Genomic DNA, 72,089 nt, shown 5'->3' with positions numbered 1-72,089 from the left:
AGGATCCTTGGACTGAGTAATTTTATCTTTTTGAGGCATTTCATCCAATTCTTATTAGGCTATTAAAATTCTGATGAGATCATTGGTCAGCTATAACCTTTGGCTGTTAGATTTTAAACAGGCAAAATTTTCACTGTTTGGTCTTGGCTTTAGTTTTTTCCCCTCTATAAAGAGTTTACCCTGTTGTGTTCCTTACAGATACATAATGACTCAGATACATGCACAGCATAAGACAGCCAGAGAAAATGGATGAGGCTAATAACAGTAAATAAACTCAACAAAAAAAATATTTGGTTCCATCCCTTTTCAAATAAGTGCTCAGTGCTATTGTCTTTTTTGGGGGCTTTTTTTTTTTTTTTTAGACAGTGTCTTACCCTGCTGCCCAGGCTGGAGTAAGTGGCACAATCACAGCTCATTGCAGCATTGACCCCCTGGATTCAAGTGATCCTCACAACTCAGCCTTCTGAGTAGCTGGGACTACAGGCATATGCCACTATGTCCATCCAGCTAATTTCTAAAAAGTTTTTGTAGAGATGGGGTCTTGCTATGTTGCTCAGGCTGGTGTTGAACTCCTGGGCTCAAGCAGTTCTCCTACCTCAGCTTCCCAGAGTGCTGGGATTATAGGCACAAGCCATCACACCCAGCCAACATTCTGATTTTAAACAGGCAGCATAGCAGATAACAAAAGCAGGAAACATTTAGCTGTCAGAGCTCGTTCACCCTGTAAAACATATACCAAAGGGTATAATAAAATCCTAACTTATATGCTAGAGTAAGTAGCCACTCATGTTAGTGGAACATCTACTTTGAGCTCTGTAGATATGTTTCCAGTAGAGTCACTGAATGGAAAACTCTGTGAGATGTGTGAATCTCAGATGGGGTTAGGTGATAATATGTCGAGAAAATGACAAGTGAAACAGATGGCATGCCTCTTTGGAAATGAATTTGCATTCACCTGAAAGGTGTGAACAGCAGGAAGAACACTGAGCTGGAATCCAAGTAGTAGTCCTTACTTTTCCATAGGCAAGTCTCTGAATTCCTAGGACCTTGGTTTCCCACCAAAAAATAAGTGGTTTGGGCTAACACTGCATGGCTCTAACTCCCCATTCACCTCAGTGTTGCAACCTCCAATATGGTTGCCTCTAGTAAGATAAGGCTAGTCTATATTGAGATACGTGTAGGAGAATAATGAATGCTGGACTCAAAGACTTAGTATGAACAAAAAGAACATAAAATATCAGGAGACCAACACCAGCCTGACCAATATGGTGAAAATCCATCTCTACTAAAAATACAAAAATTAGCTGGGCGTGGTGGTGCACTCCTGTGGTCCCAACTGCACAGGAGGCTGAGGGAGGAAAATCACTTGAACCTGGGAGGCAGAAGTTGCAGTGAGCCAAGATTGCACTGTGGCCTGGGTGACAAAGCAAGATTCTGTCTCAAAAAAAAAAAATCTTATTAATAATTTAATAATATTGATTACATGTCAAAATATTTTGGGTTTGGAGGGTAAATAAAATGTATTATTGTTAAAATTACTTTGCCTCTTTTTTTCATGTGGCTACTAGAAAATTTTAGTTTACAGTGTTTTCTTTTGGATAGTATTGATCTGTATGAGTCCATGAAAAATCTTTAATTTCTGCCCCATTATTCAATTGGCCTATTGAGTGAGCATATATGCATATATTGTTTATTTTCTTAATTATTTCCATTCTACTCGGTATTCCAAAATAATTTGTTTGCATGTAAAAGTACATATGTTATAGCAATATAATTTATTAAAATGTGAAGTGAATAGGGAAGAGTTAGATTAAAAAGTAAAATTATTACTTAAAATACAATATCTTCAGTAACATCTTCATAGTAAGTATCACAGTAACCTTCCAGTGAAAGATAAAAACACAATGTCAAAAGGGTTAAAAGCCTGGGTTGAAATCCCAACTCTGCCACTTATCTTCTTGGACAAGTTACCTAAACCCTCTGTATCTCAGTTTTCTCATCTATAAAATGGAGATGTAGACACACACACACACACGCCCCCCTCTTCATGTTATTGGGAGGATTGAGATGGCCCATTTACATATATTTCAAATCCTTAAATAAAAATGGCTATTTTTTTCATTGTTTAGGTTTAAAGCAGGTTTGATGGGAGGGATACAAAATGATATTCTTCTTGCGTATTTTGCTGGCAGTTTTGTTCATCCAAGGATGATTTTTGTTATATCTTGCAGAATGAATGGGCTATATGGATTATACTTCAGGCAGTCCTTCATAGGCTATTTCTCTCAAAGAGGCTTTAGATAAATCATGGCATGACAGCAAGTCTGAAATTATATCCTATGACAAGTACCTGGAGTGTAGCTCTATCCTGTTGCTGAGTAAGAGCAAAACCCCTGCTTAAGAGTCATCTGAGCTGACTGGAAACACACATTGTAGGAGAACTGATAGAGATGAGCACATGTGTGTGAATGGAAAAACACCTCATCTCTGCCTAAGGCTGGCCCAGGGAATGCAGTCATTTTCATGGAGACCTTTGAAAAATATCAGCTTAGGCTGAGTAGATTAGACTTATTCCTTATAACTGTCTGGCCCCTTTTTAGCTGCATTTATCAATTTAGTATTTAGTTTTCTATTTAAGTACAGTATGTCAAATGCCTCAAGCCTGACAAACTTACATTCTTAACAAGCAAACAATTTTCCATACTTTAAAAACCTCTTGAAAATCTATTAATATTTAACTGTAGTGACTCTAAACATCCCAATACAGTTATGAATGTGATTAGTATATCTTGTACGTTACAAAATCAAATTTAAAATGAGTTTAGATCATTAAAATGAGTTAACGTTTAAAGATAGAATCAGTGTACGCATTTCTCTTTCAGATTTATATTCATATAAATTTTCTTAAACACCTAAGCAATATATCTGTTATTCTTAAACTTAGCACTTATATTTTGATAGCATGGATTTTATTTACATGATCCTCTTCTATTTCATTTTAAACCTTTTCAGTATGGAGAGGACTCATTAAGGAATAGTTTCACCATCTCAAATGATTCAAAGCTGAACACTACAATGACCATATCAGATGGACTGTTACTTATTGATTAGAAACTTAGATCAGAACTCAGGATCTGGGAGCAGGATATGTCTGGGTAGGGGCAGGGGTTGGCCCTGAGCTACAGAGGGACATGTTTCTCACAGCTGTTACGCATTATGGTCTCCAGGTACCCTTTAGATGAGGCTAACTTTACAACCTCAGTCTCCTTGGTGGATGTTAGAACCTCATAAAATTATTTCATTTGATTTAGGTAAATACAAGTCTGCAACTCTTCCTCTGGTTGCAGCTAACTTTCTTCAATTAACTTCCTTTACTCCTGCCTTGAATTCTGTATTCCTTTTATACTTTATCTGTTCTGGCAGTTTCTGAACTCTTAATATTTTGAAGACATCCAATTAGATGCTGAATGCTTCACACACCTGTATTCAAAGTTAAAATAACAACAAAGATCACCTTGGAATGTTTAGCTAGCAATTTAATTTTGGGGTACCAGCCCCAGAATAAACTGGATTCAAGATATATTTAAATGAGTTCATTACTTGAAAGAGATATCACATAAACCATGTAAATGCCAGGAAATAGCTACCCCCAAAATGGCATCTTTGGATTATGAAAACTGAATTTGAATCCACTCTTTCTCCCAGTTCCTAGGAATGACTGGTGATTCTGTTTTTTCCAAAAATGATAGCAGCCACTAAATTAGAGCTTAAAAAGGTGAGGAAATATAGGATATATGCCTATTTTCATCCTTTGGAAAAATTATTTTCAGATTCATCAAGAGTTCATTTCTACCAATCTCGATTTTGGGGAGAAAGGAAGGTGAAAAAGAAAGAAAAGGAAGGAGGGAGGAGAAGAAGAAAGGAAGGAAGCAAATAAGAAGGGAAAGAAGGATTTTGTGTTGTTCCTAATGGATTTCACCACCAAGTGGAATAGACTGTAAGAGTGGTCAGCACAGAATAACTGCTGCCAAATCCTTTCTGCTTCTATTGTGGGCCCAAGAGTTCAATTTATTCAGAAGGAAATTGACGTTTATTTTAGAAAGCATGTCTGCTAAGCCAATAGGTCCGTAATTTTAAAGTAAAAATTTCCTTTTTTAAATGAATATTCTCTAGGTCCAAGAAATCAAAGCATACCACTCACTGTTCAGTTCTTTAAGAATACTAGCAAGTATCCAGGGGTTATATCCATTCATGGAGTTTTAAAATCACAGATACACACAGAGAATTAAGAGATACAGGATATAGCTTCAGCAGGGGCACAGCCAAGCCTCACGGGGAACTGAAAAATATTCTTTAAAATATCCCTGAATCTGGTAGGTTGCCACTGTAGAGACGTAGGTGTCTCCTCAGAATTGGCCTCTCATTACATTCTGCTTGACCCTTCCTCCTTCCTATTAACCTGATGTGCAAAGCTGGGGAAAGAAAGCCTGTGGGTATCACCAGAGGCCCAGCTTCCATGATCTCCTTTGCTGCATCATGTAAGAACTACATGGTCTCAAGACCCTCCTCAGTGCTGGATACAAAGGTCCATGTGGAATTATTAGTCTTGAATATTTTTCTGACAGTGAAAATGTTGTGAATGAGTTTAATTAGATGTGACCTTCAGATTTTTGTTTTCAAATGTTACTTGGACAGGATTTGGAATACTGAAAGTTCTTTTCAAATAAAGCAATAGAATGACTATAAGTAGAAAACAATTCTTATTTTCTCCCTATTTTTTTAAAAAAAGGTACTAGTGATTGTTCTAAAAGCATTGTTACAAAGGCTATTCACTGGGAGTAGGACAAGATTGTCATGCTGTCATTAACCATGGCCTATTTCTAAACTTTAAAACATTCATATATTTAAGCACTACTATACTTTATTACAATTGTGAATAAAACTTTTTTAAAAATTCCTTTGATTCAGTAATCTATAACCAGAAAGGATAATGATAATCAGGTCTACTTTTTCCTCAGAGATGTCCAGTTATAAGAGTGTGGGACTGCAGAGAAAATATTTTTATGTTTCTGCATAGCTAGAATTTTCTAGGCATTTTTACTAGAATGTAGAACCTAAGCTAAAAAACAAACCTCAGAAATTAAATTAAGAAGCTAAGAGTGGTAGTTCACACCTCTTATCACAGCACTTTGGGAGTCCAAGGCAGGAGTTCAAGAGCAGCCTGGGAAACATAGTGAAACCCCTATGTGTACAAAAAAATAAAAAAGTTAGGCACAGTGGCACACGCCTATAGTCCTAGCTACTCTGGAAGTGGAGGTGTGATGATTGCTTGAGTCTAGGAGGTCGAGGCTACAGGGAGCCATAATTGCGCAACTACACTCCAGCCTGGGCAACAGAGCAGAACCCTATCTCAAACAAACAAACAAACAAAAACAGAAGTTGAATTGTGAGTGCATAGTGAGAACTCCAGAGAGATTTGCCTCTGCAGAGGTAACGTGCTTAGATTTTAAGGAGGCTAACTGGAAGAGGGGGACGAAACCAGCTCCATGGAGACATTCCTAGAGTTGTAAATCAGGAGCCACTAGTCATATCTTTCCTTAGAGACACATGTTTACGTCCCAGAGGGTCAGTGCCCAAGATCCTTCTCAAGTTGAATTCTCTCTACCCTCCCCAGAGGCTGCAGAGGGGACAGCTGTCTCTCTCCAGATTTGTATTTTTGGAGTATATTTTGGAGTTTTGGTCACCTAGAGTGTAGACCATGTATACAATGACCTCTGGTTCACTTGGCATGCTGATCTCAATATTTTATCAGAATCTCACTGACTTCTTCATTCTCTTTATCAGTCTTATAATCCCTTTACATTTTTATCTTGCTTTACAGTCTACAAGATGCTTTTTACATTTATTGTCCCATTTGATTCTCACAATAATATTTGGAAATGGAATTGTTAGGTGTTACATTATTTCTGTAAACTGGAAATATATTTCAAAATTTATTTGAAATGAGATGTAAGAAGACTGAAACTCAGTATTCATGTGATGGGACAGAAGTTGTCTGGCTATGGTATTCAGGTACTTTTAATTAAAAGGGAATCTTTATGTTGTCCCTGATATCAGCAGCTATCAAATAGCAAGGCTGAACTCTTCCAAGATGTACATAAACCACTGCCCTTTTCTACTTTGGTTTCTAGTAATTTTTTTTTCTCTTAACCAAAAGATAATTACAAATATGAAAGAGTTTACATTAAGACGAAAAAAATCTGTTTTCAGACTGTTCCTCAAATGCCTTTGAATCCTTTAAATGTTAAATAATAAACAGACTTTTGAGTTTTTGAAGCACTTTCACACATATTATCTCATTTAAACAAACACATATGAGATACATAAAAATATCGACCTTTTACAGATGGAGAACTAAAGGCCAAGAGAAGGCCTGAGGCCATGTACTCAGGGTGATAAACTCTCCAAGTGGGAGATCAGGACTTCAAATCTCCTGCCCCTCCTGTGAAAAGGCACTACGATTCTGGTGAAAACCCAATAAACTATGTGTTTTACCTAAAGTATTATGAACCCTGAAATTTCAAAATTATTTAAATATATTATTTTCTTAAGTCTCAGGCCCTTGGGAACACAAGTCCAGAGGAAAACAGGAAAGAATGCTGGTTATGAACTAATGTCAGTAGCAGTGAGGCATGTCACCCAGATAAAGGGAGTGCTGTGATGATTAAGCTAATAGCAGTTCGTAAAAGACTGTGCTCCTCCCTGATTGTAATTCATCCACATACACTTATTGGGCGCATTTTTTAAAAATTTACCATGGCAAGAGCAATACAAAACTGTTGATCATTGTCAACAGAATCAATTTAGAGACAAAAAGATAACTGTTAAAATTAGTGTTATAGTCAAAAGTGAAAATTTTTATTCTGTTGAGTAGAACAATTCTCAAATCATTACTTCAAACTTTATTCAGAGTCCTCTGGTTGAATAAGTCTTTTATCTGTACTTTATCTAACACACCCATTCTTCTCACAAAACAGGGTCTTCAGAGGCAGACTGGAAAACTGGACACCCAAGCCACGTTCAGCAGCTCAGACCTCCACTCGTTCCCCTTGCATGCCTTTCTCATGGTTTAATGACAGCCGGAAAGGATCCTATTCCTTCAGGAACCTGCCTGCACCTGCAAGTTCCCTTCAGCCTTCTCCTGAGACTCTAATTTCAGATAAAAAGGGGTCCAAGGTAGAAAACACATGGATTACAAAAGCAAACAAGAGAAACCCAAATCCCTCCTCTTCTTCAATCTTTGGAAGGCATTCTCAACTTATGTCTGTAGTCTGGATCCAAGAAACCAATGTAATAACACTGCAATAAACAATGCATGGTATTTCTTATGTAGGAAAAAAAAAGCCTCATTTAACCATCACCTTCTTTAATACTGTTTCATTCTAGATTGTACATTACTCTTTGATTTGCCTGTCTTTTCATATATTGCTATTTAATCTCAGTTTGACAGTTAAGCCATGCTGGGAAAGATGCATTTGAATCATAGAACAGAGTAATAGATTTGTTTACCCAGTATTCTACTTTAAATTACATTACTAAGCTATTTCATCGTGCTTCTCGAAATTTACTGAAAAGCAAATAAATTTGGGACTGAATATGTGTTCAGTACATCTAAGTGAAACTCTAAAACAAACCAATGCTGACATAGCACCCTTATTTCTTCTTTTAGTATCCAACTTCTATGTTGAATAACTGCTGTATAATTCTATCACCAAAGTTCTTTAACCTAATTAGGAAATATATGCATGGGTGTCACTTGTTTTAAATGCATGATGGTTATTTCCAGCATGACACTGCAAATCTTATCTAACATTTTATTGAAACACATATGGTGGCTAACTTTCACATGTTGTTTGGTCTCCTTTTATCTGTGTTCACTTTTCTTTCTCAAACAGAAACGTGGTTAATGTTACTTGAATTTAATTCTTTTCAGTTTCAATTAAATCTTTTCAACAGCTCAAAGGGTTTTGACTGGGATACCAAATGGTAATGTTCATGTTAAATGTCCTGCTGCTTAAATGTTCTGCTGGCCTACCTCTGTGTGCTCTAACTTAGACTTCTTTTCCGAAGTTTTAGCAAACTTTGGAGTTTGTTTGGTACTGAAGTCTCCAGCTTCAGGCATGGTATTTATTTTTGATAACCAACTAAATCCAGTATAAGGGAACCTAGTGGAAAACTAACAGTCCAATTCCTAAGGAAATGAAATAGAAACAAGATGGTGTTGGTCAAGTGCTTAGAGTTCCTGGGAATCCAGCCATTTTAGAATTACTAGCAAAAGAAGCTTTGACAGTAGCACATCACTTTGGTCTTGAAACATTTTCAATATTGGATCTGAGACATCTAAATGCTATTTGAAGAATTCTGCCATTATCTTGCACTGTAGAAGCTCCAGATTTGGTTAAAAATGTTTTTTACAAGTACAGCTATATAGTCATTGTTAAGTTGTTTGATTTTTATATCCACCAAACATTTTAATGAAGTTCTAGGGAAGTTTTATTTACACACTCCCACCTTCCCCTCCCCCAGGTGATTATTTAGTAACCTGTGTCTGTGCTGTGTGGCAGCCTTTTTGATACTCTGCTGGTGCTGTGAGAGAGTTGTATTTCAGCATGTAACTACTAGTGTATTGTCAGACTCTGACCTCCCCCAGAACTCATCATCTTGAAGGGTACATCCAGGAGAGGATCTGCCATTTCTCATAGTATTTATCACGGCCAACAACAAGCGATCCTTCCCAGGGGGTGCTCTAGCTACCTTTCTAATATGAATTGCCATCTGTTCCTAATAACTCAGCCTCTCCACACCATCTTGTATTTTTACTTACACTGTTACTCATCACGATTAGGGTCAAAAAAGATAGGCTTATTAATATTACTCTTCTGAGCAGTTGCAGAGGATAATGAATTCTGTACCCTTGAAGAGAGATTGAAGAATTATTTCTCTACAACACCTATCCTTTCATCACATGGAGAAAGCACCAGAATTCCTGACTTCCCTCAAACGCACAAGGTGCAGCATTCTCAACTGCTGCCCCATTGAAGGTCATCACCAAATCAAACATGAGTTTCTGCTAAGATTGTTTAAAAGAGCCTTTTTAGAGCTTGCAAACACACCTACCTACTTCTTGCTCACTCACGGCACTCATTTAACACTGAGCTTCATTTATTTTTACAGAATTTTACCTTCAATGATGACTTCAGTCCCAGCAGTACCAGTTCGGCAGACCTCAGCGGCTTAGGAGCAGAACCTAAAACACCGGGGATCTCTCAGTCCTTAGCACTGTCATCAGATGAGGTACTTTAATGGCACTGTGACAGAACTGCTTTGTCAAATCTGACATTTTACCCATGAACCATCACCAGGAAAATGTTTTTAGGGTAGATCTTGCATAGAAATCATCAGGACCGTAGTTTATATTTAATATGAAGTCTTCATGATTTCTCTCCCTCTCTTTCTCAACACAAAAGCAAAGTCTTATCCTTAAGCTTTCCAGGGGGTTAAGCTTTTATGTGTATATGTAAACACACATGATGAGGAGGCTGGGAACTGTAGGGTAAACATGGAACTTTAGAAATCACATAGAAGTTCACAAATTACTCATTCTTTTTTTTCTTGCATCCTCCCACAACCACCCTCACCCAAAGATTCTGATACTGCCTCTGATTAGACTGTTCTGATTAGGGTGAGGTCTCTGAGAATCATTGCAGTAGACATGGACAGTTTTGATAAAGAAGGAAAATAGGCTGAGAACCATTTATTTAAAAGCACAGGTCAAAATTAGTATTGCTACAAATTATCGGGAGATAAACGTGTACAAGAGAGTCAGGAAATGAGGTTAGTGATTAACTTAGTTCCTCAAAAAATGGGGGAGGACAGAAGGCATTATGAATAAATATATTTTTGCTCTAAGTATTTGTTCTTACTATTTCTTTCTAACATGATTTTTGATTCATAAAACTTTTTTTTTTCTCATAAGCTTTTCTGCCCATATTCTTCAAGCTTGGTGCAATTTTCATTTTATTAAAATTGTGTACTATATATGCTGTGTCTCCAGTTTCTGTAACATGTTTCTTCTTGATTCTTTTATCGCTCCCTCACTCAGAGCCTGGATATGATAGATGACGAGGTGAGCTATCAGTGGGCTGTGTGTGGTGGCTTATGTGCTATTGTTTGAACATGCTTTTTCTCTCTTTGGAGATGATTGAAAAATCAGACAATACAAGAACACCTTCCTCTTTAGTGAAGGGTTACCTTGTGTTAAATAGTTTTACTCTCCGCCCTTATCATATCTTAGTTTAAAAGATGTTTTTAAGTTAAGAGGATCTCTGCATTGCACCTCCAGAGTTCCTTGATTTATCTCCCATCACCATTACATCAACATGGTCCATTCTTTTTCCTCTCCTTTGCCTTCATCTTGGCTTACCCTGTCCCTTCTGTGTTCCCTGTGTGGGTCACCAAGGTGACTCCTTTCCTCCAAGACATCATCACCTTCATCTACGCTCAGCTTAGTGGGTCTAGAAACCAACCTGTCCCTTTGCACTATTAAAAGGAATATTCTGCAGTGGACAGAGCCAGAAATCTGGAATAAACTCGTAACGATTGAGCTCTGCCACTTACTGTGTGATCTTGGACAGAGCACATAGACTTCCTGAGCCCCAGTTTTGTCTTTTTTTTTTTTTTTTTTGAAACAAGTCTCACTCTGTTACCCAGGCTGGAGTACAGTGGCACAATCTTGGTTCACTGCAACCTCCGCCTCCCAGATTCAAGCCTCAGCCTCCTGAATAACTGGGATTACAGGCATGCACCACCACACCCAGCTAATTTTTGTATTTTTAGCAGAGACAGGGTTTTGACATGTTGGCCAGGCTGGTCTCAAACTCCTGGCCTCAAGCAATCCACCCACCTCAGCCTCCCAAAGTGCTGGGATTACAGATGTGAGCCATCATGTCCAGCCATTTCCTCATTTCTTAAAAGCAGTTAAGGATATTATCTGCCCTATCTTCCTCACATTTTGCTTGCTGATCAAATGAAATGGTGGTTGTGAAACTTTCCCTAAGAAGGCTTGAGAGCTTAATGCTCTCCTCTCCCAAGTGAAAGATACTTCAGTGTTTTTACAAAACTCGAATGTGTTATTAGAGGATAAGTGATGCATTACATGCAGATATTTATGAAATACTTATTTTCTACATCTTATAATCTGTCCAGACTGTTTTGATGTAAAAGTTTGCAACATAGTGTATTTTCTTCAATGTTAAACTTCCTACATTAATAATGGTGCTTTTTTATTTGGGGGAATTTCTAAACTTTCAAATACATAAAAACATATAGGGTAATAAGTATATTTTTAATACCACTAGAACCATTAGCTTATCACATTTTGGTTTAAACATAAACGTGGCTCTCATAGGTTAAGAAATTCCCTTTGATAGCATAATATGAGCCATAGTATCTTGGTCTTTTAACAACACTATGTAACATTCCTGTCTCAGATCCTTGATGATGGACAGTCTCCCAAACACAGTCAGTGTCAGAATCGTGCCGTTCAGGAGTGGAGTGTGCAGCAGGTTTCTCACTGGTTAATGAGCCTAAATTTGGAGCAGTATGTATCTGAATTCAGTGCCCAAAACATCACTGGAGAGCAGCTCCTGCAGTTGGATGGAAATAAACTTAAGGTAAAGAATTATACGTCTGTGTTAGGTTACCAGGTATAATTTGTATTACTCATAGCATCTAAAATGTTTTCATTAGATAAGAGCATTCTGCATATCTGAGAGGTAATTCTCATCAACATTCAGCAGAAAGGATGTTGAATTCTTTCTGAGTAGTAAATGAAGTTTCAGAAAGTCCATTAGGGGTTCTAAATCAAGTGGTAGGCTGCTGATTAAGAGAGTGAGGGACCCACTCCATTGCTTCCACCTGGTAACACATGGTCCATGTATTAACTCTCCTTACTTCTGATGCAGTATGAGTTTTAATAATGGCCACTGTGTACTTATTCATCACATTAGAATTAAGACCCAGATCCATGAATCTTCTTTTCCTTACTCATTTCTCCTTCACCTCCACTCTTCCGTACACACCACTCTCAAATGGGATGACATTCTCCCCAGAAGTTTTTTCCCCAAATATGTACACACATCTTCCCTCCCCTCCATGGCACTTTCATTTCCACTTGTCCAGTCCATCTCTCTTAGACACCAAGGTGGCATCCATCCCTTTGGGAAAGGGAAAAAGGAGCTTACAGCCTGCTCTATGCACCCCCAAGCCCTACCCCGGCTTCAGCCCCCTGCTAGGCTGACCGTCAGATGAGTATCTCTTGACAGTCTTGAAAAGGTTAGAGATCAATCAATAGCTTGTGAATATGAAGGCCCCATTGACAAGGCTGTCCCTGTTGGGGAGAGAGATAGATGCATCCCGCTGTTGATTCTGAAGGTCACAAAACATTTAAAGTACATAAGCAACTCCCCTTATTCTGAATTCTAAGTTCATCGAGCAACCTCCTCATTATAATCAAGCTTCCTTTATAAGTCTGCCTACAGGGAAAGAATGGCTAGTCATGCTGACATGAACATTCTGGCCCCAAAGACATTTTTGGTTCTCATTGTAATGAAAACATTGGCAGAAAGGAAGCCATTTCAATTCTCTTTGCCCTTCTTGGAGCCCTCTGTGACAGCAGGTGCTCACTCCTCCACTTTGAAAATATTGATGAGTTTAGCGATACCTTTACCTATAAATGTCTACAGCCCAAAGGTTGGAGAAGTAGAATTGTGCACTTTTTCCATTCATTCACTCGTGAATTACTAATTTGGATAGGCTTTAGGGTGTACTTTGCAAGGGCCATCAAAGAAGAAATAAAGTGTAGCCTCCAGTATGTAGATTTTTAGAAAATAATTGTAACTAGCCCTTCCTCTGTTCTTACCTCTTCTATGTTTGAATTAGTTTATAAGCGTGAACATATTGTATATTAACATCATCAGAGGGGTCACTGGTTTTCAAATTCAGTTTGTATGTGCATTTTCTTCCTAGGCTCTTGGAATGACAGCATCCCAGGACCGAGCAGTGGTCAAAAAGAAACTCAAGGAAATGAAGATGTCTCTAGAGAAGGCTCGAAAGGCCCAAGAGAAAATGGAAAAACAAAGGGAAAAGCTAAGGAGAAAGGAACAGGAGCAAATGCAGAGGAAGTCCAAAAAGACAGAAAAGATGACGTCAACTGCAGCCGAGGGTGCTGGTGAGCAGTAACACATACCTTCTTACAGATGATGGAGATGCTCCAAGAGAAGTCCCCTGAAACTAAATGATAGGGGTAATGCGGCTGTAAGACCCATGTGTTGAATAACTGCATTTTCTGCAGTAGAATGCATTCTTAATTTTAACTACTAAAATAATCCTAAGCCACCTTTGGTTTATTAACAAACCAGAGATCTCATTTAAGTAGCTGTGTTTTACTCTTCTCTAGCTTACCAACATCTCGTGTTGTGTTGGGTGTGTTTTGTCACTTGGAGAACTAGTGTGACCCCACCCAACAAGAGCATGACACACCTTGGTGTTGTTAATGGAGCACCGTGAATTTTGAGTATGGGATCCTGAAATGGCAATTGCACATGTCTGCATGGCAGAGAGCAGCCTGCTATGAGATCTCGGACCAGTACTTATTTCTAGGGCTGCAAAACCTACTCCAATGTGTGAGAAAAGTTCCTTCTTAGAAATTCTGAGTCTGGACAGTAAGACCACCCCACTATGGAAACATGGGTGCTCTGCTATGTAGTTACCTACTAAGGGAAAAGGCAAGCAAGCCATTCTGCTTGCTAGACATCAAAAAGAAAGAAAAGAATTATAGCTATTTGTCAACCACTGAAAAAAGCAAAAGCCTTAAGAATGTGGACTGGGTATTCTTGAGGTTCTGAGGGTAACATTTATCCTCCAGATATAGCTGAACAAGAAAGAAAAAATCAGACATGAATGCAGCCATGGGATATTGGGATCTGTTGACCTTGCTACTGCTGTGTGTTCAGTATTTCAGCAACACTGGCAAACACAGCACAGTTCCTCTTCCCCCACCCACCCCAAGAAATTGAACAGGAAATTGATTTCTAAGGAAACCACCATTTTCAGGTTTCGTCTTCTGGGGAACATTCTGGCTGGTCTTCAGCCTGCCTATGACACAATCAGGAACTGGTCACATATTTTCTACTCAAGATTTCCCAGGTGGGCTCAGTTAGTGTTTTAACAAATGTACTTTTAAGAAAAATAGAAATACCAGTTAGAAGAAATTTAAATTTGAGTAACATTCAACCAGAGAACCAATTTTTTTGAGTACAAAGAATGTTCCTGTAAAGAAGGAAAAATCTCTCTAAAATGCTGTCCGTTAACATTTTGGATTTTGAATGGTTTTTCTGAGCCATTCCTTTCCATACCTCAAAGATTTCCAGTTCTACAGAAAAAGTTTAAGGCAGTGCATGAGATACACTTTAGTAGTGGAGAAACTTATACTAATTTTAAACCAGTATTAAGGATTTCAGTATTTCACCAAACTAAGTCAAGTGCAGACTGGGGCAGAAGAAGGAGAAAAACTCATTTTGAGAAATTTCATATGATGAGGCTTTATGGTTTTTTGTTTTTTATGCTCATGTATCTGGTTCTCTGCTGCATTGACTCTAAAAATGAGGTTATCCACTTTCTAAGGGGCAAGTTTCAGAATAAGACTGGAGGCCACATGAATTCTTGGACAAGTATTTTACTTCCTTTACTTATGAGGATCTCTGCTTTGTTCCCAGCATCGTCATATCTTCCACTAGAAGCATTCTATATGCAGAAGTTGGGTAAGAGCTTTGAGCATAACAGATTAAGGGAACTCCCTTCTAGCCCCATCTTGTATTTTAATAACATTGTGATATTTTTTGTTGTTAAAAAAAATTTTTTTGACTTATTTGAAACTCTGAATTCAGGAATTATTTAGACATTTTTAATTCTGTTCTTCCCCCAAAGATTGTTTCCTTTTCATTGCCAGAGTATTGTCTGTTATGCTTCAGCTCTTTTTTCATTAGGTACAGACCATTCATCCTCAGAAGCGTTGACATAAAGTAATATTGTGTTTTACAGTTATCATAGTCATCATTATGTTTTTCCGTCTATCATCTTCATTTGGGGTATGATAATGAAACTGCCATACTGGATACTCTTTAATATCTTGAGATGTCTGTTACTTTGTTATTTACTAACATCATGAAAAATAAGCAGCCACTATTAATGAGTGGTAAAATTTGGCAAAACTTTTCTAATACTAAAACACTAAATTAGTAAAAAATCTGGTAATACTAGTACTTTCTATTATAAATTTTTGCCAATCTTTGGGGAAAGAAGTGACCTGGATCACACTGGAAGTTTCACTGTATTCAAGAGTAGAAATAGAAGGATGATTATCTTAAGTTATGTTTACACTCTGGTGATATTTGAAAATGGATGTATATACTGGAAATGTCTGTTAAGTGTCTGTCTCTATGCCTAATTTATGATCTATTCTATTGCATTTTCTTAAATGTCTTAGAAGTATTCTTTATAATTTTGTACATTGAATGTGTAGATAAATGTCCAACTGACAATATTATAAATCAAATTCTTAGTTCTTAAATCATTTAGTATTATAACTATTTTGATTTTTTAAGTTAAATTATAGTAATTTTAGGCCTAAATGAGTTATTTTAACATTACTACTTAGATGAAATTGTAAGTCACTTGGTTTGATTATCCCACAAAGCATAAGATGTAAACTGATTGATTGATATTATGGTACAAAAACGAAGTGAAAGGCCTCAGATCTTGTATTTTGTTTTCTATTTCTTTTATTGACTGTAGTGCATGATGCCTAATCGAGGCTCCAATGTCTTGCACAATCCTACTTTAATGCTAGTGGTTTTCAGTGTCTTTATGATTTAACACAGAATTGTTACTTCATCAACCTTAACAACTTTGCAGTTTTTTTATTATAAGAAAATGAACAGAAAGGGAATGTCTGGTTGCTATGAAATAGGAAAGGAGAGCTCAGTATGACTCTAACAATAGCCAAAAGTGTTTTGGGGTCTAGGTTATACTTTGTTGGGAAGGAATGTGTGGTGAGATCAAGCTGCAGACAGAAAGCATTGTATGAGCTGTATCTGGGTCAGGGTTTTCCATCAAAAGATGTTAGTTTTGCGACAGATTACTTTAAGACCATCTCCCTTCAAGTAACTCACAGTTTATGTAATACTTAGCTCATTCTTTTTTTCTTTTTTTTCTTTTTGCCTGAATCAGAAATTACTGCAGAGTGTTAAGTTAGGGAAGAAACCTCATTTCATCCATTCTAACACTCCTGATGAAGTGCCCCTTTAGTTTCATGAGAATAAAGCTGTTCTGTGGCTGTCATCCTTTAGCTGGGATTGACATTGATTTCACACCCTCAGCATCACACAAGCTTTTTTAACCCACAGCAGTTCATGATTGCAGTATGATAGGTGCTAAAGCCAAACTCAGCTTTCAACCGGCACAAAATGGGACTGTCTACCTTTTGCTTGTTTGTCATTGGAAACAAAGTGGCAAAAGGGGAAAATGAGGAACCAAATTTACCTTTGCCACTATCTGTGACCCTATAGTCATCTCTAGCCTGAAATCTTAAAATATCTTAGGCCCAGGCTACAAAAATGGTCACAGGTAGTTTGATCTAGCACCTAAGCCATTTGTGCTGAAGACACAATTCTGGGTTCATTGTGCACCAGAATTAACATGTGCTTGAAAATTGCATTTGATGAAAGGGAAATGAAATTTTGTATTTATATGCATACTCTGATTCATGTTTAAGTGTTAAAGGTTATGCACACTAAACTTCAAGATGAAATCCAGTGTTTAACAATAGTGTTCAAGAGGATGCTAAAGGAAGTGTCCCAGCAAACCTAAGAGAGCCATCTATACTTTAGATAGGTTGTAGCCCCATCATTACACTGAGATATTTCCATTTGAGTAACTAAAGATACTCCTGACAGAGCTGAAGATGAGGGTCACTTTGGTGGACAGTAGTCACTAGGGTTCATGTCACCTGCTTAACGCAAAGACCTTAGTGGTCTCAGAATGAAAAGGTAAAATAGAAAAGAAAAGCGCAGTCTTTTTCTATCTTTTCAAATTTGCTTTTAATCAAGGATCTGCCTGTGCACTATTCTAAAGCTAAGAATTTAAGGATAAAGTCCAGAAATAAAATGTCCATATTTCTTTTGTTTTTGTTTTCTGTCATCTGTCACCCAGACTGGACTGCAGTGGTGCCATCATATCTCACTGCAGCCTCAAACTGCTGGGTTCAAGTGAGCCTCCTACTTCAGCTTCCCAAGTATCTGGGACTACAGGCATGTACCACCACCCCCAGCCAAAACATCTATGTTTTCTTTAATTTTCTTTTTTTGAGACGGAATCTTGCTCTGTCGCCAGGCTAGAGTTCAGTGGTGTGATCTTGGCTTACTGCAACTTCCGCCTCCCAGGTTCAAATGATTCTCCTGCCTCAGCCTCCTGAGTAGCTGGGACTACAGGTACGTGCCACCACACCAGTTAATTTTTTGCATTTTTAGTAGAGATGGAGTTTCACCATGTTAGCCAGGATGGTTTTGATCTCCTGACCTCGTGATCCATCCTCCTCAGCCTCCTAAAGTGCTGGGATTACAGGTATGAACCACCAAATATCCATATTTGCTATTAAAATGGCTTACATTAGGATGGGGGATGGGAAGCTGGGGGAGGACTGTACATTCCCAAAAGAAAGCAGTGTTATAGGAACTCCAAATGTGCTTCAGTGTTTCACTCCTCAAAGCAGCCCGAGTATGTTGGCAGATTTTGTTTGCATTTGTCTTGCGTATTTAAAGTCTCAGGAAATCTAGTCTTGGTTCAAAACACTGGGCAAAAAATAACACCAGACAAAACACATTTGAGTAACTTGAAGTAGCAGCATAGAATAGGCCCCACCAAGAAGCTGGAGGGGCAAAGAAAAAGCCAACAGAATCAGTTTCTCTTGGAAAGTGAAAGCGTCAAGTTCTATTTATGGTAGACAGAGGGTTTGTGTTTGCTTGTGCGTGGTGTCTGTGTGAGCCTATTGAGGGAATGGTAGTTACTTGAAGGTTCACATATGTAAGCATGTGGAGCCAGCACAGCCTGTGACCTGATTCCAGATCCTCAGAGTGGAGAAGGAAAGAAATATGATGATATCCAATGCTTGACCCTAATGCAACCCCAAAACTGCTAGGGATTCAACAACGGGTAAGATGTAAGGGATAAGAGAACAGACAACTTCTCAATAATGTGCATGCTGTTTGTGTAGATGTTCAGAACTACGTATGTGTGAATATAACTCCCACCTTACACATGCACACACACTACAATCACATGGCATCAAAAAATATATTGTGTATGGAAGTTGGTAAAGTCAGTCAGGACCTGGAGCCGTAATCATAGCCTTATTGCCACTTCTTGTGTTGTGTATACATTGAATGGCCCATAGATTTTAAGAGACTTTTTAATTGTAAGTATTTCTACTAAATGCACTTATCCTCCTATATGTTTATATATTTTGGTAAAATTGATTTATCAGATACTTGGTATTTTAGTAAGAAAATTTCCTCAAATATTTGGTTAATGCTTTGATGTCAAGATTGCATATTGCTGAGTTGGAACTCAGAAGAAATTTATGCAGCTTTGGGCATTGTCAACTGCAGACTGCAGTTTTCTTGGCTAAAAATTGCACTGTGTGTTCTTGTGAATTTGCTCAATTCTAAAATGACATAATTGGTGACTGTGATGCTTAAAGTCACTGACTGCTGGCTCTTTGATGGTGAATGCTGCCATCACATGATCATTTACTTACTTTTTGTGCAAGTGATGATGGCATTTTGGTTGTTGCCGAAAAAAAAAAAAAAAAAAAAAAAAAAAAACATAAGTGGTTAGGAGTATATGTTGTTGGAAGGTGTACACTTGTGTTACTTTCAACTATATTATTTATACACCCAGGTTTTCTGTTAAGGATATAATCATTAATTCATGAAAGAACAATTGGCCAGAAATAATTAAATTACTTTAAAAAGTGAGAATTAAGAGGCACTCCAGCCAGATGACACCTCCCAACAACATGAAATTTAGTTAGTGCTTAGTGAAATTCCTTAAATATATATTTATATTTTCTTCCACATTATTTAATGTCATAACTACTGCTTTTGTATTTTTAATGGTGTTGCAACCACTCGTACACCTGCTACATCTTACTGACAAAACTGGGCAGCTGAAAATAAAAGAGAATAAATTCTATTCCACTGTAAGAAGTTGAATTTCTTTTCAGCTTTCTTTGTATATCAGTAAAGAACAAGAATTGTTTGAAAATAATTTTAAGTCTGATAAGTATGGTTAGCATGTTACCTAAGCTTTTAAGTTGTACATTTTGATGTCTGATCATTTGCATGGAAGAGACAATAGTGTCACGTCTGAATTGTTCTCTTGTGCTTGGTTAATATGTACTTCTCTAGATTGTTCCTTTTCAAATGACATTCCTTACTCTTTGGTTTTCAGAGGCATTCAAGCAAAATATCACAGTGGTCCTTTGTTTTCTGACCAATCTAACAATACCTGTGATTAAATTTAATTTGTTAATGTAAATAAATTTCTTGCCAATGAGTATTGTTGTTAGACAACGAATGCAATAAAAAGAGAAATACTGAGATCTGTCGAAGTAATTTTTTTCCCTCTTCCATTTTCACCTTCAACTAAAACAAGCCTTCACTGGGTAAACCTGTATCAACTGTCAAAGCATAGCTGTCAATCAACAGCAAAGTGCACATTTTTCATGGAAATGAAACTAAAAATAAGCTTTAACTCTGGTAAAGTGTAAATTGGCAGCTAGAATTACATTTGAAAGCACAATTATGGAACTGGGCATAAAGTTAAAAGAAGAGCAAAGCTTGCACTTGAAGTTTCCTCACCCATCTTTTTGTTCCCTTGTCACTGCTTCACCATCAAAGTCTCTGATATCTCACAGCCAGAAAAACCTCTGTGACAAATCCATTAAGCAGTCAGCCTCACACAGCGAGGGGCAAGCTAAGAAAGAATCAGGTCCATCATGGAGTATGGGGTTATTTTAAACAATTTTCTTTGTAACAAACACCCTAAAAATTCAGAAGACTTGGATATAAAAACAAGTGAGGAGTATTAATTTCATTCATTCTTACAGATGCAAACTGTAATTTGTGACTAAATCTATGGCAATGCAAAAATTTAGATCTGCGAATCACAGAATACATGAATTGAGCTGTTTACCTCTTTTTCACAATGGATGTTATGAAATTTCTAACCAAACATGTCCCTTTTTGAGTGATCTTGAGTATGCGCTCTGTCAAATTGGATAGGCTTTTTGTTTCTTTGGTGGAATTTGCTTATTCTATCAAGAACAAGAAAGAACAGAATGTGGTTATTTTATTGAAGATTAGGGAGCCTAACTACTCAAGAGATTCTTTGTAAATAAGGAAATATGTGGGGTGGGTGGTGTCCCTAAGCACCATACTCATTGATAGTTTCAAGACAGCCTTTCAGAGAACCCAGTATCCTGGGCTGTGAGCAGTATCTGGGAATAATTGAGCCCTCATAGGGCACAGGATATTATGTCACTGGAATCATGACTAAAGTAACTCCAATCTTAATGTGAGGAAAGTGGTTTTTTGATCCAAAACAAAATGTTCCTGTTTATTACTTTAAGTCAGTGATCTTAAACTGTTGGTGGTTCTCAGTTTATTGGCAAAACATTTTCCCCAAAATGCCAGACTATTATCATGACAAGTGCCTTAGAAAAACTTTGTTTCTGGCCGGGCACGGTGGCTCATGCCTGTAATCCCAACACTTTGGGAGGCCGAGGCGGGTGGATCACCTGAGGTCAGGAATTTGAGACCAGCCTGGCAAACATGGTTGAATCCCATCTCTACTAAAAATACAAAAGTTAGCTGGGCATGGTGGCATGCGCCTATAGTCCCAGCTACTGGGGAGACTGAGATACGAGAATCGCTTGAACCTGGGAGGCAGAGGTTGCAGTGAGCCGAGATTGCACCACTGCACTCCAGCCTGGGCAACAGAGTGAAATTTGTCAAAAAACAAAACAAAACAAAAAAAAACTTCCTTTCTACAGTTATTGCCTTAACATCCCAATGAAGTCATTCAGCATGAAGGTTATACCTTCAAAAGAGACAAACAAATAAATGAAGATGGGTAACCTTTATATATCAGCTTCTATAACAAGACGATAAAGTCATGTTTTCTTTCTAGTCATGTCTCTCAGAAGATAGCCAAAGGTTGATCTTTTCAATTTGTTTACCTTTCTATTTTTTTTTCTTTTCAGCCTCCACAGCAAGTTTAAATATTAAACAAAAACCCACCAGCACGACCACCAACACCTCAACAACAACGTAGTCTTTGGGGACACTTAGCTTCTTTACCTGAGTCAATTATGGGGTTCATTCTGCATCCAGTCATCGAAGTGAACAAACTTCCTTTCACCAAGTCAAAGACACTCTAATGCACAATTTTTGCCAAGATCATAGAGATTCATAATTTTCAGGTATGACAACACTCACAGGAATTTTAAGATTTTCCTACATATCATTGATACAGGAGAATTGAAAAAGCAAGAGTGCAAGGAGAGTTGGAGTCATTCGGGTTAGTATTTACTGAGAAAGTCACATAGTGAAGGGAAAATGGGAACAAGTCTGACTATGGCAAAATGGCTAATGGCTTCACCAAAGAGGTTATGCATAGAGTAGAGGGGAAATTCACAGTGCACATCTAGTTTTCTGTCCTATGAACTGGAGTTCTGAAGACACGTGAGCTAATTCTGCTCCTGTTTCTTCTGAACAAGACATGGCACATGGCAAGGCAGCGATACACACGTGCTTTCAGGCAACACGTGTTTTAGGGTAAGTACTTTTGGGGTCACTGTAAAGTTATTTAATACCTGACAGTTGACATAACTGATTTAGCCATTTTAGTGAGAAGGATTTTTATTGGTAAATGAGGTTTTCAAGTATTCCAAGACTGATTTGATAGTGTTCTCAAAAAAAGTCCTACACATCATACCTTTCCCAGTGCTTTGATGCTTCATGATGTCCACATTTAGTCAGCATTCATTGTTCAGCTGCCATCACTAGGTCCTTGGAATGTGGCAAGTGGTTGAAATAATGGCCTCAGTTTCTATGGCATGGGTACAAATCGGTCTGTTAGAGCTCACAGTAAAGAGCTTTGTGGAACACTGTGCCGACCAGCAGTTTCCCTTTGTACACAGAGGCAACTGTACTGCCTTGCAACACTGTGCCATTTTCCACATAAACCTGTGTCACTTTAGGTTCTTCTGTAAGAATGTTCTGGATTTGAAGCACCTATACAAGAAATAAAATATTTTTGTTAAGTCATTTAACCTTATGCATAGAGTCATTCTCTGTAAGAAGCCATATAATCTCATACAACGAGATAAATCCTATTTTGTTCCAAAATTACACTTAATGCTCCTGTTTCCTCATTTGGGAACAGGTGGGTACTGATCTCAAGTGATCTTTAGCAGAAGTAGAGAGTATCTAGACCTACAGGGACAAGGCAGGAAATGCAAATGAGTGGCACATCCTGGATGTGGGACATTAGGGAGCAGTGGGGACTTCAGTAAATGTGGAGGGAGGAAGCTGTTACTCAGTGTGATGATTAATACTGAGGGTCAACTTGATTGGATTGAAGGGTGCAAGGAATTGATCCTGGGTGTGTCTATGTGGGTATTGCCAAAGAAGATTTGAGTCAGTGGGCTGCTGAAGGCAGACCCACCCTTAATTGGGTGGGCACAATTGAATCAGCTGCCAGTAAATATAAAGCAGACAGAAAAACATGAAAAGTCCAGATTGACCTAGCCTCCCAGCCTATCTTTTCCCCGTGCTGATGCTTCCTGCCCTCAAACATCAAACTCCAAGTTCTTCAATTTTGAGACTCTGACTGGCTCTCCTAGCTCCTCAAGCTTGCAGACAGCCTGTTGTGTGACCTAGTGATCATGTAAGTTAATACTTAATAAAATCCTATTACATATGTCTCTTTCCTATTAGCTCTATCCCTCCAGGGAACCCTGACTAATACACTCAGCAACTGCCAAATTGTTGCCATGCGGTAATTCAGGTCCATTTTCATGTATTTTAAGAGAAACCAGAGAACTGGATGTTTACACTTAATTTCTGGTTTTTAAAATGTAGCAATCTAAGAAAAAAAACGTGGTCCAAAAAGACATATCTGTACCACACTTATGCATTCTGAACTTAACCTCCCACCTCTAAATGTATAAAATTTTGTAAGTTCAGTTTCCTTCACTTAATTGAGGAGAAATGTGATTGTATCATTAATAACAGTGTATCCTGTTAAGCCAACCATAAGAAATAGCCAATATTTGATCATTCTGGCTGTCAAAAATAGCAATAGCATATGATTCAACTTAGTATGAAAAGCACTACACTGAGGCAGGAGACCTGGGTCATGCCTTGAATCTTCCACTTATCATTTGCTTCTCATCTGTAGAAGGAGAAGGATGGGACTAGATTATCTCTAAATTCCCCTTCCACTCTATCTATTATTAAGCCTTTACAATAATATATAGTGACTTGAAGGGATATCTACATCACAAAATACCAAATGTGGCAGACCGTGAAGGCTGGTGCCTGGATATAAAAGGGTCTGTGGGCGTGTTTAATATGACCTCTTAAAAACAGCAGGCACTGAAGACAGATGTCTTAGGAAATTGCCATAGCATTAACATGTAGTAGCTACTTACAGAGAAATAGTTGATGGTGCACCTTGGCTTAACTAAGCTTCTCGTTAATAAAACTAAATCACTCTTCTAGGGGCAGTGCATTAGATAATGAATTGTTATTATTTTTTGCTATTCCTTTGCAGATCAGTCATTAGAAATGAAGTGTTTTTTTCCAGAACAACAAACACAAATCCATGCTATAGCAAATGACCCAAGATCACCAAATACGCGAACAAGCAAGAACAAATTAGAATCTAACATTCTGCTCAGTTCTGAACACTGAACACTCCACAGCATACATTTCTTCAATTCTATTAAACATACCATTCAGCAACCCTAATAGCTATAAACTAGCAAAAGGCACAAAGCGTTGCTATTAAATATGATCACAATTGTCCTGTAAACCTAGAGATAAAAGGTAGGAGAGCCATAATGTAAATGGAAATGTACATTTAGTTTTTAGTTGTTTTTTCTTTTAACCCAAGATACAGGCTTTAACACTTTTTTTTTCCTGTTGGGCAGGCAAGACAGACTCTTAAAACTCAGCTTTAACAATACACAGCAGTAAACAAATATGTCAAAATGGTATACATTTAATGTATATAATAAGTATACTTAGTAGACACTGAAAACTCAGCAGATGTGTTAATACCTATATTGAAGTAGGTTGAAAATTCTTATTTGTACCCAAAATAGTCCACTGCATAAACCATGGGCACAAAAACGGAGTCTTTGAGTACCATAACTAAGATGGAAGATGAGATCTTCTAAGCCAAAATAATTCCAGCGATTTATCTTGCTACCCTGCAGGAAGATCTAGAGAGGCTGGCCATTGTGCTCCAGGACTGGTCCACTGCATGGACCTGTGCATTGCCACACAGGAAGGGGGAATTGAATAGGAAAGCAGGTAACAGATGAATGATTAAACCATAGCAGTGTGGCATCATTATGTTATTTGAGGAACCCTCAACCAGAAGCCAGCTCCCTCTCAGGCTACCCTCTCCAGACACCACGGTCTACCTGTTCTGGCTGCCAGTCTTCATTTCCTTCTTCCCTTGCCCTGGGGTACTGCATTATCCTCTGTTGAGTTCCTTACACTGTTTCCACACATTTGTATATAGTACCTTGAATAAACTCCCCTCAAATTATCCAATTTAAGTGAGCCATGTGCTTCTTGCCTAGACTCTGACTAAAGCACCTCCAAAAGTTTTTATTTCTGATCATTTGGATCATCTATCCATGTCCCACCTTTTATTTGCAAATATAATTGAGAATTATGTTTTCACTGAAAACAACAACAACAACAACAACAACAACAACAGTAGCTGGGAATAAAGTCACTCATCTGGTTCATTTTTAAAACTAACCTCAGATGCAGGAGGGTTCTCTGAGTTGTAGAAGAAGATTTTCATGCCATTGGGGTGGCATCCGACCCAAAGATCTCCTGTTTCTGGATCCACAGATATGTTATCCACGAGGGTATTAAAGTCGAGGGACTTCCAAGGTTAAAAACAAGGAGAGAACAAGACATAAAGTAAAACAAAATTGTGATGAAGCAAAATATATCAGAGAAAAGTTTCCTCTTGTCCTTGGTCACCACACTGCTTCTTCCAAGGATATAATTCTGCCCCTATTTCAATAGGACTCACAAAATTCCTCTGGCCTTTCATCTATTCTAGTATTTTGTCAGTTTTCAGGACAGAATGGGGTAGGATGAAGATACAGAAAGCCAAGTAAGACTTAAAAGTTAGACGAAATCATTTGTACCAACATCTGTGCGTGAACTAAACTGAAAAAAAGTTTTCAGTGCAGCATAAAACAGCTCCTTCTAAAATGGCATATGCAAATGATATTTTTATAAGCATTCAGAAAACAACCAGAAAATGTAGATTCACTTCTGATAAGAATGTCAATGAAATGTGGACTCTTTAATGGCTAATCATAGGCTGTGCAGCCAGAGACGAAATGATCACCCAGGGTCTTATTTTTGCCTTGGAGTTAAGAAAAAGTTTGTTCTTTAGTTTCCTGATGTTATTAAACTCCCTGTTCTTCTGCTGTTTATTCTCTAAATATAAGCTGCAAGCATGTGATGACTGCACAGATTGCTGTCGAGGCTTTGTATCAGCATCATAAATAATACCAATGATTCTTAATTCCACCATTCATCATCTTGGCTGCCTTCTACCAGAGAGAAACCTCATCTATTTGTTTACCTCTAATTCTCAGTTGGAGAAATAATATCTACCATGTACCTCAGAGGCCAGCATACCTCAGTTCCCAGAGATGCTGTAAATAACTGGTCATGATTCATTGCAAAGGCCAGGGCATGGACAGGCTGCTGCAGAAAACCAGCGCTTCCCTGTGCCTCCTACTTAAAATGAGAGCTGTCCTCACATGCCCACGGAGGGATTATAGGGCTCAAGCATCATGGCAGTCTCATTCTTGCCACCATGCAGAGCCATCAGTCTTCCTTACCCCTGAGACAGGCAAGACAGGAGGCTGCTGAGCAAACATCCCCTGGTCAAAATCAGCTTCACGCTTTCTCCATCCTTAAACCCCCATCTATTCCAGTGTAATCACACTACTCTGATACAATAATTTCTTTAAATGGAGAAAATGTTCCAGGGTTCTGCTCTTATCTTTGGAAGCAGTACAACCGATTGGTGAATTTCACAGCGGATGAAACCTACTGAGGTGAGAGTGGGAATGGGAATGGGAGAAGGGCACAGAAACCTGGAGTCCCATTCATTCAACACACAATTAGCAAGCTCCTACACGAGCTCTGCAAGGAATGCAGCACCTGGAGAGCACCAACCCAGCAGACACGGCTCCTGCCACGGAAGTGCTGACAGTTCAGCAGGGAGCCTGTTCTGAGTCCGGCGATGAACTCTTGCCTTGCAAATAAGTAATTCCTCACCATGCTAAGTCACTGAGAGACCCCTGTGTATCACATCTCACACTCCCACAAAGGCAACTGGAAAATTTTGCATTCCTTGGTCAAGAAAACGGAATAAGTTATTCTCTTTGGAAAAAACTGTATTATCTTGTTAACAAATATTCCAGGTTTTTGTGAATTGAGGTTCACTGAAGTGTGACTAATTCATTGACTAAGTCCTGGAATCTTTTTTGGAGAGAGGAGAGTATTATTTCTATTGTGATAAAATATACATAAAATTTGACATTTTAACCATTTTTAAATGTAAAACTCAGTGGCATGAAGTATATTCACAGTGATGTGCAACCATCCTCACCATTCCTCTCCAGAACTTTTAATCAGCCCCAAATGAATCCTGTGCCTACTACACAATAACTCCCTATTCTTCTCTTCCCCAAGTTCCTAGTAATCACCATTCTATTTTCTGGCTCCATGAATTGCCTGTTCTAGGTACTTCCTATTAGTAAATCATACCACATTTATCCTTTTGTGGCTGGCTTATGTCATTGAGCATAATGTTTTCAAGGTTTATCCAATGTGGTAGCATGTATCAGAACTACATTCTTTTTAAAGACTGAATAATATCCCATTGGACATAAACCCATCCACACCTCACCACAAATTTAAGATTAGCTTCCGCTAGTTTATCAAATTACTTGGCACACTCAGGCATTAAGTAACTGATATTAAGACTATCTTTCAAAGGAAAGAATAACATTACAGTCTATGAATAACCTTTTTGGGGTTTTTATAATGGGAGACAGGCATGGTCTGTTGCTGAAATTGACCTTGTCCTCGATCTCGCCCTGGTGAAAGCAGAGCCTTGACATTCAGTGGTGAATGTATGCTAGACTGGGTTCTACTCTCATGAAATTCTTTAACTTTCGTTTTCTAGAAGTACCTATTGTTAAAACCACAGCTTGTTTTTATTCCCTCAGTCAGTATGAGCATGTGAAATTCCATTTTACTTGAGCTAATACCAAACTAGCCCTGCCAGTGATTTTTAATGTCAAACACGATGTTATATTTGATGTTGCTTCAAGGTAATTTTCTCTGAGTGAGGCCCCTCATGACAGTCCCTCAGATGTGCTGACAGGAACAGTCATACTGTTGGTGCTGACAGCGCTTCCTGCAATGGGCGTTTATGGCAGGAGAGCAACATCTTGTTTTTCAGACATAGAGGGCTGCTTTCACAGGGCTCCACTTTGCTCTTGGTCTCTGTCCTCTCCTTTGTGTTTTCACCCCTTTTGACTCCACCCTTCAGACTGGACCAGAATTGGTGGGGGCAGGAGGTGAACCCCTAAAGTATGCCCAGCCCCACCACAGTAATTTAACAAGTGCCAACTAGGCAAAGCGAATTGTATCAGGAGCAAATAGAAAAACAGCCTGTCCTTGTGGAGCTTTTTTTATGTATAAAATATACATAAAATTTGACATTTTAACCATTTTTAAGTGTAAAACTCAGTGGCATGAAGTATATTCACAGTGATGTGCAACCATCCTCACCATTCCTCTCCAGAACTTTTAATCAGCCCCAAATGAATCCTGTGCCTACTACACAATCCTGTGCCTTCCCCCACCCTAGTGGGGGAATCAGGTAATAAAAGGGATGGATAAAATATATAGTATGTTAGCAGTACGTGCTGAAATGAAAAAATAAAGCAGGAAAGACGAGAGAAAATATGTAGGGGAAGGAAGCAGTTCCAGGTTTTGATGACCAAGGCGACGTTTTAGTAAAAAATGAAAGGAGAGAGCCATGGAGATCTGGAGGAAGGTCACTCCTCCAAGCAGAGGGAACAATGCCCCATTCTGAGACAGTGGCAGGAGAGGTGGGGGCAGGGACACAATGGTTGGAGGTAAATGCAGAGAGGTGACATGCTGCCAGGTCACCTGGCAGGCATTGTGAGCATGTGGGCTTCATAAACATTGTGGGGAGCAGCCCTGCATTAAGTACAAGTTGAGGCTATTTCTTGGCTTTTCCATCAACATGGAGGAAAAAGGAGACGGAAGGAAGGTGGAGGAGAGAGAAAAAGGGAGAAACGAAGGAAGAAAGGCAGGAAGGGAGGGATGGAAGGAGGATCTGGGAACACAATGCCAAGCTTAAAATTCACTAGAACAGAAAGAATGCAAGGTTCCTGGGTGAGATGTGTGGTTTGCTGTTTCCCACTCTGCAGTTGAGTAAAAATTAACAAAAAACACATAACCATGCTAATGACCCTTAATAAAGGAGTGAAAAATTGGTTCTCACCCACTCCAATTAGGCAATCCTTTTTTCCTCACATTTAATTTCACAAATCAATTAGAATCTAATTATCACTCTGCAAACTTATAGTGTTAATACATCTTACCTTCAATGGAGTTAAAGTCCAATTAGCATGCTTTTCATACACATGAATCTTATGAGCCAGCAATTCAGATATATAGACATACCTTCAAAGAAGAAAGAGCTACATCAAAGTACTAGAAGTAACACAACTGGAGAGATTACAGACAAGTTGTAATAACTTCATAGGGAAGAACTTTGCTGAAGGAATGGAAAATGGAGCCCATCTCAAATACACTACATTCTGAAAGAACTCAGTGAGTTTACAATGCACAGAGGGATTTAATCTCTAAAAAGTTCTGAAAGAGGGAATGTAGTTGTCCTTATCAGTACGGAAGGAACTTAGCCCTAACACCAACTGTTAGTATCTGGGAATAAAATGCATCACACTGTTTCTCTTTTGGTTTGTCAATTTAGTATCAAGCCACAGGTTCTGCATTTCAGAGGGTAGTGAGCTCTCTCGAGAAAGTTGCAGGAAAACCCTTTGACAGCAGCCCCTTGTTTTAGTCCAAAGAAAATATGAGAAGAAAAGCTGCTTGGCCTGTATTGAGAGAAGTCTTCCTCCTCTTCTGTCCTAACTCTGGTCCTGACCCTGTGGCTTTAGTCATACCCCATAAAGATCTGGGGTTAGTCTATGCACTATGCATCCCCCCAACAAGAAAAGAAATTACTGTCTGATTATCTTCTATTCTCAAAATCTGGTCAATGATATGAGCAATTAAAAGCTGTCCCTGCCTCTCTTTTTTTTTTTTTTTTTTTTTTTTTTGAGACGGAGTCTTGCTATGTCACCCAGGCTAGAGTGCAGTGGCACGATTTCAGTTCACTGCAACCCCCACTGCCCAAGTTTAAGTAATTCCCCTGCCTCAGCCTCCCTGGTAGCTGGGATTACACGAGCACACCACCACGTCCAGCTAATTTTTATATTTTTATCAGAGGTGGGGTTTTGCCATGAGGGCCAGGCTGGTCTCGAACTCCTGACTTCAGGTGATCTGCCCACCTCGGCCTCCTGAAGTGCTGGGATTACAGGCATGAGCCACCACACCTGGCCCGTTACTCTTTCTAAGCATATGTTACTGACTCTGAAATCCTTGATGACAACACAAGATGAGAAAGGGCATATATATGGATGGATATAGATATTTCATGTATATACCAACGCTACTCAAAATGCCGTCCCAGACCAATGCTGGTTTGCAAATTGTTTGTAGTAGGGCATACTGACTTGTTTTTCACAGTAAAATGTTCTTAATGAAGGAAGTATTGCCTTGATTTACATTTTGGTACAAGTTCCATATCTTGTCATAAACCCACACTACCGATATATGTCTACCTGCATACTATGAATCTCATTATACATTCAAATCTTTACTCAAAACAAAGCTATTTGGACATATTAAATATTCATCACAGTTCCCCCTCTTAAAATATACTTCTTTCCAAAAAGAAAATAAAACGAGTATGCTTTCACAAAGACATTTTTCATTTGATAAATTTTACTCCCTGAAAAATTAAGACATTTTACATTTTTCCTAATTTTATCTCACTAGAAAAACATGTTAAAATGTATCATATTACTTTAAAAAAGAATATATTCCAAGATGTCAACTGAGAATCTGAGTAATTCCCCTACATTTCAAAGAGTTCACATACTTGCCATCAGGTGAAACGTTGATTCCATTAGCAAAGTCAAATCTGTCTGCCACCACTCGAACTTCACTTGGACTATAGTAAACAACATATGACCATGCTAAACCCAAATATGTCTCCCAGGATCGTAAGTAGGGGTCTACAAAATAGTGATCATTTGTGGCATAAAAGTGCTCAGGTCCTACAGCAACGATATCATTCAAACTGCAATGAAAACATACACACATAATATATGAAGTTATTGAACATTACAGGATTATTAATTAGGATTCATCACTGTCTAGTCCTAAAATCAAGCTATGGGATGGAGCCTTCATGCTAGCTATAATGGAATAGAATTAATATAAAATTAGTCCTGCTGATACAATCCTTAAAGACAATCATTGGTCTAAGAAATCTGAGGAGGTGATTATAGCACTGTAACATAAAAATCCTATTATATGTATCTTAAAATAGTGTTATGTCATGTGTGTGTGTATGTGTGTATGTGTGTGTCTGTGTGTAGATATGCTAAATTCAGCAGAAATTAAATTAGGCCAGAAATCATTGTCAAGGCAAAAATGTGCTCACATATCTGTGCCCACATAGAACTCACTCTATAAGAAATGGAAAAATCACTGAACCAGCCGCCTGGATACTTGCATTTTAGTTAAAGCTCTGCTACTATTCTGCTCTGTGATCTAAGAAAAATCAATCTTTTCACAAGTCGGGTCCTCAGTTTCCTTATCTGTGAAAGCAGGATGATAGACTAGTCTATCTTGCAGCCTTAAGATTTTGTGATTCTAAACTGAATGAAATGTCCATGAACAAGAATGCTCAGAAATAGGAAAAAAAAGCTATGGCTTTTTTTTTCCTCTTTCTGATTAGGATTCTCTCTCTGTTACTGAAAATGCAAGATATATGAGTCTATTTTTCTGCTTTAATAGGTACAATAGTGAACACATAAGTGAGTCATTCTTTGCTGATTGAGGTGATGGAAGTTCCCCAGGGCCATGGTCTGGGAGAAAATTATCTCTGCTCTATTGCAGAGGGCATCATGACCAGTGCATCAGCTCTGACGCAGCTCTGAGCCCTCAGGCAAGTTAGAGAGGCATGCAGAACCTCAGTTTTCTCATCTGTAAAGAGAGGTTAAATGATTTTCCCAAAGTCATATAGCTCATTAGTAGAAGACTAAGTTTAGTCAGGATCTTAATTTGTGGAGTTGCAGTGGGAATTACAATGAGACAAGGCCTGTTGTGTGCTTTTCGGGGAGCGTGACATTTAACAAACCCTCAATCAATGGTAGCCACTATTACTATATGAAAAAAAAAAGGTCTCAGGATTTAGGATTAGTCTGAACAGGCTCCAGACGTAAATCTGCAATCTGATTTTACTCTCTCTGTTTTAAAAGTAAATTTCTGAAATTAGTATGCTTGACTATCATTTGTTTTTCACAGAAAGAAGCAGAGTGGGATGGTTACAGCAATAGCCTTGTATTGTTGATATGGGGATGTAGTAAAATAAATAAACAAATAACAAATTTTTAAAGGATAATAGAGTAATAGCTTTGAAATCCGATGGACATCATTTGAATCTTGACACTGCTTGCTATCCTTATAATGTGGGGCCACAGCATTGTCACTAAATTTTGAGCCACTTTCCTGAACCTCAGTTTTCTCCGTATACCTGGAAAAGCTAGGGTAAGAATAAAATGAAATAATGAATGCATAGTGTTCATGGGGGATGCAGAGTGCCTTTGCACCATGTCTGGCATACAATAAATGACCAATAATAACAGTTGTGATATATGAATAATAACAAGTTTAAATTATAATAGATTTGGTAATTGGAATATAATGTTATAAACAATCATAAAATATAAAGCAGAAAACACACACAGCTGACCCTTGGGTTGAGACAGCAGAACTCTAGTTAATTATGGCACTGTGGTTATTTTCAGTCTCCTTCTATGCTGCCTAAGGCTAATATTTTTGCAACTGGCTCAGGAAAAAAAATACTCCAACTCTGGAAACTTAGATAAATCTGAGATTTCCAAGATTAATTGTTAAAACACATACATTTTTTCACCATTTTGTAGTGATTTGAAGCACTGGCTCTGAACTCATGCTACCAGGATTAGAATTCCAGCTGCATCATTTACTAGTGATGTCATCTGGGGCAACTTAACAATTACTCCAGGCCTCAACTTTTTAAAAATCCAAAATGGATATAATAATAACACCTAATTCAGAAAGTACTTGGAAAACATCAATCATCTGTTTGAATTAGTTAGTGTAGCACCTGACTTACAGTGAAAGCTCATTTATTAGTAGTATTGTCATTAGCCCAGCTTCTCCATTCTACATACTTTTCCCGACTTTAAATCCTGATGTTCTTCACATTCTCCAAACACTCAGTGACCTTATTCTCTCTCCAAAATATATTTGTTAAATGAATGTATGAGTAAACTCTCCCACCAAAAGCTGTTCTCTGACCTTTTACTCATCCTAGGGGGGCAGAAGAAGACCTGAGCCGGAGTTCCTACTTGGCCACTAGTGTGTTGATTGCCTCTCATCCAGTAACTCAATTTCTCTCCAATCTCAGTTTTCTCATCCTCAAACCACCAGATAAGAAGAGGAAGGGGTCCTGGTAACACAGAGTGCATACTACATACCAGGCCCTTAACTAGGTATCTAGAGTACAAATCTAGATTTACAAATATGGAGGTAGTCAAATGCTGTACAGATATTATATAAAAATAGGTTGGGATTCTAGAAAATCATAATCATTTGGAAGTAAATGTTTTAGAAGATAGTGTCATCTTGTTCTTCTAAATCCATCACTGGCCTTACAAACTAAATCTTCATAGGGAATGTGAGGAAGTTGACTGGGATTGGGGATCCTTGGGTGTTTTATTTCACCATATGTTACATCAGCAAGGCACCTAGGGTGAAGTTCAGCATACCATAGATCTGCTATTGCATAAATTGTATGCAACCAAACAGCAGTGGAGGCAGTCTAAGGAGGTATTAGATGCACTGGATTTTGGGTCTCCTTTGGGTCTGTGTTTCTAATTCACGGAAACATCTAAGGGTCTACTTTTGAATATAAATAAATAAGCTCATGATGTCAAATTTGTCTATGAAGCCTGTTTGGGTGTGAAATACTAAGTCTGATTCTGGAGAAGAGCAAGATTTTTTTCCTGGTAATAGCTTGAATGGAGATCCTGAGGCCAGGAGCCAGCATCCAACCAGCCTAGGAAACAAGAGAGGAAAAGAATGGGCAGTCTCTGAGGGTCCTCAAAAGGTTCTTCAGAAGTGCATGTGGAGGAGTCTGTGATTAGAAATGAGAGTTGAACAGCCATACCTACTCTAGGGTCAAAAGGAAAAACTAAAAATGGATTAACTATCCACTACAGCTAAAGGGAAATAGAAATTTGATACATCTCAGTACTTAGGCAGAAGATTATGCCTGATGGTTTTTAGATGCAAAAGTGATTTTTCTTCTTCTTGAAATTTAAACAACTCCACCGTGGACTTGGCGTCTGGATGGTTCACCACCAGGAGGTGCATGGCATTATCTGAGAGATTAAAAACAAAAACGAAACATTAACTGAGCTCTCAGCTGTCAACCCTCTCTCCAAAAAGCAATTTCAACCCACCTCCAGCTAGTACTTAGGATGTCAGGCGGAAGGAATATTTTCATTTTTTTGTAGAGAGAAGCATTTGTGATTGCTCCTGTTCCAAAGAAAAGTGACTCAGGAAGAACCAGTGACAGCCTCTGAAAACCCAAAACTCCACAGGAGAAAAAAAAAATCTCAACTTAAGAATGGGTATCACTGACACTAAAACTCCAAAGAACTCTTTATGTTTTCCAGCTCCAATGGTCTCCACGAGATGCACAGTTGCCATGAAAGGGAAAAAAATCTATGGGAACTCCCAGTATGAGAAGGTGTGCTCAGGTGTAATTTACACAGCGTGAGATGATAAATTCCACAGAACATCATCTGAGAAATAGCAAACAAAAGCAGCTTCCTTGGGTCACTGGGACTTTAAAAACACAAAGGAGACCAGTCTAAGTGGTCAAGAATGTGTGATCAGAGTTGACAAAGTTAGATTATGGTCTTTGCTTCAAGAAAGAAGTCTTTTGAAACCTCTGAAATGATCAAATTGGTGAGATTTTTTGGTTGGTTGTTTTGAGACGGATTCTCACTCTTGCTTCCTGGGCTGGAGTGCAATGGCACAATCTCAGCTTACTGCAGCCTCCACCTCCCAGGTTCAAGTGATTCTCCTGCCTCAACCTCCTGAGTAGTTGGGATTACAGGTGTCCACCACGATGCCTGCTAATTTTTGTGTTTTTAGTAGAGACGGGTTTTACCACGTTAAGATGCAAAATTTGGCAGGTTGAACAAAGGAGGTTTGAACAGAGAAGGCAGCTCAGATGCTTTTCGTTAACCCATTCAGCAAACAAGTATTATTTTAGTTGGCATTAAATGCTACAAAGGAAAAATACAACAGGGTAAAAGAATAGAGAGTAATGAGGTATTATCTTCATGGGAGTTAGGCATGTTCTTTCTGATGAGGGGATGTTAGAGCAAAGACTTAAGTGAAATAAGAAAATGAATAAATGGATATCTAGAGAAAGAGCATTCCAGGCTGAGAGAAGAAAGTGTACAAAGGCCCCGGGGCAGAACTTCCTAGACATACTCACTCAATAGTGAGGTTGTGGTGGAAGCAGAGTGAAGGAAAGAGAGAGTGGGGCAGTGAGAGGGCTGAAGCTATAGGGAGCCAGAATCAGTCTTGTTAGGGCTTAAGGTGAAGATCCAGGCTTTGCTCACTGGGGGATTTGAGCTAGGGAATAACATGACCTGAGGCTACAGCAGTAATCCAGGCACATGGAGAGAAGGGACCGGACCAAGAGGATGCCACTGGCAATAAAAGGCAGGAAAGGTCATGAGAGGCATTTAACAGGAAGTATCCAAAGGCCCTGAATATAGCTGAGGAATGAGGGTGACAGAAATCAAATTCAAGTGAGGATTAAATCCTGGATTCACATTCAGTGCAGTGGATTCTACTTCTAGAAATTTATCCTAAGGATATACTTACAGAAAATACACGTACAAGAAAGTTTATTTTGGCATTGTTTGCAATGAGCATAAAAGTGGGAACAACCTAAGTATCTGTCGACAGATGAGCTATATTACAGTGCTCCCACACAACCGAGTCCCCAACCGCCTCAGCAAAGCAGTTGCAAATGTGCTGTCATATAAAGGAGTCCTTGATGTAGTGTTTAATGCAAAAGCAATTTATAGCAGGGGTTGTGTAATATTACCTCATTTTTATTTTAAAAAGTATCCACACATCAAACAATGTATTTCTTTGCACTTAAAAATATTTTTAAAATAAAATGTAATGGCGATGAATAGGTGGATGAGTGGAGAGTCCACTGAAAGGGACATGTGTGTCTGTGTGTGTGTGTGTGTGTGTGTGTGTGTGAGTGAGTGATATGGGGAAAAGAAGGAAAGATAAAAGGATGGAAAATCATTTTCAACATTTTGAGTCTAGTAAGCACCTGCGTCATTTAAAGTAAAGGGCCACTTTATGCGAAAAACCCTCAATAAGCTAGGTATTGACAGAACGTATCTCAAAATAATAAAAGCTATTTACGACAAACCAACAGCCAATATCATACTGAATGGGCAAAAACTGGAAGCATTCCCTTTGAAATCTGGCACTAGACAAGGATGCCCTCTCTCACCTCTCCTATTCAATATAGTACTGGAAGTTCTAGCCAGAGCAATCAGGCAAGAAAAAGAAATAAAGGGTATTCAATAGGAAAGGAGGAAGTCAAATTTTCTCTATTTGCAGACGACATGATTGTACATCTAGAAGACCCCATCGCCTCAGCCCAAAATCTCCTGAAACTGATAAGCAACTTCAGCAGTCACAGGATACAAAATCAATGTGCAAAAATCACAAGCATTCCTATACATCAATAACAGATTTAAAGAGAGCCAAATCAAGAACGAACTGCCATTCACAATTGCTACAAAGAGAATCAAATACCTAGGAATACAACTAACAAGGAACGTAAAGGACCTCTTCAAGGAGAACTACAAGCCACTGCTCAATGAAATAAGAGAGGACACAAACAGATGGAGAAACATTCCATGTTCATGGTTAGGAAGAATCAATATCGTGAAAATGGCCATACTGCCCAAAGTAATTTACAGATTCAACGCTATCTCCATCAAGCTACCAATGACCTTCTTCAAAGAACAGAAAAAAGACACCTTAAACTTCATATGGAACCAAAAGAGGGCCCACATAGCCAAGTCAATTCTAAGCAAAAAGAACAAAGCGGGAGGCATCACACTACCGGACTTCAAACTATACTATAACAGTAATTAAAACAGCATGGTACTGGTACCAAAACAGAGATATAGACCAATGGAACAGAACAGGGGCCTCGGAGGCAACACAGCATATCTACAACCATCTGATCTTTGACAAACCGGACAAAAACAAGCAATGGGGAAAGGAGCCCCTGTTTAATAAATGGTGTTGGGAAAACTGGCTAGCCACGTGCAGAAAGCAGAAACTGGACCCCTTTCTGTCACCTTACACTAAAATTAACTCCAGATGGATTAAAGACTTAAACATAAGACCTAATACCATAAAAACCCCAGAAGAAAATCTAGCCAAAACCATTCAGGACATAGGTGTAGGCAGGACTTCGTGACCAAAACACCAAAAGCATTGGCAACAAAAGCCAAAATAGGCAAATGGGACCTAATCAAACTCCACAGCTTCTGCACAGCAAAAGAAACAGTCATTAGAGTGAATCGGCAACCAACAGAATGGGAAAACATTTTTGCAGTTTACCCAACTGACAAAGGGCTGATATCCAAAATTTACAAAGAACTAAAACAGATTTACAAGAAAAAAACAAACAAGCCCATTCAAAATTGGGCAAAGGATATGAACAGATACTTTACAAAAGAAGACATACGTGAGGCCAACAAACATATGAAAAAATGCTCATCATCACTGGCCATCAGAGAAATGCAAATCAAAACTACATTGAGATACCATCTCAATGCCAGTTCGAATGGTGATCATTAAAAAATCTGAAGACAACAGATGCTGGAGAGGATGTGGAGATATAGGAACACTTTTACACTGTTGGTGGGAGTGTAAATTAGTTCAACCATTGTGGAAGACAGTGTGGTGATTCCTCAAGGACCTAGAAATAGAAATTCCATTTGACCCAGCAATCCCATTACTGGGTATATATCCAATGGATTAAATTGTTCTACTATAAGGACACATGCACACGAATGTTCATTGCAGCACTGTTTACAATAGCAAAGACCTGGAACCAACCCAAATGCCCATCGATGATAGACTGGACAGGAAAAACGTGGCACATATACACCATGGAATATTATGCGGCCATCAAAAACGATGAGTTCGTGTCCTTTGTAGGGACATGGATGAACCTGGAAACCACCATTCTCAACAAACTGACATAAGAGCAGAAAATCAAACACCGCATGTTCTCACTCATAGCCGGGTGTTGAACAATGAGAACACATGGACACAGAGAGGGGAGCACTACACACTGGGGTCTCTTGGGGGGAAATAGGGGAGGGACAGTGGGTAGTGGGGAGTTGGGGAGAGATAGCGTGGGGAGAAATACCAGATATAGGCGAAGGGAAAGAAGGCAGCAAATCACACTGCCACGTGTGTACCTATGCAACTATCTTGCATGTTCTTCAAATGTACCCCAAAACCTAAAATGCAATTTAAAAAAAAGAAAAATAAAGAAAAATAAAGGGCCAATGAAAATAATAACAACACCCCTATTTGGAGATGTTCTTCTAGAAGGCAGGCACTGTGGCACTGGTTTGAAAGTTCTGACATAGAGAAAATAGGGAGGAAGTAAAAGATCAAACCTCTGAGGTCGTGCTCAGGGAAGTGGTAATGAGTGACAAAACAATGAATTGGGGAGAAAACCTACAGTAAGATCAGAACTGGAATGGCTAAGTGCACTGCAGTATCAGAGAAGAGCAAGTTTTGTAAAGGAGAAAGTGGTCAACAGCATAAAAGGAGGTGAAGGAATGAAGGGACGAAGGAAGGAAGGAGAGGAAGGAAAGGAAGAGAGGAGATTTGTTAATAGGAGTATCATTGATGACTTTCAAGGTAGCAATTTTAGCCACCCACAGTGGGGAAACTCCAGAAGAGGAACTGAATGAGGGATTGTCTGATGATAAAATGGAGGCAATGGGTATAAACGTGGCTCTTAACCCTGGTCTTACATTTTTATCAACTGAACAAGTTTTAACAAGCACTATGATCCAGGCCTCCCTCAGACCAATGGAATCAGAATCTATAGAGCTGGGGCCTGGGCATTGAATCTTCTTAAATCATTCAGGTGCTACCATGTGCAACTGGGGCTGAATGTTAATACAGAGACAAGGAAGTGACAGCAAATAGAGAGGGATAAATGGGTTAAAGATATAAAGGATGGCACCAACAAGTTATATTGAAGAGGGCCAACATGCAGAACAGCATTTTGAACACAGAGCAGAGGAACCAGCAGACAGGAGACACTGAAGTGATGGGGCTGGCAGAAAGCTGACCATGGTGACTTTCCGTCACTGGACATATAGGTTACAGTGCCTTGGGTTAGAAAAATCTGTTCCTATAAATGCCTGAGTCTTGAAAATCGTTTAAAATGGAAAAGCTATAATGATCAGGGCTGGATATTATTATGGTAATTATAGGAATAATGTTAATGTTGGTATTTTACAAAATTAGGTGCTTTACAAATCTTAAATATTTTAGCATTCTCAAGTATTTAAGTGGTTTTATATAAGGTTCGATTAACATAGGGGGTAAGTTTAAAACTCAGAGTAAGAACATTATTCATGATTATGCTTTGTTTTGATGAGAAAAAATAATTCGTTTATTGGCATGTTTTTCTGTTTTGTTTTAAATTTGGTTTTGATTTTAATAAACAGTCAATATTGTTACCTTCATCTATGAATGTGCTAATCCCATGAGGGTTAAATGAAGATAAATCAAATTTACTTCCAGTGATCTCCAATTCCAACACTGTTGGATCTTCTTCATTTAGGTCCATCAGAAGTATTTTTCCAGGTGTGTTGGGGTCGAAGCTCATTATTCCAGGATATTTTAATCCCTTATACAGCATGGAGGAGAAAAAATCAAGCACAATACCAGTACTTCAAATGCTAATGGAGGTGCTGGATGGGTTCATATTGACTGCTCCTAACCACAGGGCTGGACAGATGGCCACATAGGAAGCCTCTTAGTTAGCTTGTATGATGGGTCCCCACATGCTCCACTAGGCCACCCCACACAAACCCTTTCATCCTCTGCAGCAAAGTCATATGTGCACCACACTACAGCTTCCAGCCCAGGAGAAAAATCAAAAATGGAAGAGCAGACCAAAGCAGCAATTAATAATAACCCTCAATGATATAAGCAAGGAATACAGAGAGAACATTGGTTATGGCTTTTAAACTGTTCCCTGGTAGGTCCTTGGAAGCATCTCAAAGATAAAGTTTTAGTGGGCCAGAGGAACTCCTCCTTTCTTACCCTTCAATCAAAACAACAAAGCTATTGTTTTATATATTGGGTTCCCATATAAGATTTTGCTTGAAATATGCCTTATGTTGCTTAACAAATGTTTGCAAGACATTGCTTTCCAGGATGACCAGTCTACCATCTTCGTAAGAGAAAACTGGACTAAATAAATTACAAGAGGTAGCAAAGGTTTTTATATGGCTGGATGATTGTCTATGGTTTCCTATCAACTCTGTTATGTTATGATCCCTAGACCAGATGGTGCACTTCTTTTGTTTTGTGCTATATTAGCTACCATAGCAATCTATATGCAGGAGAATTTCAACAAATATGATAGATTCTCTCTTCAAGGTTTGGGAATTGTGGGATGACTTATCAACAATTTTAAATTAAAGGGCTTAATCTGAAAGATGTTAAAAAAATGTAAAAGTTGAAATGACATGGGAAGTAGTATATATTAAATGTATACTTAATTTAGCAAATATTTGAATATGGCAATTTTAAGTGCTTCAAGGAATAGATAGTTGAATGGGAAAACCATTCTTGAATACATTGAACTCAAAAACAAATTTCTGCAATAGAAGCTAAGGTAATATGAGTTAAATGTAGATCCAAGAACACAAATATGCATAGAACACACATGATCATAATTATAGCACTATTGTAAATGCATACACAGTTTGTTTTTTAAACCATAACTGCTCATTTTATTTGAAAGTGGGCATTGGTATACAGAAAGCCTAAGTGAAAGACTTAAACTGCAGGTCCTAGAAAACGTTCTAGAACACAGAAAGTAAAAGAAAGCACTCACGGAGCTAATGAAAGCCAGTCCATTAGGCAGTATCTCCAAGTCTTCAGAGCCAGTTTCTACCAGAAAAAAAAGAATAGAAAGTACAGGTTGTTTCATATCATTGCAGAAAATGGATCAAATTCTTCATCACACCTCACCTGAAACTGGGGCTATATATTACTCTTATTTAATAGGTTCAGAATAATTCATTCTTTCATTTATTCAAACTGATGAATGTGACTATATGGAAATTTTAAATATATTAATATATTAACAAGTATAATTGAAATTTACACTTACTATATTTGTTTTAAATTGATGGACTAGACCTTTTTCCCCAGAAACTGAATCCTCTTAAAGTTCATAGAAATTCACAAGATGTACAAAACCCATGATTATTTGAAAAGAACTTGCTGTTTTCTAAAGATACAGGGTAAATTACAAATATATGTTATACTTAATAGTTCCAAATCAGTAAAACCTTTGGAAAGCCAAATTGAAAATATAAGCAAATTCCAAATACTTAAGTTAAAATGGGGATACATTTTAGGTGATCAAGAATATGAATTATTACTAATTATAAACATCAGTAAAATATCACTGTCTTCAAGTTATACTTTAAGTACATGTAAATTTTTAACGTTTCAATTTATGTAGAGAAAAATGAACTATTTGATAGGTATTTATACACTTAGTTGAAATGTATGCTTTTCAAAAACCCAGTGATATCTGATATCAATGTCATATTTTTCTAGAAAAAAAGTTGCACCATAAGGTATCTAGTGAAATTTAATAATACTACGTCTTCTGGTCTAGCCTCCTGAGATTTAACCAACTGAGATGAATAATTCTAAAGGAACAACAACAACAACAACAAAACCCCAAAACATAACAAAAGCAAAACACCAGCTGGAGAGCTAAGCCCAGGGACTCTCCTTGTTGGTTACCTCCTAGTTGCAATTCTCCTACCCTTTTATCTTTGCTGATAGGGCCTGCCTCCCACAATGGAGGCCTGATAATTACTTTCCCAGCTTCCTTTGCAGCTGGGGCAACAGCCTGTCTTCCAGTTCTTAGGAATGAAATCTAAGAGGAAATCTGCTGAGAGCTTCTGGAAAAAATTTTCCTCTCCGATATCAAAAGAGAGGTGCATAAGGAGAAGCCTTGTGATAATTGCAAAGGCCTGTCAGAACTTTTCTTAAAAAAGTTAACTTTATTCACTGTTTTATCTGGCTCTCCCTCCCCTCTTCTGCCATCTCCTCAGGTTAGATTACCATGGAATCAAACATTATTCTATTATTTTTTTTTTTGCTCTATTGATCAAACCAAAACAAACAACCAAAACTTCCAACACCTTGGCAATATATTGGTGAAGTCAAAAGTCAAACAACATGGTATTTATCATTAACTACCATTGATTCTCATGGTTCAAAGTTTTATTTTTGGACAAAATTTAACAGGCACATTAATCACATAAAAAGCAAAAAAATATTAGAAGTTCAAATGAGACCCTTCTTCCTCTCACATACATACCAATTCCTTTAACTAAATTACACTTAGGAAGTTCCATGGGTTCTACCTCTCGGAAAGCATTAAGTCGTGTTCTGTGGGGAAGAAAGAAATAAAACACACATAAAAGTATTCAGAAATTATAATTAAGTTGCAATGGTAAGCAGCCCCACAAGTTCTCCTGCACTGTACCTTGCCTGAGTTTCAACTCCAGAGTTAGTGGTCCCTGCCACCTGCAATTTTTCCAGGCAAGGCCAGGGCAAGACAGGTGGGGAACTCTGTGTACAATATTTACTATTTGTTTAGCAGAGGTGAATAGGTATACAAAAGAGATACCTAGTATACTCTCCAGGGCTCTGTGTACTTTGGCAGGAACAGGAGCAATTTCATCAGTGTGTAAGGACCCCTAGGTGGAAAGTCTGAGTAAATGGCAACATGGTTCCAGTTTATTCCATTGATATTTTGGAGTTGCTGACAGATGGGCAGCCTCCTACTCATATGCCCAGTCTCTCTCCACAGCCTGAACTGGGCATCTGCTTTATGATGTAGCACTTGAAAAATGCAAGTATGTTGAAAGGATTTGTAACTTCAGAAAATCATACACAAGGCCTGCATGTAAAAAGGCATTTCACACACACACGTGTACTCACACATGAACGCACATATACACAGGGGCAACTTATTACCTATGAGTGCATAAACACCATGGGGAACGTCTGAGTAAAGGACAAAGGAAAAGTGAACAGATGTGACAGGGAAGTACCAGCTGGCTGTCTGAACAGAGCAAAGCAACTGATGTGGCATTTGAAAGATGTCAGCACAACCAAGAGATTTAAACAATAAACTTTTTTTTTTTTTTGAGAACTAGTGATACAATATTGTCATAGCAAGTAGTGACAATTATCCAAAAATCCCTAGAAATCTTATTTGGCTTTAAATAGGCTGAGAAATTTACTTGTCCTTCTGATGATTTGAACTCACAGGAGGAGGAGGATGGGCTACTGGGGTAACAGACATGCTGGATAAAATTATTACTGATGTGGTAAGAAATGATAGGAATTTGGGGCAATTGGCCTTTCATTCATTCATTCAGGAAAAAAAAATGAGTATGTTTCTACCATCAAACCACTGGCTATCAATTTCATGCTCTAAGAAAATCTGATCTAAGAGGCAAGGAGTGGGGTCCAGTAATCTGCTTTGTAAAGTACTGCCATTTGTCCCAACGCACAACCAGAGTAAAGAACCACCAGTCTAGGCACTATAAATACAGAGATGAGTGAATAGATGAAGACAGCTTGGTCTGTGATGAGATTGTGGTTTTCTAATTGATAGATGTGAACTTAGAAGACTTCAAAGGAAAGATGGAATCTGTCCCATTACCGGAGAAATGGAAAGGCATTTCAAAAATGGAAATCTGACATTATAATTGCAAAAATCCACAATAAGGAAATAAAAAGGGAAGTGATAGAACAGTGGCTTACAAACTTTTCAGACTGAGACTCACATTAGGAAAAGTATTTTATATGGTATGAACACCCAGTACATGGACACATATATACATACACATCTGAATCAAGCTTCACAAAACAGTACTTGCCCTCACCTTTGTGACTCATTCCTAACTTTTCTGTCCAATTATGTTTCATTTATTTTAAAATGTTGGTAATTATCTACTAAGTTGATTTTGTTACCCACCATTTAAAAACAACCCCATGTAGTGAATATTTGCAGCATGCCCTCAAGGAACAAAAAGGCAGGTACAAGATGTTAAAGGTGATAGTCATAGCCAAGGAAAACACTAAGACTGGCATGGAAGGAGAGATTCAAGGATGTAAAAATCACTAAATGGGCCAAGGCTTGTGAAAAACACCAAGGATAGTCAAATTCACTTTCTTAGACTCAAAACCACATGGGAAGAATACGCATGCTGCCTGGCTCACAAGGGTCACCAAACATATGGGTTCACAAAAGATACAAAGGGCCCTTTTCCCTATATCTCTTTCATACCTCTTTTTATTTGCTCACACTTTCCCCTTCACCTAGAATGTTCTTTATAACAGTTAAGAAGTGGCTGAGCAGGTATTGGAACTCAAGTATGAACACAAAGCTCACATTCAGTTCTCTAACCAGGCAAAATCTACAGACAACACTGCTTAAGAGCTGGAAGATGCACCTGAAAACTAACCCACCTGTGTTATTATCCTCCAGTTCATATTTTTTCTACCTCATCTTCAACGTATTAGGAAATATCTTGTCAAAGGCTTAAGTCCAAATGTTCTGGGCCTATGAGATAAGGTTCAATGTCTGAGATAAGTCTCTGATTCACTAGACTCTGAACTCTGTGCAAAAATCACACAGCCTTTGCTGTGAACTTGTCTGAGTCTGCTTTGTGTTGCTATAAAGGAACATCTGAGGCTGAAAAACTGATAAAGAAAAAAGGTTTATTTGGCTTATGATTCTGGATGCCTGGAAAGTTCAAGATTGGGCATCTGAATCTGGTGAGGGGCTCAGGTTGCTTCCACTCATGGCAGAAGATGAAGAGGAGCCAGTACCCACAGAGATCAAGAAATGAGAGAAGATGTAAGAGAGGGCTCCCCAGTACTCCTGGGGAAGACCCCTACTCATGATGCTTTGTAGCTTCTCCTAGTCTTCTGTGTTGGGATTAATAATGCCTTAGTTCATCCTCAAGAATCTTCACATACACATCTGTCAACTTTCTTACCATATTGTTCTGCAGCTGTCAGTTTTTGATCTTTTGCTCCCAGTAGATTCTAAAATTGGTGAGTGAATACTGCATCCTATTCATTCTTATAACCTCTAGCAGGAACACAATGTTTGCAAAGAGAAGGTACTCAGCAGATGTCTACTGACGTGTTTCCCGGCGATACTAGGCAAGTACATCAGACTGAGAAGATGGTGTTGGTTGCATTCATAGGGGAGAATGTATGGTTGGAAGATTATTTGTCCTTATCTCAGAATTTCAATGAGGTATGATTATAATACATACTTAAGTAATCACTCATTAGATTTCATAGGTGGATTTTTGAGATCACATATGACAGCTATAAAAGCTAACAATTATAGGATATCTGCTATATGCCTGATTTTTATATATATGTACACATATACACATATATGTATATATGTGATTTATTATATGTGTATATGTATATACATTTATTTTTTATTTATATATTTATATAAACGTGTGTGTGTGTGTGTGTGTGTGTGTGTATATATATATATATATATATATGCTGTAATATGTATTATTATCCCCTAATTTTCAGGTGGAGAAACAGGCTGGAACTCTTCTGGAATAAAGTGACAACTTGAAAGTTGCAGAAATGAGATCTAGCCCAGGTCATCAGGAATCTGCCACTACTCCCTCCCCACAACTGTGTTGCCTACAGCAAGCATGGAATGGTAGAAATACATTGAGAGACCCAATGTTAGCTTTGTGGTTTCCTTCTGAGAAGGGGATCTCAAGTGTTCTCACATATTGCAATTGGCAACGTAGGGACAAGGAAGCTGCCATACAGATGTAGCGCTGCAACATTCCATAGCCCAAGTTGGGGTTTGGGGAGGGGAGCTGTTTTTACCATCATCCAAGGCATTCCCTGGACTTGTGCAGTGCATATCCTGCGAGGCCACATGCAGTTGATTATAAAGATGGGTGGGAGACTCGTGGTCTAGGGGAGCTCTCTCAGTTCCTTTCTCTGTGCTGCTCCCACCTGAGAAACTCGGAAATCTCTCGAGGCATTCCTTGCATGCTGCCACAAGTTCCCTCCAGCCTAGACCTATATAGCTTCCTGTGAGCCCCACACATATACACTCCAAGTCTGAAGAAAAAAAAGGATGCATCTACCCTGGGGATTTGGCTCACTCCTGATGCAGGCCTATCCTGATGCAGGATATCATCTCTTCCCTTCTCTCCCTGGGGCAGATGCATGATCTCTAATCCCCCAGGGAGTTTGTTCAGTGATGCTGGTTCTGATTCAACAGTGTGGGGCAGGGCTTGAGATACGGCATGTGCAGGGAGCCTCTAGGTGATGCTCAGGCAGCTGGTCCCCAGACTCAGTTGAGTAGCTAGGTTTTAGGGGCTTCCTACAGTGAGTACAATTTTCCTTACTTCCTCTGTCTGGGCCACTCCAGGAGTCTCAAAACCCAATCTTTATCTATATATTTTTATCTATACCTGTAATCTCCTATGGCAGCCAACAGCACTGTGACTAATGAAAACTCACAAACTGTAATTTTTCCATGATTTAAAATCCAAGATTACCAACTGCTTTTTACATTTTTATAGCATTCTGTTACTTAAAATCTTAGAAAAAAACTCCACAATAAATAGTAAAAACCCATTCTGAATGTAAGCTTCTAATTAGTCCAGAAGATCATATAATTTTTTTATATTTAGTTTTCATTAAGTTTTACTTTAGTGTAAATAAGACATTATTGACTAAACCTTAGAGACTAGGATGATCTCTAGACTTTGAACTCTTGTAAAAAGTTATGAAACTTCTGATACATTCTTAAAACATCCCCACACCCCTTACATAGCACTTAACTGTTAAATACTTAAGAAAGAAACAAGAAATTAACATTTATTGAATAGCTGCTCTGTCCCAGGCAGGTGTATATTACCATTTCCAGTTTAATGAAACAGCTAACGTTAGAGATGTAAAGTGATTTGCCCAAATCCCATACTTAAGGGGCAGAGGTAAACCCCAGGACATCAGATGCTGGCTCCAGGGTTCCCTCTTCTCCACCTGCCCCCACTAAAGTGGGCCATCACAGCACACGTTAGCTCCCACCTGCTCAGGTCCACATGCAGTTTTGCTGTGGCTCTCAGTAGACTCAAATTGAGAATCTTCAAGCCTGGAAGGTTTGTTATGCCAGGCAATCAAGGTGCAGAAGGGATGGGATTCCTTTCCCTAATTCACAAAATATCAGGAGAACCCCCTCCTGGTTAGTTTCTTGCTGGGTTGAGAAGTGAATCTGTAGTCAGAGCGCACAAATCTTCAAGAAAAATTAATTCGTGTCTACTGACAACCTGGCCACTCACACTCATGGCAATTGCCTCCTTATCCCATGTCTCAAGCCATGAGCAAGGGTTTGTTTTCAAGTGACACATGATGGCTCAACAAACATTTCTGAACCCCCCGCGCAGTGCATCTAGTACCTGCCTATAAATGTTCTGTTAACAGCCTTGGACCCTACTTTCTGGGGGTTCATGGAGCTGGCAGGGGGTAAGGCAGACGAAGGCTGCAGCCCTCACCAAAACCTACTTACTGGTAAGAAAACTGGTGGTTCCTGAAGAGTGCCAGTCCCAGCCCCAAGAGAGTGAGAACAATCAGCTTCGCCATGGTTGGGGACAGACGGATGGATGGGCTCAGACACCGACGGGCTAGGAGACTGCCTGCCTGCAGCTGCAGCCCCGCTCAGACAGCTTTGGGACTGGCCAGTCCCGCCCCTCCCCGCCGGGTCCGCAGCCCGCTGGGCAGACCAGGTGCACGGAAGGCGTGGCTCGCAGTCAGCCCACACCGCCAGGGCTGCGCTCCTTGAGCCAAGCGCCTCATTTTGCTCCCTCCAACTGTAAAGAGAGAAGACCGAGAATAGGTGCCTAGTCCAGTTGGGGAGGGGAGATCAAGCAAGCTGAAGAAAATAGCTGTGGGAAAGGACAGTCAAGCTTTGGTGAGCATTCGCTTTGTGCCAACCGGATCCTTGGGGCTCAGAGGAATTTAGTAGCTTGATCACGGTGACAGCCAAAAAAGTGAGGAAGGGAGGGCTGTAGTAGGAACCCCTAAGATCTAACTTTTCTTAGGGGTTACCACTCTGTGCCACCTTCCAACATCTGGATTTCAAGCATCTTTCTCTCAACACAACTTCTGATCTTACAGTTCACTCAAGTACATCCCCACACAGCTCATTCATTTCCTCATGCAGTTGACATGTATTGAGTACCTGCTATGTGCCAAGCACTGCTCTAGATGCTAGAGAACAGGACAAAAAGTCTTCCTCAAGCTTACGTTCATTTCGGTGGGGTAGTCAATTGAGAAATCAGCACAACATGTCGCTATGGCATATATAATGCTCTAGGTGATGCATGTGTGTATTATGGATATGTACATATGTTATGAAGAAAACACATAAACAAGAAAGGAGATAAAGAATATCCTCTGCTTAAGAACGGGCAGTCAGGGAAAGCCTCACTGTTAAGGGGACATTTGACTAAAGACCCAAAGGAGGTGCCTCTGTACAACCCCATCTCCCTTCTCTGCTGTCTGCTGTTACTATGAATGATTTGCTCTGTCTCTTTCCTTCTCAAGGCTTTTGGTCACAGTTATACTTTCTCTCTTCTGCAACATCTGTCCTTTCATCTTTTCCGGAATATTGCCAGACAATACCAACATGCTTTACTTATCACCCTTAGTTTTCTTGGGGAAGTGCTTCTTTGGCCTCACATTGTAACTACTTCCCTCTTTCCCTGCTCCTTCTGAACACTTACTCTTCAGCCTTGAGCTTCCATGTAGTAAATTTGACCACTCCACTGGAGCATCCATCTTAAAAGGCCATGAACATATAGAGAGGGAAAGTGGTCAGCTGAAGCCAACCTTCTAACCATTGGCCCCAAGGAAGTAAACATGAATGAAATGGTCCTGGATCCTTTACAGAGGCCCAGCCACCACAGCTTGTCCACCAACTGATTACCACTGGCTAAGACACTCTGGTTAACACCAGATGGAGCAGAATAATCTACTTAAGAGAGGATAACCACTGGATCCCAAAGAGAAGAGTATTTGAAAAGAGGAGACTGATGATCTGTGTCCAAGGTGGCTATGAATTGAGTAAGCTTATGGCAGAGAAGAAACTACTGAGTTTGATAACATGGATACAATGGGTGATTTAATAAGAACAAATTCTATAGAAGTCAAAAGACCAAAGCCATATTAGAATGGGTTAAGGCAAGAATGGAAGATTGGAGATATTTCCCAAGATTAGTTGCTAAACCAAACGATCATTTCCTTATGCTCATAAACAGTATGTAAGGAATTTAGTCAGGGGCCAGCAGGCTGCCTGGTTGACATTCCCACTGGGATGTCTAATAGCTTTTCAAAATGTGTCCATCCAGTTGTTCAAGTCCAAAATCTATATATCTTCTTTCATCTGTCTCTTCTCCTCACACCCTCTTGCATCAAAAAGATCAGTCAGTCCTATAGGTTCCATTGTGTATTAGTTATCATATGCTGCATAACAAATTACACCAAAGCCTCACCATTAAAAACAACAAACACTTATTATCTCATCACTTCTTGGGTCAGGAATTCAGGCATGGCATAGCTAGAAGCCTCTGGCTCAAGGTCTCTCATGAGTTAGCACCTGAGCTGTCAGTGTGAATTGCTGTCTCATCTGAAGGCTCAACTGAAGTGGGTGAGGTGAGATCAGCCTCCAAGATTACTCACACAGCTCTTGGGAGAGTTCAGTCCCTTGATACATGGGCCTCTCTACAGAACCACAGCAGAAAAAGGTAGCTGATTTTCACTAGAATGATTAATCTGAAAGGGTGAGACAGCATACATCTAAAATGGATGCCATAATTTTTTATTAACCTAACTTCTGAAATGTCATCTCCTAACTTCTGCCATATTCTGTTTGTTAGATACAAACTACTAACTCCAGTTTACATTCAAGCAGAGAAGAATTAAATTCACGTCTTGAGTCTTCCCTCCATATTCCTTGAGTCATATTGATATGGTTTGGATATTTGTCCCCTCCATATCTCATGCTGAAATGTGATTCCCAGTGGTAGAGGTAGGGCCTGGTGGGAGGTGTCTGGGCTATGGGGACAGATCCCTCTGAATTGTCTTGGTGCCATCCTTATGGTAACTAATGAGTTATCTTGCTCTAAGTTCACATGAGGTCTGGTTGTTTAAAAGACTGTAGCACCTTCCCCCACTCCCACTGCCTCTTTTTCCATGTGACATGCTGGCTCCCCATGACCTTCTGCCATGATTGTAAGCTTTCTGAGGCCCTCACCAGCACCTGAGCAGTTGTTGACACCATGCTTCCTGTACAGTCTACAGAACCATAAGCCAATTAAACCTCTTTAAAAAAAAATTACCCAGCCTCAGGTGTTTATAGCGATGCAAAAATGGCCTAACCCACGTATCCAAGAATGTATAGTTCCCTCTTTGAAACCACCACAACTTTCCAATACTCTTGAATCCACCCACTTTTCCCCATTTCCACTGACCTTACTCTGGTTCAGGCTAGAACAGCTTCTCCATTGTTCTCTCCCTAATCACCCTCCCCACAAATCCATTCTTCTTACCAAGGCCCATGTAATCTTTTAAAAATGTAAATCAGGTTATATCATTTCCCTGCTTAAAGTCCTCCCTCTTGTGGCTTCTCATTTTACTTTCTTATCGTGGTCTAAAAGGCCCCACAAGATCTGGGCTGTGCTTACCATCTGACCTAATTTCTTATAATTTACTCTTATAATTTACTGCATAACATTGCAGCAACATTAGCTTTTGTACCATTCTGTACCTGCACCAAATTCATTGCACTTCTCCATCTTTGTTTTCGCTATTCTTTGGCTAGAATCCTCTTCCCATCTCCCTGACTTAACTCCCCGATGGCACCTTGCATTTCTCTATCTTGTCTTTCAGGTCTTAGCTTAAATGCCACTTCTTCTGAAAGGCCTTTCCTAATATTACCATCTAGAGTAGTCTTTACCTGCACCCTCTTCCCCTGGGTTCCTAAGACCTCAGCGCTGATATCAAATGGTTGGCACCATTACAGAATTACTGGTTATTAGAATAATGACATATTTCTATAGAGGTTGGTAAATAACCACTTCCTCAGGTCCCCCAACAGGTCCTCCACAATACTGACCATTCTCTCTTCCCTGGAATCCTCCCTCACTTTACCATGATCTAGCAACCAAGAGATTATTTCCTGGCACAGTAGGGTCTCTAGGATTCTTCTTCCAAATAGTGTGTTGTTCAGCTGGGACTGATCTGACTAATTGAGGCTGTGCTATGCCTGTTATTAAGGACTCTATCATCCTTGTCTTCACAGTGCTCCATAGGAAATCATTTTCCTTATCTATTTATTTACTTAATGCCAACTGCCTTCCCTTACTAGCATGTAAACTTTTAGAGGGCACAGACCTTGACTAACTTGCTAACTACCTTCTCTCTAACTCCTAGAACAGTTTCTGGCACATAGTAAGTGCTCAAATATTTGTAGAGGTAGGGAAAGTATAAAAGAATGGCAAGGAGACAGGGATAAAGGAGGCAGGAAGAGCAGGGAGTGAAAGGTGGTTTGGGAGTAAACTAGAGATGCCATTCTCTTCTTTTCTGATCCAGTTGTCCCATGGGCCTTAAAGAACCCAAGTGGTCTTTCTTGCACAAAAATCCATGGCATTTGTTTGAAGTCATTGTCTATTTATTCTCTTTGTTCTCTTTTCCCTCTTTTGACAATCAGTCTTGTCCTCCTTCCTTCCCCTAACCTACTCACCTCTTTCAAATACAAGAGCAAAGGTTTCCCAAGTCAATGCTTGGGATTTGATAATGTGGCATAAGAGGCAAAGATAGAGACTACATCTTGTTGTGTTGACTTCTGTTGTGACTCAAACATTTAATCTAACTAAATGTCCTCTCATCTCCCTAATCTCACAACATTCACAGGTAAATTTACTATGTAGGGAGGCAGAAAGGCAACTGAACTGCCCCAAGAAAAAAAAGATGCTTCATGGTTCCTGATCCTCATCTCTTACAGGAGAAAAGTATATTTCTCCGAAGTATGAATCTAGTTGATCTTGAGATTTGCTCCTCCAAATTGAGACCTTAGCCCTCACTATTCCTTAATTTGTAGAGATTCGTCATAGGGAAGGCCATGGAGGGATGAGGAGGTCCCATTTTTTCCCATCCTCTCTTTCTTCCAACTTGTCTCTTCTTTCTTCCCCTAAGGTTCCCAAGCTAACAAATTTTATTTCACGTGAGGTATCTGCAATACATTTGCTTCCAGAATCATAAAAGGATATTAAAAGTGTTCATTTAAGGAGCTGAAGTTCCTAAAGCTGAGGATGGAACATGTGAAGTAGAGGTAGGACTTGGGGATGCTAGTTTAAGTGGTACTCAGTGTCAATTTGCATTTGAGGGTATCTGGGATGCAGTAGACTGTGGATGAGAAAGGTATTTCAGATTGGAATAAAAAAGAATGCATCATTAAGTCCAGGAATGGAATTCCTAGGGGTTCCAAGAGTAAAATCTATAGGACATCACCATCATCATCCAAAGACCAGGATCTACACTCTGCCTCTTCACAAAACAACATGAATAAACAGAAGCTTATAAAGTAAATATGATATGTACACAATAGAATACTATTCAGCCTTTAAAAAGAAAGAAAATCCTGTCATTCACAACAACATGTATAAACCCAGAGGAGATTTTGTTAAGTGAAATAAACCAGGCACAAGAAGACACATATAACATGATTTCACTTATATGTGAAATCTAAAAATGTTGAACTCATAGGAGTAGAGAGGATCAGGGGCTGGGGGAGGGGAAGTGTTTGGGAGATGTTTGTCAATAGATAGAAAATTTCAGTTAGATAAGAGGAATTAAAGAGATCTATTGCACAACACGATAACTATAGTTGATAACAATATACTATATTCTTGAAAATTGCCAAGAGAGTAGATTTTAAGTGTTCTAGCATAAAGAGTGATAAGTAGGTGAGGTGATGCATATGTTAATGAACTCAGTTTAGTCATTCTACAATGTATACATATTTCAAAACATCATATTATACATAATAAATATACATAATTTTTATTTTTCTATTTTAAAAAAGAACAAACATAGGCTCCACTCACATGGGTCTTATCATTTAAAGTACACATATGTGGTACAAACCATCCATAAATTAGATCATATATGAATCTTTTAAAATGTATTTGTTCTGCTCTATGAGACATGAGAGCAGTGACTATTAACTTTTTTTTAAAGGAACATAACTTTGAAACTCTGTAAACCCTGTTTTTGGATTCATGTAAGACATATATACAACACTCACATCTCATTTCAGGAATTTTCTACATCAACCCCTGAAGCCCATCATGTCCAGGTCAGACATGAAGGAACCTTGTCTAAAAGAAAAGTGAAAACTCTGGAGTAATTAATATCTAGTGGTCAATCAGTTACTTTGAAATGGTCTCCTCTCTTTGGAGCTCTTTATCTGGGCTTTTGTTTTCATTTGCTCTTTTGCCTGAAACACTGTTTTTCATAACCTTTTTATTCCCCATTTAAAAAACCAAACATCTTTATTGAGATATAATTTATATATAATAAACTGCACACATTTATAATAAATATAATTACATATTTTTATAATTCAATATATATGAGTCAATATATAGAAATCAGTAAGTTTTGACATTTATACTCACCCACAAAATCATCACAGGCATCAAGGTAATAGATACATCCTTTACCTCCGAATTTCTTAATGCCTATTTGCACTCCCTCTCTCATGCCTTTCACACCTATATACACCTCGCTTATCTACAGATGTATTAGTTATATACCATTGTGTAACAAGCCTAAAATGTATCAACTTATAATAACAAACATCACTTCTCACTTTCTGTGGGCCAGGAGTATGACTACAACTTATCTGGTGCTTCTGCCTCAGAGTCATTTCCAAGGCCCTAACCCAGGAATTAGCCAGGGCTGTGATCTCCTTTTAACAAGCAAGGTGGAAGTCACCATCTCTTTGTAACCTAATTTTCAAATTGATGTATCATTTTTGCCATGTTGTATTCATTCTGTTCTCTCAAGGGGAAGGAATTACAAAAGGGTGTGGATACTAGTCCCCATTCGTAACATGATCAAATCCTACTTGCTCCTTCAGGCACCTTTTTGGAATTTATTTCTACTAAATTTTTTTCCTTACGTCTAAATCTTGAATACGCTTCTTGTACATCTCATTGCACCATGCTGCTTCTTTATTATCCCTGCCACTCTATGTTGTTAATGCTTTATTACTGTACTGTTTTTCTCACTAGACCAGAAGCTCATGTAACAATGCCTTGCTTGTTGTTATAGCTCTAATGCCTGGTACAGCATCTAACAAAATCTAGATGCTCAACAAATATTGTTGAATATATGAATGAATGTTTAAAAATTATTACAGGAGAGGAAGATAAAAGATGGCCATTTAGGAACAGCTCAGGATTGCAGCTCCCAGTGAAAGCACAGAGGGTGAGTGGACGCCACATTTTTATTGCCCACAGACCAGGAGATTCCCAGGCAGAGGAGCCCCACTGGTCACCAGTGCGGCTGTTTTGGTTGGCACGGCTGCTTTCTCGGCGCCCCGGCGCAGCGGTTCTCCATACAAAATTCACTAATCCAGGTGACCTTTTAGCTGGCAATTGGAGCCCCGGGAAATAGCCCATTGATCTGATTAAAAGGGGACTGAACAGGGAGCCAGGCCAGGAGATTCCTGGGTAAAAAAAATACCACGAATCTCAGCCCCCGCTGCGGTGCAGTGAGTCACTGCACGGGAAATCACACAGATCCCAGCGCCTTTTCAATAGGCAACCGGAACACCTGGGAGAGAGTCAACTGTTCAACTAAGAAAAAAAAAAGAAGTCTCTGAGGCAGGGAGCCAGGTGATCAGGCTCGACTGGTCCCACCCCTACAAAAGAACAGCAATCAAAAACTCTCTGGATTGAGAGTTTCACAGCAAGCACAGCTGAACCTGGGACAGTCCAGCTCTGTGGGGGAGGGGCATCCACCATTACCAAGGCACTCCACCACTATGGAGGTAGTCCGCCATTGTTGAGGCTGCCTGCCATTGCCAAGGCAACCTGCCATTACAGAGAGAGTCTGCCAATACAGAGGTGGGCCACCACTGCCGAGGCAGTCCTAACTACACCCATATAAACAGGACTGCCAGGAAGTTCACATGGCAGCTGGGCGGAGCCCATAGCAGCTCAGCAAAGCCTCTGCAGGCAGACAGTGACTAGGCTGTCTCCTTGCTGGGCAGGGCAGCACTGAAAAAAAAGGCAGTGACACAATGGAAACTCATAAATAAAGCCCTAACTCCCTGGGACAGAGCACCTGGGAACAAAAAGCGGTTTATGAGTTCTGCTGCAGCAGACATGAACGTGCCTGCCCAGCAGCTCTGAATGAACAACGGAGCTCACAGTTCAGCACCTGAGCTCCTGTAAAGGACAGACTGTCTCCTCAAGCAGCTCCCTGACCCCTGTATATCCAAAGAGTCACCTCATAAAGGAGAGGTCAGACTGACATTTGGTGGGTATCCTTCTGGGACAAAGACAGCAGAAGAAGAAACTGGTAGTAACCCTTATTGTTCTGCAGCTGCTGCAGGTGATCCCCAGGCAAGCAGGGCCTGGAGTGGACCTCAGCAGCCCTACAGCAGAGGGGCCAGACTGTTAGAAGGAAAACTAAGAAACAGAACTAACTTCATCATCAACAAACAACGTCCACTCAGAGACCCAATCTGAAAGTCAGCAACTACAAAGATGACAGGTAGATAAATCCATAAAGATGGGAAGAAACCAGCGCAAAAAGGATGAAAACACCTGAAACCAGAACACCTCTTCCCCTACAGGGGATCACAACTCCTCACCAGCAAGGGAACAAGGCTGGATGGAGAATGAGTGTGATGAAATGACAGAATCAGGCTTCAGAAGGTGGGTAGTAAGAAACATCTGTGAGCTAAAAGAACATGTCTAACCCAATGCAAATAAACTAAGAACCTTGAAAAAAGATTTGACGAAATGCTAATGAGAATGGACAACTTAGAAAGGGATATAAGTGAATTGATGGAGCTGAAAAACACAACACGAGAACTTCGCTAAGCATGCACAAGTTTCAACAGCTGAATTGACCAAGCAGAAGAGAGGATATCAGAGGTCGAAGATCAACTCAATGAAATAAAATGAGAAGGCATGATTAGAGAAAAAAGGGTAAAAAGGAATGAACAAAGTCTCCAAGAAATGTGGGACTATGTGAAAAGACCTAATCTACATTTGATAGGTGTACCTGAATGTGATGAAGAGAATGAATCCAAGCTGGAAAATACTCTTCAGGATATTATCCAGGAAAACTTCTCCAACCTAGCAAGGCAGGCCAATATTCAAGTCCAGGAAACACAGAGAACACCACAAAGATATTCCTCATGAAGAGCAACCCCAAGGCACATAATGGTCGGATTCACCAGGGTTGAAATGAAGGAGAAAATGCTAAGGGCAGCCAGAAAGAAAGGTCGGATTACCCACAAAGGGAAGCCCATCAGACTCACAGCAGATCTCTCAGCAGAAACCCTATAGCCAGAAGAGAGTGGGGGCCAATATTCAACATCCTTAAAGAAAAGAACTTTCAACCCAGAATTTCATATCCAGCCAAACTAAGCTTCATAAGTGAAGGAAAAATAAAATCCTTTGCGAACAAGCAAGTAATCAGAGATTTCGTCACCACCAGGCCTGCTTTACAAGAGCTACTGAAAGAGGCTCTACACATTGAAAGGAACGACCAGTACCAGCCACTCCAAAAACATACCAAATGGTAAAGAGCATCAATACAATGAAGAATCTGCATCAACTAATGGGCAAAACAGCCAGCTAGCATCAAAATGGGAGTATCAAATTCACACATAACAATATTAACCCTAAATGTAAATGGACTAAATGCCCCAATCAAAAGACACAGACTGGCAAATTGGATAAAAAGCCAAAACCCATCAGTGTGCTGTATCCAGGAAACCCATCTCACATGCAAGGATACACAAAGGCTCAAAATAAAGGGATGGAGGAAGATTTACCAAGCAAATGGAGAGCAAAAAGAAGCAGGAGTTGTAATTCTTATCTCTGATAAAATAGACTTTAAAGCAACAAAGATCAAAAGAGACAAAGAAGGATATTACATAATGGTAAAAGGATGAATGCAACAAGAAGAGCTAGCTATCCTAAATATATACGCACCCAACACAGGAGCACCCAGATACATAAGGCAAGTGCTTAATGACTTACAAAGATATTTAGACTCCCACACAATAATAGTGGGAGATTTTAACACCCCATTGTCAATATTAGACAGATCAACCAGACAGAAAATTAACAAGGATATCCAGGACTTGAACTCAGACCTGGACCAAGCAAACCTATTAGACATTTACAGAATTCTCCACCCCAAATCCACAGAATATACATTCTTCTCAGCACCACATCAAACCTACACTAAAATTGACCACATAATTTGAAGTAAATTACTCCTCAGCAAATGCAAAAGAACGGAAATCATAACAAACAGTCTCTCAGACCACAGTGCAATCAAGTTAGAACTCAGAATTCAAAAACTAACTCAGAACCGCACAGCTTCATGGAAACTGAATGACTTGCCCTTGAATGTTGACTGAATAAACAATGAAATGAAGGCAGAAATAAAGATGTTCTTTGAAACCAAAGAGAATGAAGTCACAACATATCAGAATCTCTGGGACACATTTAAAGCAGTCTCTAGAGGAAAATATATAGCAATAAGTGCCCACATGAGAAGCAAGGAGAGATCTAAAATTGACAGCCTATCGTCAATATTGAAAGAGCTAGAGGAGCAAGATCAAAAAAACTCAAAACCTAGCAGAAGACAAGAAATAACTAAGACCAGAGCAGAACTGAAGAAGATAGAGACACAAAAAACCCTTCAAAAAATCAATAAATCCCAGAGCTGGTTTTTCGAAAAGATCAACAAAATAGACCACTAGCCAGATTAATAAAAAAGAAAAAAGAGAATAACCAAATTGATGCAATAAAAAATGATAAAGGGGACATCACCACAGATTCCACAGAAATTCAAACCATCATCAGAGATTATTACAAACAACTCTATGCACATAAACTAGTAAACCTGGAAGAAATGGATAAATTCCTGGACACTTGCCTCCTCCCAAGCCTAAACCAGGAAGAAGTCGAAATCCTGAATAGACCAATAACAAGGTCTGAAGTTGAAGCAGCAATTAAGAGCCTACCACCCAAAAAAAGCTGAGGTCCAGACGGGTTCACAGCCTAATTCTACCAAACATACAAAGAGGAGCTGGCACCATTCCTTCTGAAATTATTCCAAATAATCCAAAAAGAGGGAATTCTTCCCAAATCATTTTATGAGAACAACATCATCCTGATACTAAACCCCAGCAGAGTCTCAACAAGAAAAGAAAACGTCAGGCCAATATCCATGATGAACATAGATGCAAAAATCTTCAATAATATACTGGCAAGCTGATTGCAACAACACATCAAAAAGCTTATCCACCATGATCAAGTAGGATTCATCCCAGGGATGCAAGGCTGGTTCAACATATGCAAGTTTATAAACGTAATTCACCACATAAAAAGAACCAAAGACAAAAACCACATGATTATCTCAATTGATGCAGAGAAGGCCTTTGACAAAATTCAACAGCCTTTTATGCTAAAAACCCTCAATAAACTAGGTATTGACGGAACGTATCTCAAAATAATAAAATCATTTTTAACATTTTGAGTCTAGTAAGCACCTGCGTCATTTAAAGTAAAGGGCCACTTTATGCGAAAAACCCTCAATAAGCTAGGTATTGACGGAACGTATCTCAAAATAATAAAAGCTATTTACGGCAAACCAACAGCCAATATCATACTGAATGGGCAAAAACTGGAAGCATTCCCTTTGAAATCTGGCACTAGACAAGGATGCCCTCTCTCACCTCTCCTATTCAATATAGTACTGGAAGTTCTAGCCAGAGCAATCAGGCAAGAAAAAGAAATAAAGGGTATTCAATAGGAAAGGAGGAAGTCAAATTTTCTCTATTTGCAGACGACATGATTGTACATCTGGAAGACCCCATCGCCTCAGCCCAAAATCTCCTGAAACTGATAAGCAACTTCAGCAGTCACAGGATACAAAATCAATGTGCAAAAATCACAAGCATTCCTATACATCAATAACAGATTCAAAGAGAGCCAAATCAAGAACGAACTGCCATTCACAATTGCTACAAAGAGAATCAAATACCTAGGAATACAACTAACAAGGAACATAAAGGACATCTTCAAGGAGAACTACAAGCCACTGCTCAATGAAATAAGAGAGGACACAAACAGATGGAGAAACATTCCATGTTCATGGTTAGGAAGAATCAATATCGTGAAAATGGCCATACTGCCCAAAGTAATTTACAGATTCAACGCTATCTCCATCAAGCTACCAATGACCTTCTTTGAAGAACTGAAAAAAAACACCTTAAACTTCATATGGAACCAAAAGAGGGCCCACATAGCCAAGTCAATTCTAAGTAAAAAGAACAAAGCGGGAGGCATCACACTACCGGACTTCAAACTATACTATAACAGTAATTAAAACAGCATGGTACTGGTACCAAAACAGAGATATAGACCAATGGAACAGAACAGGGGCCTCGGAGGCAACACAGCATATCTATAACCATCTGATCTTTGACAAACCGGACAAAAGCAATGGGGAAAGGAGTCCCTGTTTAATAAATGGTGTTGGGAAAACTGGCTAGCCATGTGCAGAAAGCAGAAACTGGACCCCTTCCTGACACCTTACACTAAAATTAACTCCAGATGGATTAAAGACTTAAACATAAGACCTAATACCATAAAAACCCCAGAAGAAAATCTAGCCAAAACCATTCAGGACATAGGCGTAGGCAAGGACTTCATGACCAAAACACCAAAAGCATTGGCAACAAAAGCCAAAATAGGCAAATGGGACCTAATCAAACTCCACAGCTTCTGCACAGCAAAAGAAACAGTCATTAGAGTGAATCGGCAACCAACAGAATGGGAAAACATTTTTGCAGTTTACCCAACTGACAAAGGGCTGATATCCAAAATTTACAAAGAACTAAAACAGATTTACAAGAAAAAAACAAACAAGCCCATTCAAAATTGGGCAAAGGATATGAACAGATACTTTACAAAAGAAGACATACGTGAGGCCAACAAACATATGAAAAAATGCTCATCATCATTGGTCATCAGAGAAATGCAAATCAAAACTACATTGAGATACCATCTCACACCAGTTCGAATGGTGATCATTTAAAAATCTGGAGACAACAGATGCTGGAGAGGATGTGGAGAAATAGGAACACTTTTACACTGTTGATGGGAGTGTAAATTAGTTCAACCATTGTGGAAGACAGTGTGGTGATTCCTCAAGGACGTAGAAATAGAAATTCCATTTGACCCAGCAATCCCATTACTGGGTATATATCCAATGGATTAAATTGTTCTACTATAAGGACACATGCACACGAATGTTCATTGCAGCACTGTTTACAATAGCAAAGACCTGGAACCAACCCAAATGCCCATCGATGATAGACTGGACAGGGAAAATTTGGCACATATACACCATGGAATATTATGCGGCCATCAAAAATGATGAGTTTGTGTGCTTTGTAGGGACATGGATGAACCTGGGAACCATAACTCTCAGCAAACTGACACAAGAGCAGAAAATCAAACACCACATGTTCTCACTCATAGGCAGGTGTTGAACAATAAGAACACATGGACACAGGGAGGGGAGCACTACACACTGGGGTCTCTTGGGGGGAAATAGGGGAGGGACAGGCGGGGGTGGGGAGTTGGGGAGAGATAGCATGGGGAGAAATGCCAGATATAGGTGATGGGGAGGAAGGTAGCAAATTACACTGCCATGTGTGTACCTATGCAACAATCTTGTATGTTCTTCACATGTACCCCAAAACCTAAAATGCAATTTAAAAAAGAATAATAAAAAAAAAGAGTAGACTATATAACATGCAGAGTTTCTTATATATCTATTTCTCTATGGAATGAATACATGTTTCACATATCATTTAACATGCCATGGACACAAACATTCTACTAAATGTAGTTTGCAAAAGCTGTTCTATTATTTTACTTACTACAATTATTTTCTTAAAGTGTGTGAGTCCTTGAGATCAGGGACTGTGCATTCAGTAACATTTGCTCCTCTTTTGCTTAGTAAAATGTGAGTAATTATTTGAATATTGACTTAGTTTACATATCAAAATATTCTAAATTATATCTCAATGAGAAGACTCAAAAAGTGTCACTTTTCATCCATTTATTTGTTGTGATTTTATTTGAACTGCATATGAATGTTGGATAAATAAGTAAAACATGTAAACAAAATGAGAATTCATTTTTTAGTGTACTCTACCTATTTCAATGTTACAGTTTTTCATATGCTATTTTATTGCAGTATATTTTGTTGGTCAAGAAACTTTAAAAGTAATATACACTAAAATTTTACACTTTTTAGTACTTAATGTTGATAATTTCTTCATGCTGATCATTGTTTTGGACATAGTTGGAATTTTATAAAAGCAAATAAAATTATTTCAACTATAAAAAATAAATAAATAAAAATAAAAGTTATTACAGAAGCCTCTGGAATACTTGAATGTTTCATATTTTGTTTTGCTCTAATACCATCATTGTTAAATACGTAACTATTTTACTGTCATTCTTTTATGTGCTACTAAAAAACTGTAATTAATCTACAATTCAAAAAAACTATTAATTATACAAGAATTTCCTATTTCACACATGTTAAAATGTGCAAACAAGAGTATGAGTTCATGGAATGTGAAGATTCTAAATGTATGAGAAATTAGGAAGGTGTTTTAAACTGAGAATTTTTTTTTCCCATTTATTTATTTTATTGCATTTTAGGTTTTGGGGTACATGTGAAGAACATGCAAAATTGTTGCATAGGAACACACGTGGCAGTGTGATTTGCTGCCTTCCTCCCTATCACCTACATCTGGCATTTCTCCCCATGCTATCTCTCCCCAGCTTCCCTCCCCCCACCATCCCTCCCCTATTTCCCCCCAACTGACCCCAGTGTGTACTGCTACCCTCCCTGTGTCCATGTGTTCTCATTGTTCAACACCCACCTATGAGTGAGAACATGCGGTGTTTGATCTTCTGCTCTTCTGTCAGTTTGCTGAGAATGATGGTTTCCAGGTTCATCCATGTCCCTACAAAGGACCCAAACTCATCATTTTTGATGGCTGCATAATATTCCATGGTGTATATGTGCCACATTTTCCCTATCCAGTCTATCATCGAGGACATAGAAATAGAAATTCCATTTGACCCAGCAATCCCATTACTGGGTATATATCCAAAGGATTACAAATCGTTCTACTATAAGGACACGTGTACACGAATGTTCATTGCAGCACTGTTTACAATAGCAAAGACCTGGAAACAACCCAAATGCCCATCGACAATAGACTGAGAATTTTTTTTATCACCAGAGATGTATAACCAAACATTTAAAAAACAAACATAAAAAACCTCAGATCTCACCCTGACTATTAGAATACCTTTCCTTCCTCCCTTGGTCCTCATGTGCTAAGTATTTATTTGCACATGTTCACATACTTCTTCCTAAATATATTTGGTAATAATCACATCAACCCATTCTTTTATTTTCCAACAAAAAGCCTAATTCACTGAGTAGTCAGTAAAAACTGCCAATGAATTTGTAGAAAGCCAGAGTCAAATTTGCCAAGTTTAATTTTGTGCGAGTGTAAAAGAATTGATTGGGTGACTACACCACTTGGTGTTTTTCCTCTACAGGGGATGCTGAGCCCTTTTGGCAGTAGTTGCAACGTTCTCAAGTTCCTGAATGTGTGAAATTCCAGTGTTCTAAGAATGCCAATAATACTATTCTGCGTGAGGCAGCTATAGCAAAGCTGGAAGAAAAAAAAAAAAACCCTGGGCTTTAAACACTAAATTTCATTTCCTGAAAATTCTATAGTAGCAGAAATAACATCTGTAAAATGGAGATAATTCCTGTGGGTTTGCCATATTACATTTTTAAACACCTGTGAAACCACTATGCAGATATAAAGCAATGGCAGTGCAAAGTACAAGGTACTGTCCAAGTCTAGATGTTAGTTTACAAAATTCTTTCACCTTACATTCTCTCACAACACCCTAGACAAGGAGATAGGACCAATATTATTATCCCCATTCATACAAAGACATCCATTTAGGAAGTGTAGGAGCCCTAAGTTTGCATGTCTAGATATAGGCAATTCAGAACTGATGTGCACCTAAAAACAGAACCTGAAAGTATAGAAAGAGAAAGCTAACAGAACTATACCACTTCACTTCAATTGTCTAAGCACACATCTCAAAAAGCTTAAAAACCCAAAGAAAGGAGAAGGATGGAAATAAAGATAAACCAGCAATCAATGAAATAAAAAACAAACTTGAAGAGAGAATATCCATTGTATGAAGTGTAATTCAGTCATAAAAAAGAATAAAGTCCTAATACATGCCACAATATAGGTGCACCTTGAAATCATTATGCTAAGTGAAAGAAGCCAGACACAAAAGGCTGCATGTTACAGGATTCCATTTATATAAAATAGCCAGAAAAGGCAAATCCATAAAGACAGAAGGCAGGTTAGTAGTTGTCAGGAACTGCAGGGGAGAGGAGAATGAGGAATAGCTACTTAATGGGTATGAGTTTCCTTCTGAGATGATAAAAAACATTCTGGCACAAGATCGTGCTGATGGTTGAACAACATTGTGACTGTACTTAATGCCACTGAATTGCATGCCATTGAATGGCTAAATGATGAAGTTTATATTATGTGAAATTTACTACAATAAAAAAAACTTAAGACAAAACATTCAAAAGTTGATTATTGAAAAGACTAATGAAAGATATAAAACTCTGGTAAGACTAACAGAAAGAAAAGGAGAATGAAAACAAATTCTAAATGTGAGAAATAAAGAGGATATTACTGCAGATCTTAAATATATTAAAAAGCAACAAAAGGATATTATGAACTACTTTATTCCACTAAATTTGCAGATTTAAATGAAAAGGATGAATTCCTAAATTTATCAAGGCATACAGAAGAAGAAACAATTAATCTCAACATTTCTATATTCATTAAATAAATGGAATCTATACTTTAAAATATCCCTTAAAGAAACCTTTAGTCCCAGGTAACTTCCTAAGTGAATTATTCCAAACACTTAAGGAAGAAAAAATGTTAAATTTTACACTAACTTTCAGAGCATAGAAAAAGAAGAAATACCTCTCAACTCTTTTACAAGGTGAATATAACCTTGATACTAAAACCTGACAACTAATTACAAAAAAGGGAAGTTAAAATGACAGGCCAATCTTTACTATGAACATGGACATTAATATCTTAAAATATTAGTGAATTAAATCCACAATTATAAAAACATAACATCACAATCAAGTATGGTTTATACCCCATATGAGAGTTTGGCTTAAAGTTTTAAATCAACATGTAATCAACAGAATAAAGGGGGAAAATTATCATCTCAATAGATGCAGAAAATGTATTTCAAAAACTCAATGCTCATTTATAATCAAAAACATTTTTAGTAAACTAGAAAGAGAATGCAAATTTCTTAATCAGATGAAGAATATTTACCAAAGAGAAAAAGTTACAGCAAGTTTCACATTTGATAAGAATTTGAAAGCTTTCCCTGGTGATTAAGAACAAAAATATTCGTGATTATCACTCATACCCAATATTAAACTAAAAATAAGAAAAGAAAGAAGAGATGTCAAAACTGGAAAAGAAGTTTTAGAACACTCATTATTCACAGACAACATGCTTGGTATGTAGATAATAAAAAAGACTCTACAGATGAACTATTAAAATAAATACATAAATTTACCAAGGTAGCTAGCTACAGAGTTAGTATACAGAATCATTTGTCCTTATGCAGTAACAAATAATTAGAAAATGAAATTTTAAGAAGATACTATCTACAAGAGCATCAGAACTACTAAACTCTTAAGAAGTAACAGAAGATGTACAAAATCTACACAAAAATCTACAACTTTACTAACGGAAACTAAAGATCTAAAGGGACACATATACCAACTTCAGATCTTGGAAGAGTGGCAATTTAGTGATGTACATTCTCCCCACATTGATCTATACACTCAATAAAATTCCAGTACAAATCCAAAAATGTTTTGTACAAATTGGCAATGCTTCTCCAATTTAAGTAAAAATGCAAAGAGTTAAGAATATCCAGCTGGGCACGATGGCTCACACCTGTAATCTCAACACTTTGGGAGATGAAGGCGGGTGGATCACCTGAGGTTGGAAGTTTGAGACCAGCCTGACCAACATGCAGAAACCCTGTCTCTACTAACAATACCAAATTAGCTGGGTGTGGTGGTGGGCACCTGTAATCCCAGCTACTCACAAGTCTGAGGCAGGAGAATTGCTTGAACCTGGGAGGCAGAGGTTGCAGTGAGCCAAGATCACACAATTGCACTCTGGCCTGGGGAACAAGAGTGAAACTTTTTCTCTAAATAAATAAATAATACAAAGAATATTCCTAAAAAATTTTAGGAAGAAAAAATTTGGGGGATTTTACTACTAAAAATCAAGTTTTATTATAAGTCTGTTATAATTAAAACACTGTGATTTTAGTGCAATGATTGACAAATAATCCAATGGAACAGAATAAAAAGTCCAGATATAGACCAACACATATATGGTTACCTTATTTATGACCAAGCATTGCTACAATGAGTGGGGAAAGATATTCTTTTCAATAAAATGATGCTGTATAAATTGGATATACATATGGCCAAAATGAATCTTGATTCCTACCCACAGGACAACCCAAAATATGTTCCAGGTGGATGAAAAATCTAAATGTGGAAAATAACTATAAATATTTGATAAGATAACAAGGAAGCATATTTTATAATTTGGGGGTACATAAAGATTTTGAAAACAGGAGATTCAAAGCAACATTCATAAACAAAAATGTTGATGCTAGACTTCATTAAAATTGCAAACTTTCTGTCCATCAAAAGACATGATAAAGACTCCAAAAATAGAATATATTTTCAATACATGTATGCACAAAGAACTCATACTTACAAATCAATAAGGAAAAATGTCAACCTACTTTATTAAATGAACAAAATGTTAAATATTCACCACACAAATGAGGATACCAATTAGCCAATAACCATAAAACAAAGTATTCAACTCCATTCATTATCTAAGAATGTAAATAAAAACCACAGTGAGATATTCTTGTATAACAATCCGAATAGTTAAAAGTTAAGAAAAACTAATTCTATTAAGTGCTGGCAAAGAAATGATGCCACTAGTACTCTCCAACATTATTCGTGAAAGAGTATGCTGGTACAGCCACTTTGGAAAACTGCTTGATGGTATTTGCTAAAGCTGCACATATATGTGCTTTATTAATCAGTAATTCCAATTCTATATAGTCAGTCAAAAGAAATGTTTACATACTTGCATTAAAATACATTTTACAAGAAAGTTCATTGCGGTTCATTCATAATGTACAAAACTTGGATACAACATAAACGTCCATCAATAGAATGGATGAATTGTGAAATATTCATACGATGAAATACTATAAACAACAAATGAAAAAGAATGAACTACTGCAGCATGCTGCAACAGAGGCTCATAACAACCATGGTTTATTGTCCATGTTTAACATTTATTGCTCATGCTACTTTTCCATTGCAAGTTGCCTCTGGCTCTGCTTTTGATCATCACTAATCCTGAGTCTAGTCTAGCAGAGCAAACTATCTAAAACATTACCAGTCTAGGGGCAAAGTGAAAAGAGACACAGAGAAATACAGTGGCACTTAAAATTTCTACCTGAAAGTGATCTGTGTTCCTTCTACCAGTATTTCATGGGCCAAACTGAGACACATGGTCATTCCTGAGTTCAATTACACAGAGATGTATACTCAGTCCACTGAGAATAGCATAGCAAGAGGAGAACTGGAATATTTGGAAAATAGTTGTCCAATCTACCACAGAGGCTGAGAAAGTGAGTATCTGGCTCCTGTCTTGGGCAACTTAGATTCATGTTTGATATCTGTCTGGTTTCCTAGAATGGGAGACAGAGGATTCATAAGCACATGACTTATTGACAGTGCTTGATAGGAAAAGTCCTGGAAAATAGTGAGTAGAGTAAAGCAAGATAAAGATAGGGAAAGGATCAAACTGCTTAAACCTGTTAATGGTAGGGCACATCTGACTTTATTATTCCCAAAATTTCTATATAGATATTTACTTTCTCTCTCTCTCTCTCTCTCTCTACCAGTGGCCTTTTCTAGGATTCATTCATGAACAATTTATTTTCCAAAGATCTTCCGTTGGCATTTTACCCACAGACAATCTTCAGATTCATACAGAAGCCAATTCTTTTTTTCTGTAGAGGAAATTGCTAACAGTCCACAGATTGCTTCATCTGTATTTCATTTAGATTTTACTTTTTGATAGAATCAATGGCATTGTATTGTTTATGTGATTCACCAGTTCACTGTCAGAAACCAAGAAATCCTCCTGTGCGCAAAGCCTGGAGCTTAGTGAACCAAGTATGTGATAACTATTCTTTCACCATTTCCCAAAGTCATCTCTAAAGAACCGAGCTTTTTCTGCTACATCTGTTATACAGAATATGAAACTGAGTATGTTAAAAGTTTCCATTACATTCTCTGCTTCTACTTAAGAATATTCCATTTGGAGTTTCTCATTGGATGTCTTGCCTTGTTTTTGCTAATATGGTATTTTATATCTCCAGTGAATCACTTTTCTAAACAATCTCTTTACACAATAAAAACGAGCTTTAGCAAAAAGTAAATGATTTGCTTTCTTGTTGTAGACAAATTTCTGCTGTATTGTGACAATGAAACATGAACACATCAATAATACTCAGTGTGCACCTAGTTCTTACTTCTGTGATATGTAGCAAGAACACTAAATCAGGACCTTCAAACTCTTCCAACATTCTTTGGGTGCAGTGTTTTTAAATATTGACTCTGCATTAGAATAATGTATGGAGTTTTTATAAAATACCAGTGCCTGGACCCCAACTAGCAGGTTGGGCCTCACTCTTCTAGTGTGCATACCTGCCCTGCAGAAATAGAAACTAAAAGCTATATTCCCCCAGCTCTCTTGAAGCCACAGTATAGTGAGGGAATGTGTTCTTTCTGGGTCCACAAAGGGGTGTAGTTTTAAGGTCAAGAACTTCCCAGCGCCATGCCCCACTCCCATCTCTCTCCATCCAGGAGATTTAACTGCCTTTGTTTAAATTTTCACTCACGCGGAAAGAACCAAAAGTCAATCACTCCAGTGGAAGTTTAAAGGAACTCTTTTCATTGGCCAGGGGACTTGGAGAAGGAGAGAATTCCTCCCAGGTTCAAAGTCCCTGTCTTCCGCATTCAGGAGGATTTCCCCCCCGGGGTCCCCTTCCACCCTTATGGAAGCTGCTTTTCCTCTCCTAAACTCTATCTCTCTCTCAATTCCCTTCCACTCAGTGTGGAAGCTCTTTCCTCTCCTAGATTCCATCTTTCTGGATTCACTCAGTATGAGAGGAGCTTTCCTTCTCTGGTTTTCCCCCTTTGGGAACCCTTCTCACTAAGTGTGAGAGTGACTTTTCTTTCTCTCATTCAGTGTGAGAGCTAGCTGTTTCTTTCTCCTCCTTTTTCTCTCTCCACCTAAATAAATCACTTTCTGTGAACACTTTTTGAGTCTGGTATTTACTTTACAACCACACTGTGCCGTGGTCTCCTCTCCCATTCTTGGGTGAGTGATAGACCAAGAGCCTGGAGAAACATCCACTCAGGGGAGCTGAGGGCTCCCCTAAACCCCAAAACCCCAACAATAGAATGTAATTTTGTGTCTAAGTGGCCAGGGCTTGAGCAAAACTAAACTTTAGGAATAACTGAGGAAAGAGGCAATATTGCAAGCATCTGTTTCACCAGGGAAGCCTGTGGCTGCAGGAATGGCTCTAGAGCCTACAGTCCTTGTGCTTCCTTGAGCTCTGGATCTCACCCATCATGGGTGCAACTATCCACACTCCCACCAATGATGCATAAGGTCCCCTACATACCTGCCTCCTCATCAACAGTTGGCAATATCAAGCCTTTTAATTTTTTGCTAGTCTAATAGGTATAAAGTAATTTAAAAGTGCTGTTTTAATTGGAACTTCTCTGATTACTAAGATTCTGAGCATCTTTCATGTGTGTCATTTTACCCCCTTCTGTAAATTGCTTCTTCCTACCATTTGTCTGTTATTCCTAGGGGTTATTATCCCTACTTTGTTACTTTTAAGAGTTCCTAATAGAGTCTACTTGCTAACACCTTTTCAGTCTATCTTTGCCAATGGTGTTATTCAATGAATGGAAATCCTTAATTTTGATGATTCAAATTCAATCAGGTTTTCTAGTCTTAGGGTTTATGCTTTTAAAATTTTGTTTCAGAAGTTCTTCCCTACCTTTAGGTCATAAAGATACTCTCCTTTATTGTCTTCTGTTAACTAAAGGTTATCCTTCACCTTAAGATCTTTAACTCATCCAGAGTCCACCCTTCGTAAGTAGGTACCTAGAGATGTTGGATAGGATGTAGTTTTATTTGCTTTTTTAGAGTGAGATCATTCTCCCAGTGCCATCTCCTAAACAAAACGTCCTTTCCCTATTGGTTGGTGCTGCTAACTTTATCTTTTATCAATTCCCCATACATAATATGTTGTTTTCTGAGATCTCTCTTCCGTTCCATTGGTCTATTTGTTTTTTTCTTGCACAAATACTAAACGGCTTTTATTGTTAGGCCTACCCTTATCCTTTATTTTTATTTTTGAAATTGATTTTGGTCTCTCATATCTATTAGAAAATTGTGAGATATATCATATACCTGAGAGTGTATAAAATACATATAACCTTCTATAGGATAGTAATAAAAAAATACCAGTGTAAACCCCTATCTAGGTTAAAATATAATATTACTAATACCCCAGAAGCCTCCGCTGTACCCTTCCTTGACTGCTTTCCTTGAAGCAACAAATGTCCTGACTCTTATGATATTCATCTTTCTGTTCTTTCTAGTTTAACCTCCTAGGCATGTATCTTCAAACATTGTTTAATTTTGCTTCTTTTAGAATTTCCCTAAAACAAAATCATACTACATGAATTATTTTTATTTTCTTTAGCTCAACATTATTTGTAAAATTCATCCACATTGTTAGCATATATCTCTGGTTGTGGGATAAACTGCTGTCTGTATTTCATTGTATGAATGTACTATAACTTATTTATCTATTTCAAAGTTTACAGACTTCTTATTGTTTTGATTTTTTAGTTTCTTTTAATATAAAGATATTTTATACTAATTCACTACTTAATTTCCTCAACAGTTATGGAATTATAATGATTTTCAAGGTCTTTTTGAGTCAGTTTAAGGAACTGGCAGAGTATCCTAGCTGCCTACCAAAATCCTTTTTATCTGGGCATGAGGCCACCCAGTTGTATTAGTCCATTCTTACACTGGTATAAAGAAATACCTGAGGCAGGGTGCAGTGGCTCATGCCTGTAATTCCAGCACTTTGGGAGGACAAGGTGGGCGGATAGCCTGAAATCAGGAGTTCAAGATCGGCCTGATCAAAAGTGGTGAAACCCTGTCTCTATTAGAATTACAAAAATTAGCTGGATGTGGTGGCACACACCTGTAATCCCAGCTACTCAAGAGGCTGAGGCAGGAGAGTTGCTTGAACTCAGGAGGTAGAGGTTGCAGTGAGCTGAGATCATGCCAGTGCACTCCAGTCTCGGCAAGAGAATGAGAGAGTGAGAGAGAGAGAGAGAGAGAAGAGAGAGAAGGAAGGAAGGAAGGAAGGAAAAAGGCTGAAGACTGGGTAATTTATAAAGGAAAGAGGTTTAATAGACTCACAGTTCTGCATGGCTGGGGAAGCCTCAGGAAACTTACAGTCATGGCAGAGGGGGAAGGCAGGCACCTTCTTCACAAGGCAGCAGGAAAGAGTGTGAACAAGAGCAGCAAAAACTGCTTTGTAAAACCATCAGATCTCATGAGAACTCACTATCACAAGAACAGCATGGGGGAAACTCCCCCTATGATCCAATAACCTCCCTCAGATCACTTCCTCCACAAGTGAAAATTAAAGGGATTACAATTCAAGATGAGATTTGGGTGGGGACACAGCCAAACCATATCACCAGCTAAACTAAATTTTCCAGCTTCCTTCCAATTAGCTATAATTATATGACTATGCTCTTATCAATAGAATGTCAGTGGAAGTAGTCTGTGCCATTTCCAAGTTGGGCCCAAAGACATTTGATGTGTCTTCTCACACTGTCATTCTTCTTTCCATGGCTGGAATCCAATGTGATGGTGAGCAAGTTTTGACTAGGAAGCTAATGGCAATGCCCCACAGAGTGCAAGCAACTCAATGGAAAGCTCTTAGTCCCTGGAAGTATCAGAATTTTCACACT

At 38.6% G+C, this 72,089-nt stretch overlaps 2 protein-coding genes across 18 annotated transcripts in view; one reads left to right on the top strand and one right to left on the bottom strand.

Annotated features, from left to right (window-relative positions):
* The window catches only part of PPP1R9A (protein phosphatase 1 regulatory subunit 9A), a 344,292-nt gene extending 327,827 nt beyond the window's left edge, over nucleotides 1-16,465 (top strand). For 6 of the 17 annotated variants that reach the window (XM_032252907.1, XM_032252911.1, XM_032252905.1 and 3 more), the window contains 5 exons: nucleotides 7,038-7,350; nucleotides 9,235-9,354; nucleotides 10,163-10,186; nucleotides 11,550-11,732; nucleotides 13,087-16,465. In XM_032252907.1, the coding sequence (XP_032108798.1) occupies nucleotides 7,038-7,350; nucleotides 9,235-9,354; nucleotides 10,163-10,186; nucleotides 11,550-11,732; nucleotides 13,087-13,299 (853 nt within the window). In that variant the 3' untranslated portion in view covers nucleotides 13,300-16,465. Of the gene's footprint in view, nucleotides 1-3,830; nucleotides 4,973-7,037; nucleotides 7,351-9,234; nucleotides 9,355-10,162; nucleotides 10,187-11,549; nucleotides 11,733-13,086 lie in introns of those variants that run through there. The other 11 variants (XM_032252913.1, XM_032252916.1, XM_032252914.1 and 8 more) reach the window with 8 other exon arrangements.
* Nucleotides 16,466-22,068: 5,603 nt separating this feature from the next.
* PON1 (paraoxonase 1) lies at nucleotides 22,069-48,258 on the bottom strand. The gene is made up of 9 exons (XM_032252923.1): nucleotides 47,962-48,258; nucleotides 42,691-42,761; nucleotides 41,182-41,237; nucleotides 39,795-39,963; nucleotides 34,210-34,336; nucleotides 30,781-30,981; nucleotides 29,156-29,237; nucleotides 25,240-25,368; nucleotides 22,069-22,472 (listed from the first exon to the last, which is right to left on the bottom strand). Exons 1-9 carry the CDS (start codon nucleotides 48,033-48,035, stop codon nucleotides 22,314-22,316), a joined length of 1,068 nt encoding a protein of 355 aa, XP_032108814.1. The 5' UTR covers nucleotides 48,036-48,258; the 3' UTR covers nucleotides 22,069-22,313.
* Nucleotides 48,259-72,089: the final 23,831 nt, after the last annotated feature.

Source organism: Sapajus apella, unplaced genomic scaffold, assembly GCF_009761245.1.
Source record: "Sapajus apella isolate SASKATOON/1434 unplaced genomic scaffold, GSC_monkey_1.0 scaffold81, whole genome shotgun sequence".
Classification (NCBI taxonomy): Eukaryota; Metazoa; Chordata; class Mammalia; order Primates; family Cebidae; genus Sapajus; species Sapajus apella.
Note: the sequence above shows the minus strand (reverse complement) of the source record. Positions and strands in the feature narration are given on the sequence as shown.

Excerpts from the sequence above, each read along its gene's own strand:
- PON1 (XM_032252923.1), bottom strand. The coding sequence starts at position 48,035 with ATGGCGAAGCTGATTGTTCTCACTCTCTTGGGGCTGGGACTGGCACTC. Across the intron at positions 41,238-42,690 it reads TAATTTAGTTAAAGGAATTG|AAACTGGCTCTGAAGACTTG; the intron begins GTATGTATGTGA and ends TTTTTCTGGTAG. Across the intron at positions 34,337-39,794 it reads TAGCACATTCATAGATGAAG|ATAATGCCATGCACCTCCTG; the intron begins GTAACAATATTG and ends TTAATCTCTCAG.